The following is a 72,089-nucleotide window of genomic DNA, read 5'->3' as shown; positions in this document are numbered from 1 at the left end:
ACCAGACCACCTGACCTGCCTCTTTGAGAAATCTGTATTCAGGTCAGGAAGCAACAGTTAGACCGACATGGAACAACAAACTGGTTCCAAATAGGAAAAGGAGTACGTCAAGGCTGTATATTGTCACCCTGCTTATTTAACTTCTATGGAGAGTACATTATGAGAAACGCTGGACTGGAAGAAACACAAGGTGGAATCAAGATTCCCGGGAGAACTATCAATAACCTCAGATATGCAGATGAACCCAGCCTTATGGCAGAAAGTGAGGAGGAACTAAAAGCCTCTTGATGAAAGTGAAAGAGGAAAGTGAAAAAGTTGGCTTAAAGCTCAACATTCAGAAAACGAAGATGATGGCATCCGGTCCCATCACTTCATGGGAAATAGCTGGGGAAACAGTGGAAACAGTGTCAGATTTTATTTTTTTGGGCTCCAAAATCACTGCAGATGGTGACTGCAGCCACGAAATTAAAAGACGCTTACTCCTTGGAAGAAAAGTTATGACCAACCTAGATAGTATATTCAAAAGCAGAGACATTACTTTGCTGACTAAGGTCCGTCTAGTCAAGGCTATGGTTTTTCCTGTGGTCATGTATGGATGTGAGAGTTGGACTGTGAAGAAGGCTGAGCGCCGAACAATTGATGCTTTTGAACTGTGGTGTTGAAGAAGAGTCTTGAGAGGCCCTTGGACTGCAAGGAGATCCAACCAGTCCATTCTGAAGGAGATCAACCCTGAGATTTCTTTGGAAGGAATGATGCTAAAGCTGAAACTCCAGTACTTTGGCCACCTCATGCGGAGAGTTAACTCATTGGAAAAGACTCTGATGCTGCGAGGGATTGGGGGCAGGAGGAGAAGGGGACAACAGAGGATAAGACGAATGGATGGCATCAGGGACTCGATGAACGTGAGCCTGAGTGAACTCCGGGAGATGGTGATGGACAGGGAGGCCTGGCGTGCTGCGATTCGTGGCGTCGCAGAAAGTCGGACACAACTGAGCGACTGAACTGAACACTTCCAAGGAGCAGTCCCCTGGCTGCAGTCCCCTTTAGCAGTGATTACTGTATTGAGCTACAGTTTCCTCTGCCCGCTGTGACAAGTCGCCCCGCCCGGCCCCTCCCCGCGAGCCGAGACGACGCCCTGCCGCGCAGCCAGGTTCCGCCTCACCTTTCAAAGGCCCTGTGCTGGTTCGGCTTCTCTCCACCACCCGCTGATGGCCTGGGCCCGCCTCCGTTTGTCTGCGCGTGCGGCACCGTGACCCACGGCGAAGCGGAGAGCTGCGAGTGGAGGACCCAGCGCAGCGTGAATTTCTGTCTTTGGAGTCAAACCTGCCTCTTGCAGTCTCCTTTTCTTTATACCCCGGGTCTGAGGGTCGCTACTGACTCTAAATCCCCGCTCCCACCCCACCACCCCCAGCAAACTGAGACGTCTCCATAAGCGGCGAAGGGGCGCCTGCCTTTTGGTTAAAAGTCCGCACTGAAGCCGGTTCCTGCGTTTGGAACACTGAAACGCTGCGTTTCGCACCTTTTTCCGGCTTAAAACCATTTACTGACCTCACTGACCCCTCTACCCTTTCTGCACCATATACAGTTCTATTAGGCGAGGTGGTTTATTCGCTCCACGTTCTTCAGCCTCTCCTTCTCGGGCCCTGGAGGCCTCGCCGGCCACCCCGCTCCCGGAGAGGCCGCGTTCTCTCCCCGGTCCTGGGATTCTGGGGAGCCCTCCCCGCGCTGAGACCCCCTCCCTCCCAGCGCTCTGTCCTCACGTCTCCTCAGGCAGGTCCTTCTGCCCTTCAGTGACCTTTCCCCTGATCCCTTGTGTGAGGTGGTGACCTGAGCCAGCCACGTGACGCCCGTGGTTCTTGGGCCCCAAATAGCACCCGCTGGAATTTGGCTCTTGCGAGAGGGCCTTTCTTATTCAGTCTCCTACCCTATAAATAGTGGGCGGAAGGCGGGATCAGAAGAAGCAGAGACAGCGACTCCTAGAGAAATGGAAAATTGAGAAAAGCCTGTGGGACAAGCGATGGCAGTGAAGAGGATGGTGAGGAACTTGGAAGAGACAGCTTCATGAAAGAGAATGAGCCTTGAAGGGAGCGGGTGCGGAAAGGAGAGAAATTCAGAGCAAAGCAGGGTCTCCGGAGAGTTAAGGGTGAGCAACATAGGGAGATGTGGTTGTTCATTCCGACTCTTTGCGAGCCCTGTATCTCCCAGAGTTTTCTCAAATCCATGTCCGTTGAGTCCAGGGATGGTATCTCACCATCTCATCCTCTGCCGCCCCCTTCTGTAGCCTTCAAGGGAGAGGGGCTGTAAATCAGGGGTCCCAAAGAGGGCGACAGTGGAGAGGCAGTTCATACAGACAGCGCAAAGGGGATACAAGAGTTGAGACCAGAGAAATAATATCCTGCTGGGAGACAAAACGGACCCCTAGAGATTGGAGGAGCTGAGAAAAAAAGGGAGCTGAAAGGAAGCATAGCCACTTGGGAGTGCCAGAGAGTTGGGAGGGAGGGAGGGCAGTGGTGGAAGAAGAAAAGCAGAAATACAAGGAGTTTGAGGATCACCAGGGAGGTTGGAGTGAAAGCAACTTGAAGGCAAACATGGCAGAGAGAGGCGGGATAGGAGGCAGGGAAGAAGTAGAGAGGAGGACAGGCACAGCAGGAGAGCAGAGATGAGACCAGAGAAAGAAGCAGGGAAACAGATCAACCAAATGGAGTGGAAACAGCTAGTGTGCAGGTGATGGTGGGGACTAGATCTCGAACAATGCTTAATCAGTTGGGTAAGAATTATTAAGTCGTTATACATAGATTTGGGGCTCTAAAATCTAATGCAAATCTTGCTCAGAGAAGGCGATGGCACCCCACTCCAGTACTCTTGCCTGGAAAATCCCATGGACGGAGGAGCCTGGTAGGCTGCAGTCCATGGGGTTGCTAAGAGTCTGACACGACTGAGCGACTTCACTTTCCTGCATTGGAGAAGGAAATGGCAACCCACTCCAGTGTTCTTGCCTGGAGAATCCCAGGGATGGGGGAGCCTGTTGGGCTGCCATCTATGGGGTCACACAGAGTTGGACACGACTGAAGTGATTTAGCAGCAGCAGCAAATCTTGCTTCTTTAAATTATACAGATAAGAATGAGAATTGCAAAATTTCTGTCTGTGAGGCATATGTATTTTGTAATTATTTGTATTAAAAGAGAATGCATGTGTAGAGCCTGTTGAGCTACTGCCTACGGCAGTGACTTGATTCTCTGAGGTGTGAGTCACCCCCTTCCCCTTCCTGGTGGGAAGTAGAGGTTATGCGAGAGAAGAAATGGGGCAAGAACTGACTGACTCTTGCTGCTGCTGCTGCTGCTGCTGCTAAGTCTCTTCAGTTGTGTCCGACTCTGTGCGACCCCAGAGACGGCAGCCCACCAGGCTCCCCTGTCCCTGGGATTCTCCAGGCAAGAACACTGGAGTGGGTTGCCATTTCCTTCTCCAATGCATGAAAGTGAAAAGCGAAAGTGAAGTCACTCAGTCGTGTCCGACTCTTAGCGACCCCATGGACTGCAGCCCACCATGCTCCCCCGTCCATGGGATTTTCCAGGCAAGAGTACTGGAGTGGGGTGCTATTGCCCTCTCCGGACTGACTCTTACTACATGATGCCTTTTCAAGGAACTTTAAACGTGTATCTCAGTGATGGTTTTACTTTTGGCCTTCTGCTTTACATTTAATTGTTTTTGTAGCTTGGGATAAAGATTTGTTCATTCAATAGCGACTTTCTTGTAAACAATTATGGAGATTTGTCTCACTTGGGACAACTTGGATGAATGTAGAGAATGTAAGTGAATTAAGACAGACAGGGAAAGACTGGTATCATATGTCCTTCCATTATATGGAATATTAAAAAAAATGAAACTCACTAGCCCCAGGGTGGTCATCTGGTGCTGGGAGGTGGGGAAGATGGGGAGATGTTGGTCAAAATGTACAGACTTTGAGTTGTGAAATGAGTGCGTCCTGGGGAGGCACGCACAGCATGCTGACCGTAGTTAATCCTATTCTGTTACTGCAAGCTGGGAATTTGTCAGGAGAGTACATCATCAGTGATTTCACCCCACACAGAAGATGGGGATTTGGAGGTGATGGATGTGTTTATTAGTGTATTGTGATAAATATTTCACAGTGTACACGTGTCACATGGTCACAGGGTGTATGGTATATATACACATACTCCTTTGGTTAGTTGGTTCTCCCCCATCAGACAGGCTCCTCAGGTTCTCATGTGGGGCCCGCCCCGGGAAGGTGCACAGAGCTGCAGACGATTCCGATCCGGATCCTGCATTGCACACCAGGGCTCTTAGCCTCCACTTCTGAGACTGAGATCAGGCCGTGGGTGAGGAGAGGGCGTTCTGCTCTGAGTGGGGCTGGACCAGGGCCTACTGTGTGACCTGAATCACATCGTGGGGTCAGTGGAGGTACCCCCTGCTGTGGTGTGCATGAGGTCTCACCAGGAGGAAGTGTGATCCAAGGAAAGTGTGGGAAAGTCCCGTGTTGGACGCTTTGCGGGAGTTGACTGTCCTGAGTTCCTCCTGAGACATTGGCCACAGAGGACTGTCTGTTCCACTCGGTGAAGGTTTCCCTGTGTGTGTGGTTGGGGCTCAGGAAGGGGGTGTGTTGACTCTAAGTATTAAACAGCATGTTTTCAATTTTCGTGATAGAACTGTGACGAAGAGGCCCAGAAGAGGAAATAACAGGAGTCAGGCATGGCTCTGTCTCAGGTAGGGTCATATTCTCAGTGGATTCTCACACTGCCTTCCTGAAATGCCCTTCTCAGGACTCGCTAATCATGTTTGACTCTGGAATGTCCTATCTGACTCCTGTACACGCACACTCACCCAGGGCCTTCCCTCAGGGCCTGGCGTCTCCACTTAGATCCCATCTCCCCATGACCCGGTGAACTGGACCTTGTGAGGAGGCTCCCCTGGGCACCGTCCTGGGCAGGGCTTCTCACCCACGGGTCTGAGACGGGGTCTTAGTGTTGTTGGGCAGCAGGGATTGATTAGGGCCCATCTGGATGCAGCCAACCAGGCCCATCTGCTCTCTGTCAACCAGGGTAAAAAAGCTGTACGTGGACCTCAGGTATTAACATGTACAGTACATGGTAAAATCTGTAGAAGAGGCCAATGAGTGGAAATCAGTTCTAACTTTTGCCCAGTGGATTCTTTACCACTTACCTGTAGGGAGGGCTACATATTTTTAAAAACAAGTATTTTATAAAGATTGGAGGAGATCTTCTGTATGTTATTTTCTGCTTGTATTACTTTTTTTTTTTTTTGAACTAGGATAAGATAATGTTGAGGACTTCCCTGGTGGTACAGTGGCTAAGAATATGCCTCCCAATGTAGGGTGCGCGGGTTCCATTCCAGGTCCGGGAAGATGTCTCAGAGCCCATGGGCCACAACTACTGAGCCTGTGCTCTACAGTCCGGGATCCATTCTATGGAAGCCCACACACTCTAGAGCCTGTGCTCCAAAACAAGAGAAGCCACAGCAATGAGAAGCCTGGGCACTGCAGCTGTAACTCGAGAAAGCCCACTCACAGCAAGGACCCAACTTAAGCAAAATAAATAAGCTTTGAAAAAGAAATAGAATGTTGACAAAGTTACTGAATGAAGAAGTAAAATGAAAGAAGAGAATGGGAACCCACTCAGTATTCTTGCCTGGAGAACTCCATGGATAGAGGAGCTGGTGGCTGCTGTCAGTGGGGTTGCAAAGAGTTTAGCATGAGTAAGCAGGTAAACAACCACTTCCACACACAGCAGATTGAGCTCTGAAAAACAAATCTAAGTGTCTAACTTTCCTCCTGCAGATTCTTCAGTGACTTTCAATAGCTTTTAGAATCGAGTCCTAAATCCATAGATCTTCCATAAATGAGCCTCTATGTGGCATCACCCCATCTACATTCCCTGTGTCTCAGTCACACTGGCTGACTTTCTGTTCAGTAAATATCTTCCTTCCCCAGGGCCAGCATGCAGTCTGTTCTCTCTGCTTGCAATACTCTTCCATTTCCCATCTTGCCAATCCTAAGTGTTTCTTCCTCACAGAGACCTTGTCTGATTTCTCAGTGTAGGTTAAGACTTTCTGTTTAATCATGTCTTAACACCGGGCCTGTGTCAGAGCACTTATTTCAGTAGTAACATTAAAATTGTGGATGAAATTGGCTGGCTGGCTGCTAGACTGTAAGCTCCATCATGTTCACTGCTGTATTTCAAGTTTGAGGCACAAAGCTGATGCTGAATGAATTTTGATAGAATGAAAGAAAAAAAATAAAGACAACTCTTATTTCAATCAATTGTGTGTTTACACACGCATGCATGAATGCATGGATATGTAGCTCCATGGTTTTATTACAAAAACATCATCTCATAAATAATGGTGTATGCTTTGTAGCAGTTTCAGTTGTCTCTTTAGTGTATTTCATGGCGTTGATTTTTCTGCATCATCACATGAATGATGTAAATTGTAGTAAGATTATTGACATTGTGTGGGTTGTCATGGGAGAGGGTGTGACCCTGTATCGTGACCATTTATGCTGTTCTATTGTATTTCAGCTTCCTTGAACTTGTTTCAGGTATTCTCAGGGAACTCTCTGTGGATGCCCTTTCCTTCTCTGCTAGTTAACTGGTTGATTCTTTAGGTTCAGTTGTCTCTCCCGACCACCTGAGCTCAGGTGCTGTTGCCTCATTTCTTAACTGTTTGATCTGAGCGATTTCTTAGAGTGACAGAGTTTTCTCCCCAGTAAGGTGGACACAGGTCTTTCTCTAACGTGCTGTTTTGTTGATGACAATTTCATCCGTCTGAAGTCTTTAGAGTAATGCTTAGTGTGTAGGATGTGGTGAAACACCTGTTGTCAGTGTGATGATGTCGTCATCATCACAGTGTGTGTTCTTTTACAGTCACTGTGGACTTTGTCGTCTGAAGACACCAGTCTTGCTGTAACTCTTCTAGATTGTGACACTATGTCACTCAGTGTGTTGAATGTAATACTTCTGCATAGACAACCCAGGGCTGGTTTTACTTTGTGTAATTTTCATGTATTGTCCACATACATGACAAATTCATGTTGATTGCAGGATATCATAATCTTAGGGAAAAAGAGGAAATTACAAATTAGATTAGAGACCAACAGTTTGCTTCAAGCAGCTTTTAATGGATCTATCAGAATATTACTTCAAGTGAATTGAGCTTTACCCCTCTCACCTCTTCTCATTTTGTGTGAAACTGAGAGTCCTCCTCAGGGCCCATTGGAGAAATCTGTTTTCATTTCAGGCACAGTTGAGCTTCAAGGATGTGTTCCTAGATTTCACTCCTGAGGAGTGGGAATGCCTGGACCCTGCCCAGAGGACCTTGTACCAGGATGTGATGGTGGAGACCCTCAGGAACCTGCTGTCTGTGGGTGAGGATCCCTTCCCTCTGAAGCAGGGATCTGCCCTGGGGTACCTCTGCATGTTCCCTCTGTACCTTTTGAGATCCCCTGTTTTTCTTGACTAAGCTTAAAACCTTGTTGACTCACACATGTAAAGCTTCCTGATTGGCATCAGGAGTTTAAACTTGACTTTCCTTCAGGTGACCTGCCCACTGTGTGATGCACAAGGAGTTTCTCCACAGCTCGAGTGTTTATAAAGCTGATTTCAAATGTTGAAATATCCAGTTGCCTGTTTTCTAGCCCTGTGTTCTTGGTTCAGTAGTTCTTAGACAGGAACTGGATCCCTGCTGCATGTTGTACTGTATATTATACTGTTCCCTGTGCATTCAGAAGGAGGCAGAGAGTAAATTCATTTGAGAAGTATTTTCTGTCAGTTTGTAATGTCCTCACTCCTTGGCTGACAAAAGATCTGGATTCTACACCTGCCAATGCAGGAGACACAAGTTGGATCCTTGGTCTGGGAAGATCCCACATGTCACAGAGCAGCTACGCCTGTGTGCCTCAACTACGAGCCAGCACTCTAGAGCCTGGAAGCTGCAACTGCTGAGCCCACATGAGACAACTACTGAAGCCCGTGCACCCAGGAGAAGCTGCAGCAGGTGAGGAGCATGAGCACTGCAACTGGAGCGTAGCCCCTACTTGCTGAACTTGGAGAAAAGACCAAGCAGCAACGAACACTCACCCGAGCCAAAAGAAATGAATACACCAATGTATTAAAAATAACTGGTACATTTATAAAAAAAGAGAGAGAGAGGTGGATTCTGGAGGAAGCCACAGTATATAGCATTACTTCCGAGTAGGAAGTTCTATTTCTGATCTGAACGTTATCTCCATTCTTGTGGCACAAGGAAGAAGACCCCTGGATTGTGGAGAATGAGGTGCTAATAGCAAACAACCAGATGAGTGGGAAAGTATCCACAGTGTGATCCCAGGGCAACTGTCAGAAGGACAGGGAGGAAGCCACACCGTTCATGGGGTTTGGAAACTCTCCAAGTGGGAGAGTTCTGTGAAAAACAGATGTTTAATGTTTGTGAACTCTCACAGGAGATTCTTCTTCTCCCTAACGTACTGCTCTGTTCTTTGACCTCTGAAATGTACAGCACCCTCGAGTGGTGCTGTAGCCTCCACAGAGATGAAGGCAAGGTCATTTTTTTAGGCCTGTACCGGGTCTTTTTTGCTGTTTGGACTTTTGTCTATTTGAGACGAGTAAGGGCTACTCTCTAGTTGCGGGAAGCACAGTTACTCATTGTGGTGGCTTCTTTTGTTGTGAAGCCCAGGCCCTAGGCACACGGGCTTGAGTAGTTCTACCATATAAGGTCAGTATCTGTGGTTCATCAACTTGGTCTCCGTGACATGTGAAATCTTCCCAGAACAAGAATCAAACCCATGTCTCCCGCATTACTAAGCAGATTCTTACCAGGGAGCCACCAGGGTGTTAGGGAAATTAAATAAATAGTCTTGTTTAGGCTTCAAGACAAAGCAGTGCATTCCTCTGACCTTGCTTCTAATGTGCATGGAAACTGCCCTGAGTATGAATGTCCTGACTGTCTCCTGTGAATGCAAGGCTTGCAGCACCATAGATAAGATAGGGGACAAATCTTGAGATTGTTCAGCCATTGCAGGGGCCCTTGCCAACCAAGCCCCAGGCTTAGCACCATCTAAGTTGGTCCTGGATCCTCCTCTCAGCTTACCATGAGGTAAATAAAGGTAACTTAAAACTGTCTAAAGACAAGTTACAACTGGAAAAAGAATTGCGTGATTTGTGAGGATGATTACCCATATTACAATGTCACATTATATTTTGGCTGATCAAATCTTTACTTTTTTTTAAGTCGATTCTCTTTAGCCAGCCCACAGCTCCAATAGTGTCCTCAACTGCCCTTTCTCTCTCCATTCTTTGTCCTGTTGTGGCCTTACACCCCTTCCAACCCCTCTGTCTCCCTCTCCATCAGCTGGTCCCCTTCTAACGGCCCCAGTCTCTGAGCGGGAAGGGGGAGCTCAGGTTCCCCCACTCTAGCAAGTTTGTTTACCCCTTTAGATTCTTCTGATGAAAGATCCCCATCTCCGTGGAGAGACATTCCAAGGTTTTTATCAGTCCTTCTGTCCCTGTTATCACAGTCAATTTGAGCACTGTTTGATCTGTATTGTAGCCATAAGCTGTGACTATAGAAAGGAAAGATAACTTGTTTGATATAGGATGGCCATGATATTGTTTAGACTCTGAAGAAAACTGGTTAAGATGATTTTTTTTTTCTTTGAAAGTGCAAAACCGGTTCTTTTTACATGTGGAATTAAAAACAGCAAGCTTGTTAAAAAGACCTGCCGAAAAAAAAGCTGAAAGTTAACCTTTGCCAGGGCTTCCCGGATGACTCTAGTGGTAAAGAACCTGCCACCCCGGGGGAGACACAGGAGACGTGGATTTGATCCCTGGGTAGGGAAGATCCCCTGGAGGAGTGAATGGAACCCACTCCAGTATTCTTGCCTGGAGAGTCCCATCATGGACAGAGGAGCCTGGTGGGCTAGATTAGTCCACGGGATTGCAGGGGGTTGGACAGGACTGATGCGAACTTGCATAGCATGCCACTTTTGCATGTCCTTGAAATACGTAACCCATTTTTCCAGAGATTTCAGTCTTGGGCAAATTAGAATTTTAAACCACGGGGCCAGGGGTGGGAAGAAAAAGGTGAAAGAGACATTTTAAATCTCAAGCAGGAAAGTATGAGAGCTCTCATGTCTGTCGATCTGCGTTTATGTTTATCTCAATGTGTGTCTTTGTGTTTGGTAATATTGCTGAGGTTTATTTGTAAACAAGCTCTAATTCAATTGTTTGTTAAAAAAAAAAAAAGGAAGCAGTTACAAATCAAACAATTACAACAGAAATTAACCTAAATGAATTTCAAGTTCACGTGAACTGGAAAATATTCAGTATTAAATATCTAGTATTAATGTTTCTTTGTTAATCTAATTAAGACATGTCTTGAGTCTCCAACATTGTCTCATACATTCATTGTACCTACTTATAAGTTTTTCCACAGTTAAAGTTCTCAAGTGAAGAAACTTTTAAGGGAAGACAGCAAATGCAATTGGAGCTTTTAGATAAACTCTGTTAGGAATGATTATACTTTAGAAATGTCTGTCTAAAATCGTCTCTCCAGATTTGAATAACCTGAATTTCTAGAGTTGTGCTAAACTAAGTGATGAAAGTTCGTTGAATATCTAGGTTATTTCCAAATAAAATAAGATTCTGAAACACAGATTACTGAAAACTCATTTCCTCTTACAGACAAACTAAAGAGACTTTGGACTATTAATGAATATGTTTGGTGCCACCGTGAGACGTTCTCTATAAGAAAGCAAATATTCTTAGACATTATCACTAGTCTACAAAATGCTCACCAGCCTACAAAATGCTAATATAATGGACAGCTCATGGTTGCTTAAGGAAAGTAAGACGTTTAGAAGGAAAGGTATGAGAAATCACCTTGCTTTGTCCTCCCTGGTTAATTTGTCTCAGGACACTCCCCTTGGGTACACAGCACACGGGGATCTTGAAGTAAAGGCTTCTTAGAGGAGCAAAACCCATTATGGCCTGGATTGATCCTCTGGCTTTTAACTCCAAGGCGCCTTTCTGCGCTTGTGTACTGTCTCCTTCATCAGACAGGGCTTTTTCCTTTCTTTGTCCTTGCCATGATTGTTCCCTTGAATTAAGAGACAAACTGCTGGTTTACCCTGTTTTTGTTGACTGTAAATTCCTCAACCAGAGAGGAACTATCTCTTATCTCAGGGCATGCAAAGAGAGGGTAGCTGATTGTAGATGTCCAACCTGCAGCCCATCCAACTGCTACCTCAAAATTACATTTTATTAAGGAAAATGGAAAGTACTTCTGACTTATACATGGCTGTTTCTAAATGAACAAAGTGATGTTTTTTAAAAAAGAGAGAGGTCTCATGGAAAGTGGACTCCAAGAAAAGAGGTTCCAGAAGGCAAGGTCTTTATATGTTCTGCAACAATCTGTCATTTGACTCCTGTCAATTTTGTTGCTTGACTTTGAGTAGCATGTGAGGAGCTATTTCAAAGGGATTTACTTCCCCTTGTCCCCCTCCTGTGGTAATTAGTGCTGTTAGGTGCATTGACTGTTGTGTGTCTTATAGAAAGAATCAGAAGTTACTTTTTTTTTTTGCTGTGACACATGGCAGTCTGGTTCTTAGTTCCCCATTCATGGATGAAATCTGTGCCCTCTACAGTGGAAGCACATAGTCCTAACTACTGGACCACAGGGAGTTTGCCTCAAAGGTTACTTTTGCTTAAAAGATATATTTACTTCCTATCATGCTTATTGTCACATGTCTCTCTGTCTACATTGCATATTGTATGTTGTTATTTTACATTTCATTCCCAAGAGAGTTGTCTCTGACTCTAGTTAACTAAGTTTTCCAATCACATTATTTTATCTGCATAACAGCAAGTTAAAAATTTATTTTAAATTTGTTTGTTTTTGGCTGCACCGGGTCTTTGTTGCTTCAGGGGCTTTTCTCTACTTGCAGCGAGCAAGGGCTACCCTCTAGTTACAGTGCATGGACTTCTCATTCTAGTGGGTTCTCCTGTTGCACTGTGTGGTCTCTGTGTGTTTGCACAGTAGTTGTGACTCCCCAGCTCTACAGTGCAGAATCATCACTTGTGGCCTACAGGCTTAGTTGTTCTCAGGCATGTGGGGATTTCCCGGATCAGGGATCAAACCTGTGTGCCCTGCACTAGCAGGTGGATTCTTCACCTCTGAGCCACAAGGGAAGCCCCACAGCTTGTTCCTTTACATGTATCTTGGAACCAATGAGCTGGGTGAGTTTAGGTTACTGTGTACATAGAGAGCTGATATATTGAAAGATTATTGTGTAAGTAGAGAATGTTTCACTTACTTTTTGTTTTTTAAAAATGACGGTTTTTTTGTATTACACAATATAACTGACATGAACTACTTGTTAATGTCATAAAATGCCTATATGTCTATCTACTGATAGATTTCTAAGAGTTATTTGGAAAAGTGTTTATTTTTTTTATTTTTAAAATTATTTAGGGAATTCCCTGACAGTCCAGTGGATAGGATTCAGTAGTTTCACTGCAGTGAGCCTGGATTTAATCCATGGTCACGGAACTAAGATCTCATAAACCATATGCTCCAGGAAAAAAAAAATATATATATATATATATAGTTTACGGAATTCTTTATTTTCTCAATGCAGTATTTGTTGAACAGTTACTAACTGCCATTTATTTTTTACATTATTCATTAGAATACTTCTTTTGCATTGTTTACCATTCCAATATATTGCCTGTTTGATGCTTGTTTGCCCAGTTCTGTCTGACTCTTTGTGATCTCATCTCATGGACTGTAGGCCACCAAGCTTTCCTATCCACGGAATTTTTCTCAGGCAAGAATAGTGCACTGGGTTGAGATTTCTTCTTCCTGGGGATCTTTCCTACCCAGGGATTGTATCCCCCTGTGCCGTGTCTTCTACACTGGCAGGCAGCTTGTTTACCACTGAGTCACCTCTCTAGTCCTGTATGTTCTTTACCATTTAAATATATATAAATATGCATAAAGTATGTACAATATACCATTAGTTTCTCCTCAATTATGAGACAGCAGTGTGTTTAGTACAAAGTAGGATGATCTTTGAGGTCATGGTGGGAAAATATGTTTTCTTTGAGAACTGACATGAGTTTGCATAAAATGAATGTTTTCTGATTGTGTTTGAAACTATACTATGCTAAAATTAATTTGAATTACTTCACTGTTTTTTAAAGAATTCTATTCATTTATTTTTCTATAGTTTTAAGATCATCATTGTGAACATTCATAATTCTGTTCAAGATGGATATAACTTTTGGTATAATATCATGTATTCAACAGGAAATTTATTTATGAGTTGTAACTAATAGAATACCTGTGGTTCTTTATGTCTTGTAGATATGTCTCATATACATATGATGAAGAAATTACAGGCAAAAGCAAACAGTAGTAAAGGGGAAATTTTTCAAAGAGTGATGTTTGAAAGAGCTGAAAGCCTTGAATCAAAGATTTTCGCCTCAGGAAGATCCAGGAAAATATACATGACTTTGACTGTCTGTGGACAGATGATGAAAGAAATGACAAAGGAATGTCTACATCCCATAACAAAACTTCACTGATGGAAGAGACCATCATAGTAGAAGTGATGCAGGAAATAGACCTTTTGAAAGGCCCGGATCCACCTTTCAGGATGAATTGCAGATGGTACAATCTGAAGGGATAATTTTTGAATGTAGTCAAGTTGTGACAAAAGTCAGCGCCTCAGGTTTATCGTCTCAGAGAACTCTTAATGTCTGCAAAGGCTTTTCTCATAAACATGAGAATGCTGTTATGCATCCTTCAGAACTGTTTCCAGACCATGAAACAAAAAACAAAAGATCTTACAAATGTAATGAATGTGACATAACCTTTCTTCAGGACTCAGAACTCACTGGACATCAAAGAATCCATGCAGGAGGAAATCCATATAAATGTGATGTGTGTGGCAAGGCTTTTAATCAAACTAGAAACCTTGCAGTTCATCAGAATATTTGCACCGGAGAGAAACAATATAAATGTGATGTGTGTGGTTACTGCTTTAAACAAAGTACACACCTTGAAAATCATCAGATAACTCATACCGGAGTGAAACCATATTAATGTGATGTTTCTGGAAAGGCCTTTAGTCAAAATGCAAGCCATGCAGTTCATCAGAGACTTCATACTGGAAAGAAACCATATAAATGTGACGTATGTGGCAAGACTTTCATTCAAACTGCAAACCTTGCAATTCATGAGAAAATTCATACTGGAGAGAAACCATATGAATGTGATGTATGTTGCAAGGCCTTTAATCAAGCTGCAAAATTTGTAATTCATTGGAGATTTCATACTGGAGAGAAACCATATAAATGTGATGTATGTGGCAAAGGCTTTGGTGAAACTTCAAGCCTTGCAGTTCATCGGAAAATTTATACTGGAGAGAAATGATATAAATGTGATGTGTGTGGCAAGACGTTGTAGACCTTTAGTATAATGTGGCATACTGGCCTTTGTGTATAAAGGCTAGAAGCAAGCCTTGCAGTTCATCAGAGAGTTCATACTGGAGAGAAACCACATAAATGTGACTTACTATTCATCAGAGTCTTCATACTGGAGTGAACCCATATAAATGTGATCTGTGTGGCAAGACTTTCAGAGTAACTTTACACCTTGCGGTTCATTTGAGAGTACATACCGGAGAGAAGCAATATAAATGTGATTTATGTGGCAAGGGCTTTAATGAAGCTGCAAAGCTTGCAGTTCATCGGAGATTCCATATGGGAGAGAAAACATATAAATGTGATATATGTAGCAGAGCCTTTAGTCAAACTGCAAACCTTGCATTTCATTGGAGAATTCATACTGGAGAGAAAGCATATAAATGTTATGTATGTGGCAAAGGCTTTAGTGAAACTTCAAGCCTTGAAGTTCATCGGAGAATTCATACTGGAGAGAAACTATATAAATGTGATGTATGTGGCAAGGCCTTTAATCAGACTGCAAAACTTGGACTTCATCGGAGAATTCATACTGGAGAGAAACCTTATAAATGTGATGTGTGTGGCAAGGCGTTTAGTCGTACTGGATACCTTGTTGTTCATCGGAGAGTTTGTTACTGGAGAGAAACCATATAATTGTGGTATATGTGGCAAGGCTTTCAGTGTAAGGTCAAGCCTTGCAGTTCATCAGAGAATTCATACTGGAGAGAACCTTACAAATGTAAAAATTGTGACAAACCATTTAGGCACAGTCATCCATAACTCATCATCAGGCAGTTCAGACAGGAGAGGAACCATATAAATATGATGTATATGGCTGGTGCTTTACATGAAATGATGAACTTAGAAACCATCGGAGAATTCATACTAGAGAGAAGCATTAGAAATCTGACAGTTGTGAGAAACATTTTAGTGCAAATGTCGTGAGTGTGACAAAGCCTTTAGTCAGTGTTCAGGCCTTGTAATTCAGAGAATTCATACTGCATAGAAAAGATACAAGGGAAATGAATGTGGCAGAGTTTCTAGTGCGTGTTCAGCATTAACTGCCCATTAGGCAGTTCATACAGAAGAGAAATTAATGTGGCAAACCCTTCGGTCACAAGGAATGATGTTGCAGATCATCTGAGAATCCATATTGCAGTGAAAACTTACACATGTAGAGAATGCGGTAAAATATATGAAATTTTTGACCTTTTTTTTTTTTTTTTTAACAATACTGTGATGGTTATTGCTATACATCAACATGAATATGCCATAGGCGTACATATGTCCCCTCCCTCCTGAACCCACCTCTCTCACCACCGTATTCCTCCAGATCGGCCCAGAGCACTCGCTCATACATCAAACTCCCACTGGCTCTTTTACCTATGGTAATATATATGTTTCAGTGCTAATCTCTTAAATCCTGCCATCCTATTTCTTTTGTTTTTTTTTTTTCAATACTTTTTCCCTACTGTTAGTTTTTCTATCCACATGTTATGACCCAGATTTAATGTTTAATTTACATTTCTTTCCTGCCTTACACTAACAAATACAGAAGTCAGTGGGTTATTTTGAGACTTTTGTAACATTAAAATGCACGTAGACAATGACAGACAACATAGTAGGTGCCCTGTGAATGTAAAGAAAGACAGTTCCTTTAGGACTTGAGTTCAGTCAGATAATACACATAGAAATATTTAGAAATAGTGCCAAGTTGATAATTTTGGTGAAAATAAATTCTAGTGTCAAGACTTTACATTTTACAATATGCTTTGTTGTCCACAACTGACATATCTTTCAGAAACAGACAACAAAGAAATGAGAGAAAATATATTACAATTTTTCAACAAAAAGTAAATTGCCTAATTACCGTCAAATGATCATATAGTAATTTGACATTCCATTACATTGAAGTATAGGCTGAAGTATTATATATTATGATGTAAACAAGTTTTTTTCTCATATACGTATTTGAAGTTTTGTCGTCATAAGCATGGAACAGAAACTTTTATAAAGAAGAATGAATTTCTCATTAAAAGTTTTTTTCTCTCTGTAATCTTTCATTTTTGGCTATGCGAAGTCTTCATTGTGCTGGCTTCTTTCTCTTTTTGCAGCAATCAGGCCATGAATTCTCCACATAAACTTGGCTGGGGTGTGGCTGGAGACTGGCATTTTGATGCTTTTTGGGGTCAGTACAGAGGACTCAATGCTTTTTTGTTTTTTGGGCTGTGCTGAGCGTTTTTTGTTTTGTTTTGTTTTATTTTTTGCTGTACGTGGGCTTTCTCTAGTTGCAGCAAGCAGAAGCGACTTTCTGGCTACTTGTGTGTAGGCTTCTCACTGCTCTAGCTACTCTTGTTGCAGAGCACATGCTTTAGAGCACAAGCTCAGTACTTGTGTGGCATGGGCTTAGTTGCTCTGACACACATGGTATCCTCTCAGACCAGGGATCAAACCCGGGTCCTGTGCATTGGCAGGTAGATTATTTACCACTGCACCACCAGGGAATTTCTACTCCTGGTGGTGCAGGAGTAAGAGACGTGGGTTTGATCCCTGAGTTGGGAGGAGGGCATGGCAACCTACTCCATGGACAGAGGAGTCTGGTGGACTACAGTCCATAGGGTCCCAAACAGTCAGACATGACTGAAGCAACTTAACTCACGGGCACAGGGAAGGATTATTCATAGACTCTGAGGACCATCAGCTCCATAGCAATCTAGAGTACAAAGGCTTATTCTGGAGATGATGCAGCTGCTATTTCTTGCTGCCAGGGCAGTGGGGTTCTCTCTATGTCTTTCCAAATCACGTGCACGTGCCACATACCTGCACAATACAGATACACAGGAACTCTTGTGAATGGTTGGTGGGAATGTCAATAGTACATGGGAAGCAGTATGGAGGTTCCTCAAATGTTACAAATAGAACATGCATAGGACCTCAGTCTCACAACTTCTGATTACGTATCCAAAGGAAGCAGAATCAGTATACTTTAAAGAATATTTATTTATTTGACTGCAGTGGGTCTTAGTTGTGGATCATGGGATCTTCACTGCATCACACAGGACGTTTCATCGTGGCATGGGGGCCCTGGAGTATGCAGCCTCTGTCTTTGCAGTGCCTGGGCTTAGTTGCTCCGTCTCCTGTGGGATCTTAAGTCCTCATGCTATTTCTGGGGCTCCAGAAGCAAAAGCAGGGGTGTGCCCTGCTTTTATGAAGGACTGAACACGAGTTCTCTTTGTTGCAAGGCAGATTCTTAACGTGGAATTCCTGTGAGCACCAGAATGTCCTGTGAAAAGTCAGTGATTTGAACGAGTTACCTGCATTTGTATAACCAGTATTTCTTTATCCACAACAATCATTTGTTGTAGAAATAACCTAAATGTTTGTTGACAAATAAGTCAATTATAAAAACGTGTGTGTGACAGGCTTCCCAGGTAGTACTATTGGTAAAGAACCACCTGTCCCTACAGGATACATAAGAGACGAAGCTTTGACCCCTGGGTTGGGAAGATGCCCTGAAGGAGGGCATGCCAATCCACTCCAGCATTCTTGCCTGGAGAATCCCATGGACAGAGGACCCTGGTGGGCTAAGGTCCATAGCATCACAAAAAGTAGGACACAACTGAAGTGTCTGAGCACACAGCACATGAGACAGACTGGGGCCTGAGGCCCTTTACTGCAGGGCTTGCTCCTGGACAAATGTCTCCTTGGGCAACAGAACACAAAGACACTGGAAGGGACCAAAGAAACTGTAGTCACCCACATGCACAGTCAGGGCAATTCTGAACGATAAGAAATTAAAAGGCCACAGACCAGCTGCTATTTCTGAGGTTCCAGAAGCAAAAGCAGGGGTGTGCCCATGATCTCTGCCCACAACAGCCCCAAAGGGAGTGGAGTGGAGGGGCAGATCACTTCAGCTTCCGTCCTGCCCAACCCACCAATCTCCCCCTACCCTCACCCCATTTAGGGGACCGGCCTACCTCCCACTCCCACCTGTTGGAAAACAGCAAGGGAAACCTACTTTTTCTTGCTCTTACTGTGGCAGGAGCCCCAATGAAGCCTTGCCTGAATTTGTCCTCTGGTCTGTTTATAATTTCTATTAATTAAAGACCCCAAGTTTCCAGGTAGGTTATGTACAAACACACACACACACACACACACATATATATATGGACATATTATTCAGCCATAAAAATGTAGAATTTTGTCACTTAAAGAGAACTTGGATGAATGTAGACAACATTATTCTAAGTGAATTAAGACAGAGAAAAACACGTATGTGCTAGCCTACATGTGGAGTATGAAAAAGTGACACTTAATCATACCAGACAGTAGGATGATGGTTATCTGGAAATGGGACATGGTAAAGATATATGGGAGATCTTTGTCCAAAGGTAGAGACTTTCAGACATAAAATGAGTATGTTCTGGGGAGCTCTGTGCAGCTTGCTGACTATAGTTAACCCTACTTTGTTACTACAGCTTGAAATTTGCTGAGAGGAAATCTTGTGTTCTCACCACACACACACACAAAACCATGGGAATTGGGAGTTGATGTGTGTTTTGAGTTGCTAAGTCATGTGCAACTCTTTTGTAACCCAGTGGACTGTGGCCCGCCAGGCTCCTCTGTCCATGGGTTTTCCCAGGCAAGAATAATGGTATGGTTGCCATTTCCTTCTCTAGGAGATGTTTTTGAAGGGGGGGATTGAACCCGAAACTCCTGCACTGGCAGGCAAATTGCTACTTAGCCACCACAGAAGCCCATTTTGATTACTGGATTGTGATAAATATTTCACAGTGTGCATATGTCATATCATCACATTGTGCGTGTTATATGTACACATACCCTTTTCATTAGTCAATTCAACCTCAATAAAACTGGAAAAGAGGGCAGTATGCAGGGCTTGATTTCTTGAGTGCTGCTCATCCAGGCTGTAAATTATGGCAGTGAGGCATTTTGCAAATACCTTTGCACCCTGATTAGAGATTTCCCTTCAGAAAGTCTGGGTGGGGCTGATTCCCAGTGATTTTTTTTTTAAGGGGCCCCAGTGCATCTAGTCTCGAGATCAGGACTTTTGAGTCCTTCACTCCTGAAGGCTGAGGTGCACCACTCTGCATGAGGATGTACTAAGGCCTGGTGTATGACCTCAAGGGAATTATTGGGTCAGCTGAGGTCCCCAGTGCTGCTGTGTGTGTGTGACTTCATCTGGAGGGAAGTATGGTTGAAGAAAGTATGTGAAAACTTGTTTTTCTCAGTGTGGGTGTTTACTGTCCTGAGTCCCTCCTATGAAAGTGGGCAGTAGAGGACTGTCTGTTCCACACGGTGAGGTCTTCCCTGTGTATGTGGCTGTGGCACAGGAAGGGAATGTGTTAATTGTAAGCATTAAGCAACATTTTTTCAACTTGCATGACAGACCTCTAAAGACTCATGATACCTGAGGGAAAAGCTCAAAAGATGACCTGCACCTTGTGAGGAGGCTCCCCTGGGCACCGTCCTAGGCATGACTTCACACCCATGGGTTGGGGCTGTGGTCTCAGTGCTGTTGGGCAGCAGGGATTTCTGAGGGCTCATCTGGATGAACTGTCTGCACTCTGTCAACCAGGGTAAAGATACTGTATCTGAAAGTCAGTTATTAACATCCCCAGTACCTGAAAAATCTGGAAAAGCAACTAAACGGGAAATCAGTTCTGACTTTTTACAGTACATTTAAAACTATATGAGGACCTCCTTCAATTTCTTAGTGTTTGGGAATGGAATGGAAAGTTCAGAAAGAGATCTCAGGACTAGATGGTATTTCATATCATTGTCTGTTTTATCTTTTTTCTTCTTTTTCAGTTTCCTTTTTTTTTCTTCTTTTTGTAATTCTTTCCATTCTATTTAAACCATGAAATCAAGTTTACTAAAATTTTTTGTCTTTTCTTCTTGGTTGCAAGTTGCATCTTACAGGATATTGGTGCCTGAGGAGGAATTGAACCTAAAACCCCTGCAGTGGAAATGCAGGGTCTTAACCACTGGACCACCAGGGAAGTCCCATCTTTACTAATTTTGATTCATTATTTACTTCAGAAACAATACTTAATGTAGGAAATTAGAGACCAAGAATTTGCTCCAAATAGCTTTCCATGGATTTATCAGAATATTATTTCTACTGAAATGATCCTTCCCTCTTTTTCCTCTTCTCCTTTTGTGTGAAAATAAAAACTGCTCAGGGCCTATTGGTGAAATGTATTTTCATTTCAGGGACAGTTGACCTTCAAGGATGTGGCCATCAAATTCTCTCCTGAGGAATGGGAATGCCTGAATCCAATTCAGAGGGTCTTGTACATGGATGTGATGTTGGAGACCCTCAGAAATGTGCTCTGTGGGTAAGGATAACTTGCCTCTGAAGTTTTGGATCTGCCTTGGGGGTGTGTCTCTGCATTTTCTCTCTATGCCTCTTAGTAGCCCATTTTTCGTGACCTAGGTCAAAGCCCTGTTGACTCAGACATGAAAAGCTTCATGATTGGCATTAGGAATTTAAACTTGTCCTTTCTTCAGGTGATCTGCCCACTACATGGTACACAAGGAGTTTTTCCTGAGCTTAAGTATTTATAAAGCTGATTTCAACCTTTTGAAATATCTAATTTCTTATTTTCTACCCCTATGGTCTTTGTTTATTAGTTGTTTAAAAGTAATAGATATTTTCATATTGTACTATTCCTTATGCATCAGAAGGAGGCAGAGACTGAATGAATTTGTGAAGTATTTTTCTTTCCATCTTTAATGCTTTAATCAATATTCACACCTTGGAATTCATCAGAGAGATCATGCTAGAAAGAAACCCTATAAATGTGATGTATGTTGCAAGGCCTTTAGTCCAAATGCCAAGCTTGCAATTCATCAGAGAATTCATACTGGAGAGAAACCATGTAAATGTGACATATGTCGCAAGGCCTGTAGTCAGACTGCAAGCCTTCTAGTTCATCGGAGAATTCATGCTGGAGAGAAACCGTATAAATGTGATGTTTGTGGCCAGTGCTTTACTCAAAATGCCAGCCTTGGAATTCTTCCGAGAATTCATACTAGAGAGAAAACTTACAAATGTAATGAGTGTGACCAATATTTCAATGCACGTTCAGCTCCAAACAAGCATCAAACAGTTCATACAGAAAAGAAATCGTATAAATGTAATTTATGTGGCAAAGACTTCTGTTACAGGTTTTATCTTATGGTTCATTGGAGAATTCATGCTGGAGAGAAACCATATAAATGTGATGTATGTGGCAAAACCTTTAGTCAAAATACACACCTTACAGTTCATCAGAGAATTCATACTGGAGAGAAACCATATAAATGTGATATTTGTGGCTGGTGCTTTACTCAGAATGCAAACCTTGGAAGTCATCAGAGAATTAATACTGGAGAGAAACCTTACAAATGTAACATGTGTGACAAAGCCTTTAGTCAGATTTCTGGCCTTCTAATTCATCAGAGAACTCATACCAGAGAGAAATCATACAAATATAGTTAGTGTGGCAAAGCTTTGATTGCACATTAGGCAAAACCACATAAATGTAATTTAAATATCAAAGCCTTCAGTCACAGGAATCATTTTGCAGATAATCAGTGAATCCATACTGGAGTGAAACCTTACAGATGTAATAAATGCAATAAAGAATATCATCCTTTTGACCTTCAGAAAAGTCAAACTGTAGGAAAACTGCACAAATAACGGTGGGTGTGGCAAAGCTTTGGATTCTGAGTTCAGAACTAACTAACCGTCATGTAATGAATTCTGAGATCTTACCCATGTAGTGATTGTGACAAGTGTTTTAGAAGGCATTCAAACCTTACAAATCGTGAAAACAAATCATACTGGAAAGAAGCCATATATTTAGAGTGCAGTAAATCTTAAGGGGACCATAAGGTAACCTGTAGATGAGAGAAAGGATGTAAATGTAATATATGTGACCAGTGCTTCAGTACAAGTCTCATTAGTCACATCATCACGGAATTCATAATGCAGAGAAAGCAAATGTAATGAGTGGGGCAAATGTATCAGGCAGCATTCAGGCCTAAAAAGACATCAGGTGATCCATACGAAAGAGACCTAACAAATGTAATCATTGTGTTTAGGTTTTTGTCAGGTGTTTCCATTTAGCTTCATGAGAAAATTGACACTATAATACATAGAAGCTACGTTGATGTAATGTATGTGTCAAGACTTTTAGACAACAGTCTGAATTTAAGATTCAGTAATGGAGTAGCTATCATGGTCCACAAAAGAGTCCAAAACTCAGTACTTGGATGCAATCTCAAAAATGACAGAATGATCTCTGTTTGTTTCCAAGGCAAACCATTCAATATCACAGTAATCCAAGTCTATGCCCAACCAGTAATGCTGAAGAAGCTGAAGTTGAACAGTTCTATGAAGACCTACAAGACCTTTTAGAACTAATACCCAAAAAAGATGTCCTTTTCATTATAGGGGACTGGAATGCAAATGTAGGAAGTCAAGAAACACCTGGAGTAACAGGCAAATTTGGCCTTGGAATATGGAATGAAGTAAGACAAAGGCTAATATAGTTTTGCCAAGAGAACGCACTGGTCATAGCAAACACCCTCTTCCAACAACACAAGAGAAGACTCTACACATGGACATCACTAGATGGTCAACACCGAAATCAGACTGATTATATTCTTTGCACCCAAAGAAGGAGAAGCTCTCTACAGTCAGCAAAAACAAGACCAGGAGCTGACTGTGGCTCAAATTCAGACTTAAATTGTAGAAAGTATGGAAAACCACTAGACCAGTCAGGTATGACCTAAATCAAATCTCTTATGATTATACAGTGGAAGTGAGAAATAGATGTAAGGGACTAGATCTGATAGATAGAGTGCCTGATGAACTATGGATGGAGGTTCATGATATTGTACAGGAGACAAGAATCAAGACCATCCCCATGGTCAAAAAATGCAAAAAAGGCAAAATGGCTGTTTGGGGAGGCCTTAAAAATAGCTGTGAAAAGAAGAGAAGTGAAAAGCAAAGGACAAAAGGAAAGATATAAGCATCTGAATGCAGGTTCCAGAGAATAGCAAGAAGAGATAAGAAAGCCTTCTTCAGCAATCAATGCAAAGAAATAGAGGAAAACAACAGAATGGGAAAGACTAGAGATCTCTTCAAGAAAATTAGAGATACCAAGGGAACATTTCATGCAAGGATGGGCTCGATAAAGGACAGAAATAGTATGGACCTAACAGAAGCAGAAGATATTAAGAAGAGGTGGCAAGAATACACACAAGAACTGTACAAAAAGGATCTTCATGACCCAGATAATCATGATGGGGTGATCACTCACCTAGAGCCCAGACATCCTTGAATATGAAGTCAAGTGGGCCTTAGAAAGCATCACTATGAACAAAGCTAGTGGAGGTGATGGAATTCCAGTTGAGTTATTTCAAATTCTGGAAGATGATGCTGTGAAAGTGCTGCACTCAATATGCCAGCAAATTTGGAAAACTAAGCAGTGGCCACAGGACTGGTAAAGGTCAGTTTCATTCCAATCTCAAAGAAAGGCACTGCCAAAGAATGCTCAAACTACCACACAACTGCACGCATCTCACACGCTAGTAAAGTCATGCTCAAAATTCTCTAAGCCAGGCTTCAGCAATACGTGAACCATGAACTTCCAGATGTTCAAGCTTGTTTTAGAAAAGGCAGAGAAACCATAGATCAAATTGCCAACATCCACTGGTTCATGGAAAAAGCAAGAGAGTTCCAGAAACACATCTATTTCTGCTTTAATGACTAGGCCAAAGCCTTTGAACGTGTGGATCACAAAAAACTGGAAAATTCTGAAAGAGATGGGAATACCAGACCACCCGACCTGCCTCTTGAGAAATCTGTATTCAGGTCAGGAAGCAACAGTTAGAACTGGACATGGAACAACAAACTGGTTCCAAATAGGAAAAGAAGTGCATCAAGGCTGTATATTGTCACCCTGCTTATTTAACTTCTATGCAGAGAACATCATGAGAAACGCTGGGGTGGAAGAATCACAAGCTGGAATCAAGATTGCTGGGAGAAATATCAATAACCTCAGATATGCAGATGAACTCACCCTTGTGGCAGAAAGTGAAGAGGAACTAAAAGCCTCTTGATGAAAGTGAAAGAGGAGAGTGAATAAGTTGGCTTAAAGCTCAACATTCAGAAAATGAAGATCATGGCATCCGGTCCCATCACTTCACGGGAAATAGATGGGGAAACAGTGGAAACAGTGTCAGACTTTATTTTTTTGGGCTCCAAAATCACTGCAGCTGGTGACTGCAGCTATGAAATTAAAAGACACTTACTCCTTGGAAGGAAATTTATGACCCACCTAGATAGCATATTAAAAGCCAGAGAGATCACTTTGCCAACAAAGGTCCGTCTAGTCAAGGCTATGGTTTTTCCAGCGGTCACTCTACACATGGACATCACCAGATTGTCAACATTGAAATCAGATTCATTATATTCTTTGCAGCCAAAGATGGAGAAGCTCTATACTGTCAACAAAAACAAGACCAGGAGCTGACTGTGGCACAGATCATGAACTCCTAATTACCAAATTCAGACTCAAATTGAAGAAAGTAGGGAAAACCACTAGACCATTCAGGTATGACTTCAATCATATATCTTATGATTATACAGTGGAAGTGAGAAATAGATTTAAGGGTCTAGATCTGATAGATAGAGTGCCTGATGAACCATGGAATGAGGTTCGTGACATTGTACAGGAGACAGGGATCAAGACCATCCCCATGGAAAAGAAATGCAAAAAAGCAAAATGGCTGTCTGGGGAGGCCTTACAAATGGCTGTGAAAAGAAGAGAGGTGAAAAGCAAAGGAGAAAAGGAAAGATATAAGCATCTGAATGCAGAGTTCCAAAGAATAGCAAGAAGAGATAAGAAAGCCTTCTTCAGCAATCAATGCAAAGAAATAGAGGAAAACAACAGAATGGGAAAGACTAGAGATCTCTTCAAGAAAATTAGAGATACCAAGGGAACATTTCATGCAAAGATGGGCTCCATAAAGGACAGAAAAGGTATGGACCTAACAGAAGCAGAAGATATTAAGAAGAGGTGGCAAGAATACACACAAGAACTGTACAAAAAGGATCTTCACAACCCAGATAATCATGATGATGTGATCACTAATCTAGAGCCAGACATCTTGGAATGTGAAGTCAAGTGGGCCTTAGAAAGCATCACTACGAACAAAGCCAGTGGAGGTGATGGAATTCCAGTTGAGCTATTTCAAATCCTGAAAGATGATGCTGTGAAAGTGCTGCACTCAATATGCCAGCAAATTTGGAAAACTAAGCAGTGGCCACAGGACTGGTAAAGGTCAGTTTTCATTCCAATCCCAAAGAAAGGCACTGGCAAAGAATGCTCAAACTACTGCACAATTGCACTCATTTCACTTGCTAGTAAAGTCATGCTCAAAATTCTCCAAGCCAGGCTTTAGCAATACGTGAACCGTGACCTCCCTGACGTTCAAGCTGGTTTTAGAAAAGGCAGAAGAACCAGAGATCAAATTGCCAACATCCTCTGGATCATGGAAAAAGCAAGAGAGTTCCAGAAACACATCTATTTCTGCTTTATTGACTATGCCAAAGCCTTTGACTGTGTGGATCACAAGAAGCTGTGGAAAATTCTGAAAGAGATGGGAATACCAGACCACCTAACCTGCCTCTTGAGAAATCTGTATGCAGGTCAGGAAGCAACAGTTAGAACTGGACATGGAACAACAGACTGGTTCCAAAGAGGAAAAGGAGTACATCAAGGCTGTATATTGTCACCCTGCTTATTTAACTTATATGCAGAGTATATCATGAGAAACACTGGATTGGAGGAAACACAAGCTGGAATCAAGATTGCCGGGAGAACTATCAATAACCTCAGATATGCAGATCACACCACCCTTATGGCAGAAAGTGAAGAGGAGCTAAAAAGCCTCTAGATGAAAGTGAAAGAGGAGAGCGCAAAAGTTGGCTTAAAGCTCAACATTCAGAAAACGAAGATGATGGCATCCGGTCCCATCACTTCATGGAAATAGATGGGGAAACAGTAGAAACAGTGTCAGACTTTATTTTTTTGGGCTACCAAATCACTGCAGATGGTGACTGCAGCCATGAAATAAAAGACGCTTACTCTTTGGAAGAAAAGTTATGACCAACCTAGATAGTATATTCGAAAGCAGAGACATTACTTTGCCGACTAAGGTTCGTCTAGTCAAGGCTATGGTTTTTCCTGTGGTCATGTATGGATGTGAGAGTTGGACTGTGAAGAAGGCTGAGAGCCGAAGAATTGATGCTTTTGAACTGCGGTGTTGGAGAAAACTCTTGAGGGTCCCTTGGACTGCAAGGAGATCCAACCAGTCCATTCTGAAGGAGATCAGCCCTTAGTGTTCTTTGCAAGCACTGATGCTAAAGCTGAAACTCCAATCCTTTGGCCACCTAAGGCGAAGAGCTGACTCATTGGAAAAGACTCTGATGCTGGGAGGGATTGGGGGCAGGAGGAGAAGGGGACAACAGAGGATGAGATGGCTGGATGGTATCACCTACTTGATGGACAAGAGTTTAGGTGAATTCCTGGTTTTGGTGATGGACAGGGAGGCCTGATGTGCTGCAATCATGGGGTCGCAAAGAGTAGGATATGACTGAGTGACTGAACTGAACTGAACTGACACACTAAAATAACTAAGGATAAAATCATTATTTTTTTAGAAAAATTATTTATTTGTGTGTTCTGGGTCTTTGTTGCTGCTTGGTCTTTTCTCTAGTTGCCAGCAGTGGGGGCTTTCTCTAGTCGTGGTGCATGGGATTCTCGTTGTGTCTTGTTGCAGAGCATGGGCTGTGTGATGCTTGGGCTTCAGTAGTTTCAGGACGTGGGCCTAGTAGTTTGGGCTCTTGGGCGCTACAGCACAGGCTCAGTAGTTGTGTCACTTGGTCTTAGTTGCCTCGAGGCATGTGGCCTTATCCTGGAGCAGAACCCGTGTCTTCCGCATTTGTGGGTGGATTCTTTACCATTGCGTCAGGAGAGATGCCCTCATATTATTTTTGAATATAGGTATTTTATAGAGATTGAACTCGAAGTATTCTATACATGTCTTTTATATGTATAGTACTTTTTGTTTTTTTAAACTAATATAGTATTAGAGTTGAGACTTCCTTGTTGTTCCAGTGGATAACAATGTGCCTGCCAATGCAGGGGATATGGGTTTGATCTCCCTTGTCTCAGAAGATTCCGCATGCCCGGGAGTAACTAAGGCCATCCAGCACAACTACTGAGCCCATGCTCGAGAGCCTGCGAGCCAAAACCGCAGACCCCATGTGTTGCAACTACAGAAGCCTTGTGCCTGCAGTCCACCTACAACCTGTTCTCTGTAACAAAAGATGCCATTGCAGTGAGAAGCCCACTCACCACAACTACAGAGTATCTCCCGCTCAGTGCAACTAGAAAAAGCCACACAAAGTAACAAAGACCAGCACAACCTAAATAAACAAACAAGCTTTAAAAAAATGTAATATTGACAAACTTAAGTACAGTTGATTCATTTTCAATGCTGAAATACATGACTAAAAGTGATAATGAGAAAATGATTTAAAAATGTGTCAAGAGGCAACTCTTCATTTCAGTCAGTTGTGTATTTACATGTGCATGCATGTGTGCATGGATATGCAACTCCATGGTTTTATTACAAAACATCATCTCATAAATAAGCTTTGTACTTTTTAACAGTTGAAATTATATCTTAAATATATTATGTTGCCTTAAATTTGTTCTACCTCAGCACATGAATGATTTAAACAGTAATAAGATTACTGATATTGTGTGTGGGGGGGGAGGGGTTGAGGAGTGACCCTATACAATGACCTTTTATGGCCTTCCATTCCTCTGCAAATCCTGAAAGATGATGCTGTGAAAGTGCTGTACTCAATATGCCAGCAAATTTGGAACACTAAGCAGTGGCCACAGGACTGGAAAAGGTCAGTTTTCATTCCAATCCCAAAGAAAAGCAATGTCAAAGAATGCTCCAACTACCGCACAATTGCCCTCATCTCACATGCTAGTAAAGTAATGCTCAAAATTCTCCAAGTCAAGCTTCAGCAATACGTGAACCGTGAACTTCCAGATGTTCAAGCTGGTTTTAGAAAAGGCAGAGGAACCAGAGACCAAATTGCCAACATCCACTGGATCATCAAAAAAGCAAGAGCGTTCCAGAAAACATCTATATCTGCTTTATTAACTATGCCAAAGTCTTTGACTATGTGGGTCACAGTAAACTGTGGAAAATTCTGAAAGAGATGGGAATACCAGACTACGTGATCTGCCTTTTGAGAAACCTGCATGCAGGTCAGGAAGTATAAAAGAGGGGACTGAGTTCTAATTCGGATAAGATGGTTTTGGGGGTACCAGTCCACCATATTTTCGGTTTGCTGACTTTCTGAATAAAGTCGTTATTCCTGCCCCAATAACTTGTCTCTCAATTATTGGCCTGTTGTGTGGAGAGCAGTAGAATCTTAGAATGTGTACTAAAGGAAAAGGTGGTTTTCATCAATTTTTAAAGATGCATTGCTCTTTTTGGCCACATGATGGAAAGAGCGGACTCAATGGAAAAGACCCTGACGCTGGGAAAGACTGTGGGCAGGAGAAGAGGACGACAGGATGAGATTGTTGGATGGCATTACCCGCTCAATGAACACAAGTTTGAGAAAACCCTGGGAGATAGTGAAGACAGGGAAGCCTGGTGTGCTGCAGTTCATGGAGTTTCAAAGAGTCAGATTCAACTTAGCAACTGATCAACGAAAATTGCTCTTTTTAAAGCAATGGTTAGTAAAATTTGTCAGTTTCAAAATGAAAAAAAAAAAAGGTACTGACGGAAGTTATCACATACCTTAGTCCTCCAGTCTCAGACTGTAGGTTTTGACCTTGTGTCTCTGGAACTGAGACACAGTTTGGAGTTTGGCCTTCTAGCTGAATGAGGAACAAAGAGGAAAAGTTGTGATACAGGATGTCACTGTAAAATGGCATGTTTTCCCCAGGGATAGTTTTGTATTTCTTATTTTAGTTTACAGTACAGAGAGAAACCCAGAAAAATCTCTTGTTTTCTTAAGATGCTTAAATTATTCTAATGGGAGGAAAGTTTCTGCATCCAATTACAGCCGTTCAGGAACTCTTTGGAGACCCAGGTTCCCAATCCCTGAATTGCCAGGAGCAGGACAGGCAAGAACCTGCTGACAAAAACATTTATTTATTTATTGCACTTGAAAATATGTGGGTTATTTTCAAATACCTTATAGTATTGATTTTTCACATAGTTTCACAGTAATAAGAGAACAGGCCCTGTATGATTTCAATACTCTTTATTTAGGCCATGAAACTTTTGCACCTTGTTTTACGTCATATTCCAGTGTCTCCTGGTTAGTAGTCTATGGGAACTTGAATAAAATTTGTATCCTGCTCTTGTGTGAAAATTGTATAAGTCTTAATTATGTTGAATTGGTTCACAATTTTTTTCAGGTCTACTATAACCTACTTTCCTGTCCATTCTATTAATTTTTGAGAGTTTAATATTGAGATTCCTAGTAAAAATCTTAATTTGTCTACTGAAAAAATTGTAATATACAGTGGAATTGTCTGTAACTATTTTCAAAGCCTGATGTAAATGTGTTGTCATACTTTTGTCATTTCAAAAAATTTTAAAAAGGAAAATAAAATCTTTGTTGAAACTTTTCTACTTGTTAGGAGGAAATATCCTAGTTTCCAACATAACTGGTCTACAAAGTTATAAGCTTTTGCTTTAAAAGTGTAACGGAGTGACACAGCGACCTGGGAAGGCCGCCACCTCTGCTGGCACGGAGGCGTGGAGCCCCGCCGCAGCAGTGCCTCTGGTCCGCGGAACCCGCCAGCTTCCTCCTCTCCACTGTGCCCAGTGTATGTTTTCCTCGCATCCTGAGGGGGAGTGCAAAATGACCCCAAATCCTCAAAATTCCCAGGAGGCTGTGGGGGAATGTATAAAATTCAAATTAAATCGGAAGAATTTAAGGAGAAAAGAACTGTCTAGCAGCTAACAGGCACTAAAAGAAGAAATCAAAGGTATGCACAGATTGCAGATGTTTAAATCTGTCCCTAAACACTGACCATACCCTGGCTGCTTAGATGTTGTTGCTAAAACACTGGATGAATCTCGCTAACAGAGGCTTCCCTTGTGGCTCAGCTGGTAAAGAATCCGCCTGCAATGCGGGAGACCTGGGTTAGATCCCTGGCTTGGGAAGATCTCACGCAGAAGGGAAAGACTACCCACTCCAGTATTCTGGCCTGGAGAATTCCATGGACTGTATAGACCATGGGGTCGCAGAGTCGGACACGACTGAGCGACTTTCACTACTACCACCGTTCTTTCCTCAACATATGACAAAAAGTTTATTTTGTTCATAGACATTTCCATATTGTAATTATAGAAGAATATGCTATCTATTTAGATGTTAAAGGCAACAGATTAAAAAAAACAGGCTGTAATTTATGGGGCATCACAGGATTGTTACGGGGCTTCCTTGGTGGCTCAGAGGTTAAAGCGTCTGCCTGCAATGCGTGAGACCAGGGTTCGATCCCTGGGTCGGGAAGAGCCCTAGGAGAAGGAAGTGGCAACCCACTCCAGTATTCTTGCCTGGAGAATCCCATGGAGGGAGGAGGCTGGTAGGCTACCGTCCGTGCGATCGCAAAGAGTCGGACTCCACTGAGCTACTTCACTTTCATAGGACTGTTAAGCATCTCCCTGCCCCTTGCCCCGCCTTGCTCTCGCTCTGCAGACTTGGACGCTTCTCGCCCCGCCCCTTGCCTGCAGCGATCCGCCTAACCCCCGACCCGGAAGCTCCGCCTCGTGATCCGCGCGTGCGCAGTTTCCTGCGGAAGCGGAAGGCCGAGAGAGAAGGTCGCCCGGCGGCCCTTGAGTTTTTTTCTCTTAGTGTGAATCTGTGCTGCGCGCTTAGCCCTCCAACCGGCCCTCGCCACTCCCATCTTCAGGGTCCCGCTGGTTCTCCCTCACCCTGTCGGCCCCTGGAGGTCGCGTCGACAGCCCCACTCCCGGAGAAGCCGCGTCCTCTCCCCGATCCTGCGATTCTGGAGAGCCCGGCCGGCCCCCGAGACCCCCTCGCTCCCACCCTCTTTGCCCTCGCGTCTCCTCAGGCCGATCGTTCTGCCCCGCAGGCTTCCCTTCCCGGTCAGTCCCTTTTTCTCACCCCTGGGCTGGAAGTGTGACACCCAGTGTTTTTCCGTCACGAGTCCGTCTCGTTGGAAAATGTGCTGTTTTGATAGGTGAGCGTTTCATTTGCTCATTTCTGTAGATACGTGGGCGAGGGGGATCAGAAGAAGCAGTGACTGAGAGTGAAAGGCAAAGTCAGAAGTGGGAAACAATGAGAGGACCGATGGAGTGGCCCAGGATGGCTGAGGCACTTGCAGAGATGGTAAAATGAAATAGATTTAGCCCTCCCTTAAAGTAGCGGGTGGGTGAAAGAGAAATGGACAAAGGCGTGGGATCTCCAGGAGTTGGAGACAAGGAGACAGGGGCCCTGCGTCTGCGGTAGGAGGGCTGACAGGGGTGATCCTGGGAGAGAAACGGGTAGGTGTTGACTGGAAGAGAAGAGAAGGGGCTAAGCATAGACACCTGGAGTGCCCCAGAGTGGGAGTGTAACGGGGAGAGAAGAGGTGTGACTAGAAGGCAGAGAGGGAGCAGAGTTGGAGAAAGAAAGAGACAGATGTACAGATACTTCGGACACTTAGAAGGGTGGGAGTGGGGAGAAGAGCAGCAAGAGGAGAAACAAGTTGCCGAGGGGGCAAGAGAGGTGTGAGGGAAGAAATAGGAGGGCAGAAACAGCATCCCACCTGAGGCAGTGGACACCAAAGCACTGTTCCACATAGGGGGAGGTCTTCCTGTTTTTCTGGTTGTGGCAGACGAAGGGGGAATGTTGATCCTAAGCCTTAAGCAGCCTGTTTTCCACTTGCAAGATCAACTTCTAAAAACTTAGATTGTCTGAGGAAGAAGCTGGGAAGAGGAGGAAAAAAGAAAAGAGGAATGGCTCTTTCTCAGGTAAAATCATATTCTCAGTTGATTCTCAGTCTGTCCTTCCTGAAATCCCTTCTTTGGACTTACTAATCATCTCTGACTCTGAAGTATCCTTCCTGACACCTGTAGTGCACACTCACCAGGGAACTTCCCTCAGGGTCTGTCGTCTCCACTTAGATCCCGTCTTCCCATGACCCAGTGGCCTGGACTTTGTGTAGAGGGCACCATCCTGGGCAGGGCTTCACACCCACAGGTTTTAGAAGAGGTCTCAGTGCTGTTGGGCAGCAGGGATTGCCTCTGGTCCTTCTGGATGTGCAGTCTGCTCTCTGTCAATCAGGATTAAGAATCTGTGCATGGAAGGCAGGTATTAACATGCACTGCTGCTGCTGCTAAGTCGCTTCAGTCGTGTCTGACTCTGTGCGACCCCATAGACGGCAGCCCACCAATCTCCCCCGTCCCTGGAATTCTCCAGGCAAGAACACTGGAGTGGGTTGCCATTTCCTTCTCCAATGCATGAAAGTGAAAAGTGAAAGTGAAGTTGCTTAGTCCTGTCCGACTCTTAGCGATCCCATGGACTGCAGCCTACGAGGCTCCTCCGTACATGGGATTTTCCAGGCAAAAGTACTGGAGTAGGTTGCCATTGCCTTCTCTGATTAACATGTATAGTACCTGGTAAAATCTGGAAATAGACCTAAAACGGGAAATTTGTTCTAAGGTAGTTGAAGCTAAGTGAGTGAGGCACTGACTTCAAAATCTTGATTGGAAATAGGATGGAAAGTTCAGAATCAGGTATCAGTGATAAAGGGTGTGCTATTCCATCATCTGTTTGAAACTGTGACATGAATCTAAATCTGAGAATTGGAAATTCACTTTCATTGCCATCACTTTTCAGATTTTGTCTTTTCACTGTGTTCATTTTGTGGTTTGGCACAGAGATGTTTTTACTTTTGATGCAGGTGAGGTTTCCTCTTCATTGTTTTACCCATAGATTCACCATTTGTTATGGCAACTGTCTTTTTTCCACTGGGTTTTCTTAGCATCCTTGTTATTAGATTTTTAAATATATGCAAATGGTTATTTCTGAGCATTCTTTTCTGTTCCCTTGGTGTATAAATCCATGTTTATGCCAGCACTATACCATCTGAATTATATTGTGATATGGCTTGAAATTTTGAAAAGGGTGGCCTTCATTTTTCTTCTTCCTGTTAACAGGAGGCTTCCTGCGTGCTGTTTTGGATCTGTCAGGAATTCTGTGTTCCAATAAGAGAGGCGTGCTGCGCCTTCAGCCCATCGAGAGGGCTCCTGAGGCCTCCGTGAACAGAGCAAGCCCCGTGTCGGGGACTTTGTTGGCTTTCTGCGTAAACCAAGGAATATCAGCCTCTTTCTCTCTCCTTTACTTTCTCATCGGTAGTCTCCAGACCACCAGGTTCCCGTCCGTTAAAAGACCTCAACATCTTTCTACTTACTGAAGAGTATTTTTGCAGTTTATGGTCCCTTGAGATTCTCTATGACTTCTGGCAAGTTTTTTTATATTTCTGCAAACACTTCTATTGTAATTTTCATAATGAATTCATTAAATCTGTGGAACACTTTGGGTAACTTAGTACTGAGATTTCCAGTCCATGACTACTAGATCTGTTTATTTTAGATTTCTTTTCGAAGTGGTTAAGTAGTTTTCAGTGTATATATTTCACCTCCTTGGTAAATTATTCCTAAATATTTCAGCCATTTTTAATATAATAGTAAATAAAATTGTTATGTGATTTTCTTTTGACATTGTTCATTGTGTATAGAAATGCAACTGATTTGCATGTTGACTTTTGTATCCTGCCAGTTTGCTAAAATTGTTATTTGATGTGGCAGGGGTTTTTTTGTGTTTGTGTGGAGTCTTTACAGTTTATACATAAAAGACCTTGTCCTCTAGGAAAGAAGGTAACTTTCTAAGTTTTCACTTTGGGAAGCTTTGATTTCTTTTTCTTGTCTAATTGCTCTGGTTAGGGGTTTCAGTCCTTTGTTGAACAGTGGTGCAGAGTGCACGTCCTTGCCTTCTTCCTGATCTCAGAAGAAAAGTTTTCAGTCTTTCAGCATTGAGAACAATGTTAGGTGTGCTCTTTTCATACAGGGTATATTTTACTTTGAGATACCTTATTTTTTCTAGTTTGTGTATATATATTTAAAGGTTGTTGAATTTTGTAAGATGCTTTTTTTCCTGTGTCAATTGAGGTGGTCATCTGTTGTTTTTTCCCTTTATTCTCTTAATGTGATGTATAAATTGATTTTTGTTTGTTGAGTCCTCTTTGCTTTATATGAATAAAATTCACTTGGTCATGAATTCAGATCTTTTTATTGTGGTGTTTGTTTTTGCTGGTGTTTTTTTTAAGGTTTTTGCATCAATATTCATCAGGGAGTATTGGATTTTACTTTTTTGTTCTTTTATCTTTTTTGGGTCGATTTCAGAATCATGTTGGCTCCATTCAGTGAGTTTGTCAGTGTTGCATCTTCAACTCTTTGTAATATTTTTGGCAGGATTAGAGGTGCTTCTTTTGTAAAGGTTTAGTATAATTTCACAGATGGCATCTGACCCTAGGTTTTTCTTAGTCTGAGGATTTTAATTACTGCTTGAATCTTTCTAGTTATAATTTGGTTCACATTTTTATTGGCTTTATGCTTAAGGGTTAGATAGTATGTTTCTACAAATTCACCTGTTTATTTTAGGATATGTAATTTGTAGGTATTATTACTTAGAAATTTTTTATTGAAGTTGTTGATTTACAATGTTCAGTTAATTTTGGGTATACAGCAAAGTGATTCAGTTTTATTTATATATATTCTTTGACACATCCTTTTCCCTTATAGGGTATTATGAACTATGAAGTATAGTTCCCTGTACTGTGTAGTAGCTCCTTGTTGGGTATCGGTTTTATACCTAGGAGTGTGTCTGTATTAATCCCAAATCCTGATTTATCCGTCCTACCTTCCGCTTTGGTCACTTCTGTGTTTGTTTTCTACGTTTCTGGGTCTGTTTCTGTTTCGTATGTAAGTTCAATTAGACCTTTTTTAAAATTTCACATATAAGTGATAATTTGTCTTTGGCTTATTCACTTAGTATGATAATCTCTAATTCCATTCATGTAGCTGCAAATGGCATTCTTTCTTTTTTTTTTTTTTAATGCAGAAGTTAATATTTCATTTGGGCTTCCCTGATAGCTCAGTTTGGACGACAGAGGATGAGTTGGTTGGATGGCATCACTGACTTGATGGACATGAGTTTGAGTGAACTCTGGGAGTTAGTGATGGACAGGGAGGCCTGGCGTGCTGTGATTCCTGGGGTCGCAAAGAGTCAGACACGTCTGAGTGAGTGAACTGAACTGAATAAGGAAGAGAATGCCTATGAGATTTCGAATCAAACAGCCTGCTCTGAAACAAATCTAAGCGTGGGAGTTGGCTACTAGAAGGGCATCTAAGAAGATATTGCTAAGACTGATATATTTTGACATGTGTTTTGGAAAATAACATGTAATCTGCCATTTTTGAAGGTTCTGAAAATGTTGATTAGATTCCATGATTTGATGGGGGTATGGTGCTCATCCATAAATCCCAAATCTTCGGAAGACTATTTTTCAGACTTTCTTACACACATTTGAGAGAACGTTGTTGTTGTTCATTTGGACAGTCATGTCCGACTCTTTGCAACCCTGTGGACAGCAGCATGCCAGCCTTCCCTGTCCTTCACCATCTCCCAGAGCTTGCTGAAACTCATGTCCATTGAGTGGATGATGCCATTCAGCCATCTCATTCTCTGTCTTTCCCTTCTTCTCCTGCTTTCAATCTTTCCCAGCATCAGGGGCTCTTCTAATGAGTTGGCTCTTCATATCACATGACCAAAGTATTGGCGCTTCAGCTTCAACATCAGCCCTTCCAGTGAATATTCAGGATTGATCTCCCCTAGGATTGACTGGTTTGATCTTGCAGTCCAAGGGACTCTCAAGAGTCTTCTCCAACACCACAGTTCAAAAGCATCAGTTCTTTACCACTCAGCCTTCTTTATGGTCCAGCTCTAATATCCATACATGACTACTGGAAAAACCATAGCTTTACTATACAGACCTTTGTGGGCAAAATAATGTCTCTCCTTTTTAATATGCTGTTGAGGTTTGTCATAGCTTTAGAAAATAAAGTCCTAAAATATATTACAACTTGAAAATAGTGAAAAATTCTAATTATGTTCATACTGAACATATAATCAACTTGAAGTTACATTATTGATATTATTTAGTTTAGTGTAATTTCCTAAACAAGTTTTTGGGAAAGATACTTAATAGTCAGGCTTCCCTGGTGGCTCAGACAGTAGAGAATTCGCCTGCAATGCACAAAACTTGGGTTCAATCCCTGGGTTGGGAAGATCCCCTGGAGGAGGGCATGGCAATCCACTCAAGTATTCTTGCCTGGAGAGTCCCACGGACAGAGGAGCCTGGCAGGCTATGGTCCATGGGGTTGCAAAGAATCTGACACAGCTGAGTGTCTAAGCAGTTCCTCCGAAGTATAGAATAGAGTATTTTAAAGAATAATGCGGTTCTCATCAAAAGAAAAAAAATGTTTTTTTCTTCTATTTTGCTTTCTCTTTTTAGGTTATCTAGAAATAGATAGAGTTTGAAATTATAGATAACCTAAAAAGAGAAAGGAAAATAGAAGAAAAGAAAAATTACGCCTACTTCCTGGTGGCTCAGACGGTAAAGCGTCTGTCTACAATGTGGGAGACCAGGTTCGATCCCTGGGTTGGGAAGATCCGCTGGAGAAGGAAATGGCAATCCACTCCAGTACCATTGCCTGGAAAATCCCATGGACAGAGGAGCCTGGTAGGCTACAGTCCATGGGGTCGCAAAGAGTCGGACACAACTGAGTGACTTCATTCATTCATTCATTCATTCCTTCATAGGAAATTATGGATGCTAGGTAAACTTTTTTGATAATCCTTTCACAGTATCAGTTCAGTTCAGTTCAGTCACTCAGTGTGTCCGACTCTTTGCAACCCCATGAAGTGCAGCATGCCAGGCCTCCCTGTCCATCACCAACTCCCGGAGTTCACTCAGACTCAGGCCCATCGAGTTTGTAATGCCATCCAGCCATCTCATCCTCTGTTGTCCCCTTCTCCTCCTGCCCCCAATCCCTCCAAGCATCAGAGTCTTTTCCAATGAGTCAACTCTTTGCATGAGGTGGGCAAAGTACTGGAGTTTCAGCTTTAGCATCATTCCTTCCAAGGAACTCCCAGGGCTGATCTCCTTCAGAATGGACTGGCTGGATCTCCTTGCAGTCCAAGGGACTCTCAAGAGTCTTCTCCAACACCACAGTTCAAAAGCATCAATTCTTCGGTGCTCTGCCTTCTTCACAGTCGAACTCTCACATCCATACATGACCGCAGGAAAAACCATAGCCTTGACTAGATGGGCCTTTGTTGGCAAAGTAATGTCTCTGCTTTTGAATATACTATCTAGGTTGGTCATAACTTTTCTTCCAAGGAGTAAGCATCTTTTAATTTCATGGCTGCAATCACCATCTGCAGTGATCTTGGAGCCCCCAAAATAAAGTCTGATAGTGTTTCCACTGTTTCCCCATCTATTTCCCATGAAGTGATGGGACCGGATGCCATGATCTTCGTTTTCTGAATGTTGAACTTTAAACCAACTTTTTTGGTTTCCTCTTTGACTTTCATCAAGAGGCTTTTTAGTTCCTCTTCACTTTCTGTCATAAGGGTGGTGTCATCTGCATATCTGAGGTTATTAATATTTCTCCAGGCAATCTTGATTCCAGCTTGTGTTTCTTCCAGCCCAGCGTTTCTCATGATGTACTCTGCATATAAGGTTTAGAAAGGGAAATAATGAAAACACGTTGGATAGGAGAAACAATAACACAGTTTATTATCATTTAAAGCGTCTTGCTCTTTTTAAAGCTGTGGTTAGTGACCCAAATGATCACATCCCTTAAGTCCTCCATCTCAGACACCCAGGTACTGACCCTGAGTTTGTTGAACTGAGCATTATTTTGAGTTTGCTGTTTTGCAGGGTGTCAGTAGGAATAGCACATTTCTACCCAGGTAGAGTTTTGTGTTTGTAATATAGAGACTCGTCCCTTTCTTGTTTCTTAAAACTGCCCAAGTTCCCAGATCCCTGAATTGCTTCAGCCTCACTGGCAGATCTAAGCACACCATGCTGTGAAAAACAGCTTTTATTGAGAATAAACCCTTTTAGTCTTAAGAGGAAGTATCTTGGCTTCCAACATAACGAAGCTTTTACCAGAGCAGTGTTACAGACGTAACTTAATGCTGTCAAGGTAACAGGCCCCGCCCCCTCCGCGCCCCGCCCCTCCCACGAACTCTGCGCAGAGCGGGTGCTCGCCCCGCCCCTGGTCGGAAGCCGCGGCTCTAAAACCAAGAGCCCTTTCCCACAGAGCCGGAAGTTGGAGAGCGCGGAGCCGAGGTCCCCGAGCGGCGTCTAAGCTTCCTTCTAGAGTAAGTTTGCAGAGCTCGCCACCCCTCCAACCCCCACCTCCGCCCCCGCTCACTCGTCCTCATGGTGTGGGAATTGCCAGCGACCTGAACACCCTGGCACCCGGTGCTCGGCCCCGAATAGACGCTGCCGCGCCGTGGCGGCCCAGTTAGTTATCTTTTCGTTTGGGTTTTAAGTGTTGCTGAGGCGGTTTCGGCCCTCGGTGCGCGTAGACACCGCCTCTGGCGACATTGTCCTGCTTAAAACCCTTTTTTACTTCTGGCCTCGCCAAGTAAAGCCCTCTCTCGCGAGTTGGAGTCGCGCCCGCCGCGTCGCCTTCTCGACCGCTGGAGGCAGAGCTGGTCGCCCCCGCTCTCCTGAGAGGCCGCGCCCTCTCCCTGGTCCCGGGATTCCGGAGAGGCCGCCCCGCTCCTGAGCCCCCTCCCTCCCAGCCCCACTGTCCTCGCGTCTCCTGAGGCCGGTCCTTTTGCCCCGCAGCAGCCCCCTTTCCTGTCAGCCCGTCCCCTCACCCCTCATAGGGCAGGTGACCTGAGCCAGCCATGTGACAGTCAGTGCTGTTGCATGCCCAGTTCAACTCGGTCGGAAAAGGTGATCTTCCGGTCCGGGGGCGTCTCGTTCTGTCGCCCACTCAGTAAATTCAGGAGGCTGGAGGATCAGGAGAAGCAGAGTCAGAAGGACTGAGAGAAATAACTGAAACTGAGGAGAAAAGCATCAGGGAGAACCAGTGGGAAAACTGAGACTGGCTGAGGGACTTGCAAAGGGATAGTCAAGTCAAAGAGGTTAAGCCTTGAAAATAGCCAAGTGAGTAAAATAGAGAAGTATTAATAAATCAGAAAGCCAGATCTCCAGGGACTGGAAAACAGCATAGGGAGAACTGCCCTGTCTCAGTGATGGGAGCGGGGAGGCGAAGGGTGATGAGGGACATCAGAGGTGGAGAGTCCCTAACTGGGTTTAGGCCGGGTTTGAGTCCTGGCCTCTTCGGTTAGAGTGCCGAGTTGTGTTTTCACCCGGTTCGAGTCCCGCCACATGGGGTCAAGTCTCAATTTGAGGTGGCTGGTTTTATGGTGTTGACAGAGAAAGAGGTAAGGAGCACAGGAAGAAAGAGCTGGAAGGAAGCATAGCCACATGGCCTGCTAGAGAGTGGGGAGGAAGGGAGAGTCTCAGCGAGAGGAGGGGAGTAATCTGGAGCGCAGAGAGGGAGCCGAAATGGGGGAAGAAAGAGGCAGACTTAGGTATGGATTTTTGAAAGACTCAGGAAGGTTGGAGAGAGAGCATTTCGAGGGGGAACGAATTGCAGCAGCCTGGGACAGGACACTTGTGAGGGAGGAAATAGGACAGGAGCAGCAGGAGAGCAGAGGGGGAGAAAAAGAGACACCAGACCCAGATGAAATAGGGAGATAGGTGAACAGAGGGGTCAGCTCGATCCAGGTGTGGCCAGTTGTCTGGATACAGATAATTTTTTTAGTTATACAGAGGAGGATGAGAATTTCAAAACTCCTGTCTATAAGGCTTGTGTCTTTATTTATTAGTTGTGGCAGAAGATGACTTTCATTTGCAAACCCTGTTGAGCCTGGGGCAGTGGCTTGATTCACTGAGGTGTGAGAGACCCCCTTCCCTTGTCCTATCATGAGATAGAGGTCAGGGAAGAAGAGACCTGGGACAAGAAATGACTGACTGCAGGGTGTCACTCTGTGGTAGCTTTTTTTTTTTTTAATGAATTTTTTTGGCCAGGCTGTGCTGTGTGCTCAGGGGTTGTGGCTCCCAGGTTCTAAAGCACAGGCTCAGTAGTTGTGCACAGGCTTAGTTGCTTGTACTTGTGGGATCTTCCTGAAGGAGGGATAGAACCCATGTCCCCTGCCTTATCAGGCAGATTCTCATGCACTGTATCACTATTGAGTAGCATTTTTAAAGGAACACTTTTTTTGTACTGGATTCACACTTTCTCCTTTCTTTATGTATGTTGCTTTTTGTGGCTTGGAGTAGGTCTTAATTCATTCTGTTTCTGTAATCATTTTTAACTTCAGAAATAAGCTTTTTAAGTTTCCAGTATTCTACTCTTACCATCCTTTTCTAAATATGATTATTCTCAGTGTTTTTTTAAACTTTGACACCAGATTTTTAGATGAAAAATAATTCACAATTTTTTTTTCATATTTTTTTCAGATTCATTCCTTGCCTGAGTGCTTTCTTCCCTTCATCTCGTACATTTGAAATTTTCTTTGGTGAGTAGTAAATCATCTTGGACTATTTTGTGCCATACTTAGCAAAAATGTCACTTCGTTTACCAGTTCTAATGAGGTAGATGAACCTAGAGCATATTATACAGAGTGAAATAAGTCAGAAAGAGAAAGACAAATACTGTATATTAATGTGTATATATGGAATTTACAAAGATGGTACCAGTGATCCTACATGCAGGGCAACAAAGGGAGACACAGATGTAAAGAACAGACTTCTGGACTTAGTGGGAGAAGGTGAGGGTGGGATGGTTTGAGAGAATAACATTGAAACATGCATATTACCATATGTAAAATAGAATGATCAGTGCAAGTTCGATGCACAAAGCCGGGCACCCAAAGCCAGAGCTCTGGAACAACCCAGAGAGATCTGGTGAGGAGGAAGGTGGAAGGGGGTTCAGGATGGGGGAGACACATGTCCAATTCATGTTGATGTATGGCAAAAGCCATCACAATATTATAAAGTATTATCCTCCAATTAAAATAATTAAAAATTAAAAATGAGGAAACTGAAAAAATAAAAGTTAATAAGCAAAGATCACCTCCCCTCTCTTTCTCTGAATTCAAAGAGAAATACATCTTGGAGGGTTTTATGTATGGGACGTCGTATAATAAAACACATATTTTCAGCTGTGGTTTTACCAAAGACATGAATTGTGTGTATGTGTTTATGTGTGCACACACAAATGGATATTTCTGGTCTCAGCTCTTTACCAGAGAATGACGGAGGTATGACATTAGATCTTGTGAAATTAAAGGCATTTCTTTGAGAAATGGGAAAATAAAAGAACATTTAACACGATAAAAGCAACAAAATAAAATGCTTCATTCTTTCCTTTCAGAAAAAGAAAAAAAAACTACCTAGTTTAACTGGTTAGTCTAATGGTCTGTTTTCTCCATTTTCTATGATCAGTGAAAAAAGTGAGCTGTGAGGTGATATGAAGATGTTTCCCTCAGGTCCCTTTTTGACTTTTCTGTGCAAATGAGGAAGGATGAGCTGGACTGACCTGAAACCTTCCAACAGAGTCTCTCTGTTCATGATGAAAAAGATTGGTCAGATCCTATTTCTAAGCTGACCCCTTACAATGTTTTTTGTACCAGTGGATATATATTTGCAATTCTGTATTTTTAAAATATTTTACTGCAATCTCATAATAAAGAATTACCTGCTTGGTGTCAATTTGACCCAATCTTGAAAGAAAAGTTTCTTTTGCTCAGATACATGACAGATGTTCCTAGTCTTAAATGGGATGGGCATTAGGGACAAACTTGGCCCCCTTGCCCTTCAGCCTCTCATTTCATTATTCACTTATACCGGTTCTCTTCACTCAGCTCAGACCTTCTCATAAACAGCTTCTCTCTGGGCCTGAGGGAGCCCACTTGTAACATGGAGATGAGAGGCTAGACCGGAAACTCTGAGCGTGAGCAACACTGACCCCTGAAATGATTAGCCAAATTGGCTGTGTGTCTGTGTGTGGCAGTTCTGGTTTGGAGGGAGTGTCTGGTGGTAATGAGAATTTTAAATAGATCCCAGTCCTCCCTCAATGAAAAATGAAAAGGAAAACTGTAGGATGGAGGCAGGATCACAGGCTCAGAATTAGATGACTTCTATGAATAAGGCTAAATCTGAAGGGAGATTTCTTTTACATCCTGACGTTCAGACCTCCACTGGCTTTCATCTTTTCCTGGGGCAAAAGCTTGACTCCTCGCTGTGGTTCCACAGCCCTCTGTCAAGCTCAGGGCCCTGTCAGTGTCTCCAGCCTCATCCTGGGAGTTGACTCTTTGCTCATGGTTCAGCCTGTCCTGGTATCATTTACCTTTTCTCTGTTTCCAAATACCAAAACCATTTCTGTCTGACATCTTAGTTTCGTTTCTCACCTTCAAGTCACCCTGGCTGAGGCCCTTTGTCACCCTTCAAGTCTAGGCTCAGAGAGGTCTCCCCATGCCCTCCTAACAGTTTCTCTCCTGTTACCCAGGTTTATTGCCTGTGTATCAGTTGCCATCAGCAGAAATTAATGCCCTTGTTCATGGGTTATGAGTCCTTCCTGGTTCCCCTCTTTTAGGGCTCATAGTGTTCCTCTTCTTCCCAGCGTGGCTGCAGTACCTGATACTGGAAATGTCTGTAGATGACAGGACTATGGGTTGGGCTGAATAATCCTCAGGGAAGACCAAGAGAACAGGGCAGGTGATGAAGATGTTTCCCATGTTCTGGACATTTCAGCTGTAATTGATCTTTACCCCATGTGACTACTTAATTACTCAAAAGAAGAGCCAAGAAATATAGGAAGTCCTGAAAAGCCCTACAGAACTGGTGTCCTCAAGCAGTGGGCTGAGATGTCCCCATGTTTAGTCTGCTGTGTTTAGTCCACTGCAGCCCCTAGATCTACGCTCTGTCCATCCAGGGACCAGTCACCATCGTGGACAGCAGCTTTGCCATCTACGAGTTCATGTGCTCAGTGTCAGTGATTGTGATTTCATCGCGCTGAGGATGAGCAGAAATCCCAAACCTAATGGGGTAGGAAGGAGACGCTGTCCCCCGCACCCCTCAAGAGCTAGAATATCTTCCAAGTAGGTGTGGGTGGGCCAAACAGGAGATAGTGAGACCTGGAGACCCTTGCTTTGAGACTTGCTCATCTCAAATGCCTTTGTACGTGGACTCCATAATGTCCCCAGGTGGTGGCAGACTTTCGCAGGAGGGCCAGTCTCTTGATTTTCATGCTGAATGTGCAGTGTCCTTTTGGTGGTAGCTCGTGGGCACTGCTCTTGTGATCCCCTTTGCCAAGAAACCCCTGTGTGCTTTAGTCTTGCTTAGTCCAGTCATGCAGGGAGGAGAGGTAGACAAATGGGGAAAGCGGAGAGAGCCTGGTGGGGTCTGCAGGAGGCTTGTGGCAGTACTTGGGGCCATCAAAGTGGGCGTAGTGAATGGAGCGTGCGCCCATCCCAAGTGTAGTTGCAGGGACAAGGGGTGTGTGGATCTGTTGGAAGAGAATGTCTCAGTTCAGGCTGGAGAACCTGGTAGCAGGTTTGTTGGAGAGCCCGCATGGAATGGTTTGAGGTTCCAATGCCTTAGCTCATGTTCCCCGGGACAGTAGTGCTGAGGCTGACACTTGGCTGCACAGGTTTGATTTGACAACTCGTGACCACACATGAACAGCAATGAAGGACATGGAATTCAGCCAAGAGAAGTCTTTTCCACTGTTAGAACTGTGGCCTGGGCTGAGCCCGCAGGCACCTGTGGATGCAGGAGGATGGGAGCCTTGGGCTTGAGGGGCTGGTTCTAGCAGGTGCCCCCAGCATCCACTCCACTCCCTGGCTTTTGTTGGCTCTTTTAGCAGGCAGGCACCGTAGAGTAACAGGGAAAATCTCAGGTCATTTTTTGCATCAACTTTGGTATCATTGTGTACTTGGAGTTGCTGGTGCAGAAAGGTTCATGTGCATTTGGGAAGATACCAAGAGAATCTGGAGTGTTTCCTTGGAAGATGCTGAGGTCTCACTGGGCCATGTGCATCATTGGAGTTATCCCTCTGTTTCATAGTCTTTGGAGATTTCGATGTTTGACCTGGATCACTCACTCTAAATGAAACTATGGTATCTTGTGTCTGTGGATCCTTGGGTGTCCTCTTTTGTATTTTGCCTCATGCATGAGCTATCAGGGCTTGGAATGCTTTGTGTTTGTGTAAGAGGGTTAGAGGCTCATTATGGGCTCTGTGGACACTCTGTTGGACACCATGAACGTTTGTAAGTTTGTTTGAGGCGCGCTGGGAAATTACAAGCACTAAGGTTAAAAATCACAGAATGCTTGTTATAAGGTGGTCCTGCTCGGTAGGGATCTCTGGGCCCAACCTGAGAAGAGTCATAAAGTCCTATGACGTAGGGGAAGATGGCTCAGAGAATCAGAGGGCAGCGATGCACAGTGATCTGCTATCCGGAGGCTTGTCCTCTAGAAGATGCAGCTGCAACTCTCTTGCTGCCTGGCCAGTGCTAGGTTCTGTGTTATCCACTGCTGTCCCTCCCAAAATAAGCACACACACAGGCACAGTACAGAAAACACGGAATCTTAAGTGCGCTGTTGGTGGTAATGTAAATGGTACTGCTATGTTGGAAAACAAAATGGAAGTTCCTTAACAAATTAACATAGACTAAGCCTACAGTCTGTCAAACTCATTTCTGACAGATATCCAAATAATAAGCGATTAGTTTTTCAGGGCAATGTCCACAGTCCCATGAGTGTGACTGGATTTGCAGTAGCCAAGGCATAGACACAGGCCAGATGTCTCTTGACAAAAGAATAGGTAACAAAAGTGTGGTATAGAAATATTTATTATATACTGTATATTCATGAACTATTTTTTCTCTGTATATAAATATAAAAATCAAGAATCCTGCACTTATGCCAAAATGAATGAACCTAGAGAACATTATGCCAAGTTAAATAAGCCTCACAAAGGAGGACAGACACTATGTGGAAACTAGACTTGTCAAACTCTTAGAACCATCGAGTAATAAGGCTGTTACCAGGACCTGAGTGGAGGGGAAATGAGGCACTGTTAGTCAAAGAGCAGAGATTATCAATTGTAAAATAAGTAAGTTCTGGGGATCTGAGGTACTGCATGCTGCCTGTAGTGTTTCTATATACTTGAAATTCACCCAGAGAGAAATAATAAAGTGTACTCATAGGTGGAAGTGTAACCTACTCGACTATAACAATTGTTCAGTGTATGAATCTATCACATGATCACTTTGTACACAGTACGTTTATACCATTTTTGTTAGTTACACCTTAGTAAGGCTGGGAAAGAAAGAGAGTTGGGAGGAGCTTTTCTCCTCTGAATGGTGCTCAATCCAGGCTTCACGCTTCATTGATGAGGCGTTTTGCATACCCATGTTTTATACCCTCTGACCAGAGATTCCCCTTCAGGTAGTTTGTGTTGGTCCACAGCACAAGAATGTTTAAGGTGTCCCAGTTGATTCCAGTGTGGATCCCTCGCTGAGCATCAGGACTCTGAGTCCTCCCAGTCCTGAGGGCAGAGATCTGGGCTGAGGAGGGGGCACTCTGCTCTGACTGAGGCTGGACAAGGGCCTGCTGTGTGACCTGAAGGGGATCGTGGGGTCAGTGGAGGTGGCCCCTGCTGCTGTGTGCATGAGGCCTCACCAGGAAGGGAGTGTGATGTGAGGGAAAGTGTGGGAAAGTCCCATGTTGGTCTCTGTGCCAGAATTGACTGTCCTGAGTCCCTCCTGAGACTGGCCACAGGGAACTGTCTGTTCCACACGGTGAGGGCTTCCCATGTGGGCGGTTGGGGCTCAGGAAGGGGATGTGTTGACTCTGAGCATTAAACAGCATGTTTTCAACTTTCATGATAGACCTCTGAAGACTTGTGTTGCCTGAGGAAGCCCTGAAGTTGAGGAAGAGGAAAGAAAAGGAGTGAGACATGGCTCTTTGTCAGGTAAGGTCATATTTAGTCTGTCCTTCCTGAAATGCCGTTCTCTGGACTTGTGAATCGTGTCTGACTCTGGAGTATCCTGTCTGGCTCCTGTACACGTATACTCACCTGGGGCCTTCCCTCAGGGCCTGTCGTCTCCACTTGGATCCTGTCTCACCATGACCCGGTGACCTGGCCCTTGTGAGGAGGCTCCCCTGGGCACCGTCCCGGGCAGGGCTTCTCACCCACGGGTTGGAGACAGGGTCTCAGTGTTGTTGGGCAGCAGGGATTGCTTAGGGCTCATCTGGATGTGCTGTCTGCTCTCTGTCAACCAGGGTAAGGAAACTGCATGTGGAAGTCAGGTATTAATATGTATAATACCTGGTAAAATCTGGGAATCAGATCAATTAGGGGCAGTTTGTTCTGACTTTTTTAAGGCAGTTCAAACTAAAGATGTGGGTCAACCTCTTTAAATCCTTATTGTTAATAGAATGGAAAGTTCAGAAATAGACATCAGTGATACAGGGTTTTTTAGTTCATCATCAGATTTAAACTGTGAAATGAATCTAAGTCTCTGGCAGGTGGTAAGTTTCATCACCTCCATTCAGAGGTTGTCCTTTCACTCTGTGGATTGAATGCTTTGACACAGAGATGTTTTAACCTTGAATGCAAGCAAGATTCCAGCTTCACTCTTTTGCTGTCAGATATCTATTTTCTCAGTATCATGGTTATTGAGACTGTCCTTGCCCTTTTGTGTATCTTTACATCCTTGTGAATATACCTTACATATACACAAAGAATTATTTCTGAGTACTGTGTTCTGTTCAGTTGGTTTATTTGTCTGTTTTTATACCAGTAGCACATCACCTTGATTACCTTGTAATAGGTTTTGAAATAGAAAGATCTCCATCTTCTTTCTTCAAGAGTTTTGCTATTTGCTCTTTGAATAGTTATGTGACTTTCACCATGTTTTATCCTACTTCTACAAAGATTGCCATGGCAGTTTTGATAATGAGTTAATTGGGTGATTGATCCTTTGTGTGGTTATTAAAGAATCACTTTTGATATAGCATGTTTCTTTTGTAATGTTTATGATTTTTACCTATGAAACTTTGTCATGTGGGAAGGAAGATAACTGATTTTTTTATGCATCTAGATGATCCTGGTTTTTTTCCCTTTAATCTGTTAATGTAGTGTGTCATATTAATTGATTTTTATATGTTGACTTCTCCTTGCCTTATGTGAATAAAATCCACTTGGTCATGATGTCAGATCTTTTTATTTATTTATCTAAATTATTTTAATTGAAGGGTTATTGCTTTACAAAAGTTGTTGTTTTCTGCCAAATACCGACATGAATCAGCCATAGGTATACATATGTCCCCTCCCTCCCATCTTCCTCTGTATCCCACCCCTGTAGGTTGTTAGAGAGCCCCTCTGAGTTGCCTGAGTCATTCAGCAAATTCGCATTGGCTCTCTACTTTATATATGGTAATGTAAGTTTCCATGTTACTCTCTCCATACATCTCGCCCTCTCCTTCCTCCCCTCCCCCCTCCATCTGTTCTCTATGTCTGTTTCTCCAGATCTTTTTAATATGTGTTGAAGTTGGTTTGCAAGTATTTTAATTTTGCATCAGTATTCTTCAGTGGTATTGGTTTCCAGTTTTCCTTCCTTGTGTCTTTGGGAAATCATCAAACTATTACAATCATGCTTGCTGCATAGAATTAGCAGGATTGGTGGTAATTCTTCTGTAAATGTTTGGTAGAATTTGATCCTGTATTTTTCTTAGAGGTTTCTGACTACTTTTTAAATCTCTCTAGCTATAATGGGCTTACCTAGTGACTCAAATCATAGAGAATATGCCTGCAGTGAGGGACACCCAGATTCTGTCCCTGGGTCGGAAGATTCCCTGGGGAAAGCAATGGCTGTCTAGTCCAGTCTTCTTGTCTGGAGAAATTCCATGGACAGAGGAGCCTTGTGGGCTACAGTCCATGAGGTCACAAAGATTCAGACACAACTAAGTGGCTAACACTTTCACTTTCAACACTTCTCAATTTTTTAATTTCTTAATAAGTAAAATAGTTTGCATGTTTCTGAGAATTTGCCAGTATCTCCTATATTCTGTCATTTATAGGCATTATTGGTCATCAGTCAGTCAGTTCAGTTCAGTCTCTAAGTAGTGTCTGACTCTTTGCGACCCCATGAATCACAGCACACCAAGCCTCCCTGTCCATCACCAACTCCTGGAGTTCAGTCAAACTCATGTCCATCAAGTCGGTGATGCCATCCAGCCATCTCATCCTCTGTTGTCCCCTTCTCCTCCTGACCTCAGTCCCTCCCAGCATCAGGGTCTTTTCCAGTGAGTCAACTCTTCACATGAGGTGGCCAAAGTATTGGAGTTTCAGCTTTAGCATCAGTCCTTCCAATGAACACCCAGGACTGATCTCCTTTAGGATGGACTGGTTGAATCTCCTTGCAGTCCAAGGGACTCTCAAGAGTCTTCTCCAACACCACAGTTCAAAAGCATCAATTCTTTGGCGCTCAGCTTTCTTCACAGTCCAACTCTCACATCCATACATGACCACTGAAAAAACCATAGCCTTGACTAGACGGACCTTTGTTGGCAAAGTAATATCTCTGCTTTTTAATATGCTATCTAGGTTGGTCATAACTTTCTTCTAAGCAGTAAGCATCTTTTGATTTCATGGCTGCAGTCACCATCTGCAGTGATTTTGGAGCCCCCCAAAATAAAGTCTGACACTGTTTCCACTATTTCCCCATCCATTTCCAATGCAGTGTTGGGATCGGTGCCATGATCTTCGTTTTCTGAATGCTGAGCTTTAAGCCAACTTTTTCACTCTCCTTTTTCACTTTCGTCCTCTTCACTTTCTGCCATAAGGTTGGTGTCATCTGCATATCTGAGGTTTTTGGTATTTCTCCCGGCAGTCTTGATTCCAGCTTGTGCTTCTTCCAGCCCAGCATTTCTCATGATGTACTCTGCATAGAAGTGAAATAAGCAGGGTGACAATATACAGCCTTGACGTACACCTTTTCCTATTTGGAACCAGTCTGTTGTTCCATGTCCAGTTCTAACTGTTGCTTCCTGACCTCCATATAGGTTTCTCAAGAGGCAGGTCAGGTGGTCTGGTATTCCCATCTCTTTCAGAATTTTCCGCAGTTTCTTGTGATCCACACAGTCAAAGACTTTGGCATAGTCAATAAAGCAGAAATACATGTTTTTCTGGAACTCTCTTGCTTTTTCCATGATCCAGCAGATGTTGGCAATTCGATCTCTGGTTCCTCTGCCTTTTCTAAAACCAGCTTGGATATCTGGAAGTTCATGGTACATGTATTGCTGAAGGCCGGCTTGGATAATTTTGAGCATTACTTTACTAGCGTGTGAGATGAGTGCAGTTGTGCGGTAGTTTGAGCATTCTTTGGCATTGCCTTTCTTTGGGATTGAAGTGAAAACTGACCTTTTCCAGTCCTGAGGCCACTGCTGAGTTTTCCAAATTTGCTGGCATATTGAGTGCAGCACTTTCACAGTATCATCTTTCAGGATTTGAAATCGCTCAACTGGAATTCCATTACCTCCATTAGCTTTGTTCGTAGTGATGCTTTCTAAGGCCCATTTCACATTCCAGGATGTCTGGCTCTAGATGAGTGATCACACCATCGTGATTATCTTGGTCGTGAAGATCTTTTTATTGATCATAGTACTTCCTAGAAACTTCCTTTAACCTCTGTTGTAACCAGTCCTGTTTCATATCTGGTTTTAGTTATTTGAATCTTTTTTTCTCTTTTCCTTAGTCTAGGTTGGGGTTTTCCTATACAGTTTTTTCATAACATCAACTCTTGGTTTGTTGATTTTTATATTTTTCAGCTTTCTATTTTATCTCTGGTTTAATCTTTCTTAGTTACCTGTTTCCTTCTGCTAAACTTGAGTTTAGCTTTCCGTGTTCTGCGTCCTAGAGGTCTAAAAATAGATTTCAGATTAAGATGTTTTCTCTTTTTTGCTGTAAACATTTAACAGTTCAGAGTTTTCTTTTAGTACAGTCTTCTCTGTGTGTTATAAATTTTGTAATGTTGTCTTTTCGTTTTCATCCATGTATTTAAAAATTTCCATGTAATTTTTTTCTTAGACCCATTTGTGGTGTAAGAGTGAGTTGTTTAATGTCCACATTTGGGGAATTTTCTTTTTTTCTTCTGTTTATTTCATTGTTGTTAGGGGACATACTTTTATGGTATCAGTCTCTTAAAATGGTTAATTTTGGCCTAACATGTGGTCTCTCATAGAGCATGTTTTATGTGTCCTTGAGATGCATGTGTTTTATGCTTTTGGGCCGTGTGATCTGTGCATGCCTGTTCAACTTGGGCGTTGAAATCTTGTACTACTCCTGTGCAGCTATTTCTGTCTTCCTTTCCTTTAATGTTTGCTTCATTTTTCTGAGATCTCTAATGTTAGATGTATATATATATTTACTTGTTACAGCTTTTTGGTAAATTGACCGTTATTTATCATTATACAATATTTATCTCATTGCACTTTTTTTTCTTCAGTTTACTTTGTCTGATATAACAGTCTCCCCTGCTCTCTTTAGGATGGACTGTCTTTTTCCATCCTTTCACTTTTCACCTTTCCATGTCCGTAGGTTTGTGAGTACTACCAGTTTCAACTCTCTGACAAACTCTGTGTCTCTTGCCCTGTAGTTTTCCTCCTCTTACTTCTTCTGGTGGCCCCTGCCCATGCGCATCATATGGTGGCGAAAGACAGGCACCCTGGACAGCTCCTTGCATGCCACTGTAATTTCAGAAGGAATGTATTGAATGTTTCCTTCCCATCATGATGTTTCTTGAGATAGTCTTGCTTAATACCTTTATTTTTTCCATATTCTTTTTTTTTGCCATGATTTTTAATTCTCCAAGAAGTTTTTGTACTTTACTATTGTGATAATTTTTTTGTCATAATCTAGGACTCTTCTAATTTCAAATCACTGTTTTATTAATGGGAAAAAAAGCAAAGAAAGTCTTTGCCTTCTGTTGATGCCTTGCTATGTAAATTTAAATGGATATAATTGTATTTGTACTTTTGTATATGGTAATTTTATTATGAATTGAGTTCAAGTATTCTTTTTTTAATGTTTTTAAAAGTTTTCTTTTGGTAGCCTAGTATAGAATCCTGTTGACAAACTCAGCTGAGTACAAAGGATACATTTTTATCATCTGAAAGATGCTGAAATACATGTGAATAAAAGGATGACATAAAATTGTCCCAAAAAAAAAATCAAGAGACGAATCCTCTCATGTCAGTTAATTTTTTATAGATAAGCATGCATGCATGTGCAAGTCTGTGGTTTAGATAGAAGACATCATGATTTAAAAACTACATATCACCTTTTTTTTTCAGTTGAAAGTATGTTATCAGTATAATCTGTGGCCTTGGAATTTTCTAAACAATCATGTTAGTGTTTTACGTAGCAAATTACTAACACTTGTGTTTCTGTATCCACGTGTATAATGACCTTTCATGCCATTCCACATTGTTCACCTTGGACTTTTTTTTTTTTTTTCATATTAATACAATATTTATTTGTTTTCCTTCTGTCAACCCCTGAGCCCACCACTTTCCCCAGGCTGCCTGAGGAGTTACAGGAAAGAGAACATACTGGGTAGACACAGGAGAAAGAGCTATGGGAGGTGGAAACAGCTCCTTCACATCGTGAAGATGAGCTAGACCATCATCAGGCAAAATAGCCCCATAGCCTTTGAGAGGGCCAAGCCCAGTGGGCCAGCCACCCCTTCTGTGGCAGGTCGAGCTCCAGGGAACTTGGCTGCTGTGTCAGAGTCCTTTGAAATGGCACTGGTTTGGAAGCTGTGGCTAGGAATAAGTGAGATGGTCCGGGGACCTGGGGCTGCCAAGCTGCTGTGGCTCTCATGGGTCAGTGTCTTCAGTCCTTCACCACCACTGTGGACAGTGATCACTCAACAGGAGGGAGGAGGTTGTCCCGATCAGGGAGGGAGTGGAGACGAATTTGGCACAGGCGTCCATTTTCAGGGGATGAAGGCCTGAGGCCCTAGAGCTGCTCCCCCTGCAGAGAAGACAGAGCGGCAGGGAAGAGGCTCACCTTGGACTTCTTTCAAGTTTTCTTTAGGAGCTCTCTGTCAAAGGACTTTCAATGTTCTCTGTATTACTTAACTGTTAGATGCTTAAGCTTCAGTTGCTGAGCCCAAGCCTCTGAGTTCAGGTGCTTCGTGTAACATTTCTTACCTTCTTGATCTGAGTCGAGTTTCTCAGAGTGTCTGTGACACAGTTTTTCTTCTGTAGGGTGGGAACAGAGCGTTCTTTAATGAGCTATTATATTGATGACAGGTTCTTGCCTGTAAAGTACTTATTTAATGTTTAGAGTAATACTACAGTAATTTAGAGCAACAGGAAGCCTTCAGACACTTTTGGTCTTTGCTGCTGTTATCAACGTCATAACTGAAACTTTTGACCTTTCCGTTAAAAGTGCCTTGGACTTTGTCATCTCTGAAGACACCACTCATGCTGTACCTCATCGAGATAATGAGTTGCACTCACTGGGTAGAACATAATATCTGACACTTCTGTATAGCCAAAACAGTGTTGAGCTTTATTCAAATATATTTCATGGATTTTGAACAGTGATGAAAAATCCATATTAATTGGAGGATCTCATAACGCCATATGAAAAAACATAAGAAATTAAAATTAAGAGATGCATAATTTCTCCAGATACCCCTGCATGGATCTGTTAGAACACATACTACAACCAAGTCAATCCGTACCCCTTACCACCCTTTCTCTTTTGCATGAAAATGAGAACTTTTCATGGCCCTTTTGGTGACATGTGGTTTCATTTCAGGAACGACTGACCTCTGAGGATGTGGCCATCAAATTCACTCAGGAGGAGTGGGAATTCCTGGATCCTGCTCAGAGGGCCTTGTACAGGGACGTGATGCTGGAGACCTACAGGAACCTGCTGTCTGTGGGTGAGGATGACTTCCTTCCAGAGCTACCCTTGGGTATCTGCATTTTCCCTGTGTGCCCCTTGGGAGGCCCTGATGTCTTTCATGTGAGAGTTCTGGTGACTGGGGCATGACACAGCTTCACAAGGTTAAACTGACCCTCTTCAGATGCTGTGTCTGTTTCATGTCACATCTGAGGTTGTCCTAGAGCTTAATTATGTACAAAGCTCACTGGCAAATGTTAAAAAAAAAAAACACCAAAAAACCTGATTTCCTATTTTCTGCCTTTTGACTTTTGGCTCAGTGTTTAAAAAAATCCGCAGCTCTTTAGATTTGTTTCTTCTGATAACCCTGAATATCTACTTCTTATTGTTTGTTTTTGCTTGCTTTTTTTTTTGGCTCTACCATTCTGCAGGTGGGATCTTAGTTCCCTGACTAAGAATCAAACCTGCACCCCCTGCATTGGAAGTGCAGAGTCTTAACCACTGGATCACCAGGGGAGTCCCAGAATTTCTGTTTCTGATCTGAATATTATCTTCACATTGGAGCATGAGAAAAAGCTCTGGACAGTGGGGAGTGATGTAAAAGTAGTGAAAAATAGAATGTATAAAGAACGAGTATCCCAAAGGGCTGTTTTTTTCTGTTTAGGAGTGGGACAGCTGGTGGATTGGATCCTCTGTGGTTGTTACTTAGGAAAATGTAAGGAGAGTGGGTAGAGAGATTGTCTTTTTGATCCTAGATCCTATGAGGGGAGCATATGTGAATCTCACGGACTCTTACCTTGCCGTCTGTAGGTCGAGCGCATGGTCTCATCTCAAGATCCTCTAATGTCTGACCTTCATGTTGTATTATTTTTACTCTTGTGCTGTTCTACCCAGTCTGGGAATGTCAGCTGTTCCCGATGTTCCATTCTCCTTACTTTGTATCATTTTACCTCTTAAATTTATTTGAAATATATTCCTGAGGGTCTGAAAGTTTATCTGGTTTTTCCTTGCTGTGATAATCCACCTATGTTTAATTGGCAGCCTCTGCTGAGTCTCTGTGGAGTGGATTTACTAGCAGACACTAGTCCTAATGTTATTTTCTTGCTCTGCACAAACTCACCACTTGAAGCTATCCAGTAGAATGGTCAGTATGTTCTAAGATTATGAGAGAGAAAGTATCACAAGAGCCTGTTACATCTTTCCACATTTTTTCTGGATTTGGAGACTTTGTCAAGGGCACCATGACAGTGTTGTTCCTGTATATCAAGGACCATATATTTTAGCCTCTGTAAATGGTATGGGAATTTATCCCAGGACAACTTTGTCCAAGTTCACATTCTCATATCTATGGGGCTATTGGCTGCACTGTTGTTCTGTGCATTGTAAGTATTTTTTTTTCATTTTATCATTGAGTTCAAATTTCTGTGTTACTCTTAGTGTTTCTGTTTTGTATTTGCAATGCGTTGGATGGTTGATTGGGGAATGGTACCTATGGTGGAACTGGTGATCTCAGTCCCTCTTAAAATTCTTTATATATTCTTTGTACTCACTATCAGATGTATGATTTCCACATATTTTCTCTTTTACTGTTAATTGTCTTTTCAAACTCACTGCACTTTAATGCAGTTCAGTTCAGTTCCTCAGTCGTGTCCGACTTTTTGCAACCCCATGAATCGCAGCACGCCAGGCTTCCCTGTCCATCACCAACCCCTAGAGTTTACTCAAACTCGTCCATTGAGTCAATGATGCCATCCGGCCATTTCAGCTCTGTCGTCCCCTTCTCTTCCTGCCCCCAATCCCTCCCATCATCAGAGTCTTTTCCGATGAATCAACTCTTCGCCTGAGGTGGCCAAAGTATTGGAGTTTCAGCTTCAGCATCAGTCCTTCCAAAGAAATCCGAGGGATGATCTCCTTCAGAACGGACTGGCTGGATCTCCTTGCAGTCCAAGGGACTCTCAAGAGTCTTCCCCAACACCACAGGTCAAAACCATCAATTCTTTGGCACTCAGCTTTCTTCACAGTCCAACTCTCACATCCATACTTGACCACTGGAAAAACCATAGCCTTGACTAGAAGGAACCTTTTTTGGCAAAGTAATGTTAATGTCTCTGCTTTTCAATATGCTATCTAGGTTGGTCATGACTTTCCTTCCAAGGAGTAAGCATCTTTTGATTTCATGGCTATAGTTTATAATTTTGATATAGTTCAAATTATTAATATCTGGTTTTATTTTGTGGCCTGTGCTTTTGTTGTTACATCTGGTAAATCATTTGTGGGTCCAATTTCCAGAAAGATTTCCTACATGTTTACATCTAGGAGTTTTATACATTTGGGACTGAGGTTTAGGTCTTTAAACCATTTTGAGTTCATTTTTGTCTATAGAGTTAGATAATATTTCAAGTAAATTCTTTTGTTGGTGGGTATTCAGTTTTGTCAACATGTCTTGTTTCATAGACTGCTTCCAACATTTAGTCATTTTTAAACCCTTGTGAAACATTGTTTGAACATCTCCAGAAGAGGTGTTTTTGTTTTTGTTTTAACCTTTCTTTTTAGGTATGCTGCTGCTAAGTCGCGTCAGTCGTGTCCGACTGTGCGACCCCACAGACGGCAGCCCACCAGGCTCCTCTGTCCCTGGGATTCTCCAGGCAAGAACTCTGGAGTGGGTTGCCATTTCCTTCTCCACTTTTTAGGTATAGTTAATTTACAATGTTGTGTTTCAGGTATACAGCAGTTTACAAGATACTTAATATAGTTCCCTGAGCTATATTGTAGGTTTCTTGTTTATCTATTTTATATATATATTAGTTTGTGTATATTCAGACTCCTCATTTATCTCTCCCTTTCCTGCCCCAGCCACCATCCTGCAGTATCCCCTTTGGTAACCATAAGGTTGTTTTTTATGCTGGGGAGTTTATTTTGTGAATAAGTGCATTTGTATCATTTGTTTCAGTTCAACATGTAATATCCTATGATATTTGTCTTTCTCTGTCTGATTTCATTTAGAATAATCGCTAAGTCTGTCTGTATTGCTGCAAAAGGCATTACTCCATTGTGTTTTATGCTGTGGAAGTGGCAACCCACTCCAGTGTTCTTTCTTGGAGAATTTCATGGACAGAGCAGTCTGGCAGGCTGCAGGCCATGGAGTCTTAAAGAGTTGGACACGGCTGAGCTACTTTCACTTCACAATATTCCCTTGTATGTATGTACCACATATTCTGTATCCCTTTGTCTGTCAGTGAACATTTAGGTTGCTGCCATGTTTTGCCTCATGTAAATAGTGCTACTAAAACATTGGGGTGCATGTATCATTTTGAATTAGTTTTCATCCTTTCTGGATATATGCCCAGGATTGGAATTGCTGCTTCATGTGATAGCTCTAGTTTTAGTTCTTTATGGAACCTCCATGCTATTCTCCCAAGTGGCAGTACCAATTTATGTTCCTTCCAACAGTGTAGGAGGGTTCTCGTTTCTCCACACCCTCTCAAGCATTCATTGTTTGTAGGCTTTTTGATGGTGGTCATTCTGACCAGTGTGAGGTGATACATTTTTGTGGTTTTGATTTGTATTTCTCTCCTAGGTAGAGACATCAAACATCTTTTCAGGTGACTATTGGTCATCTGTTTGTCTCCTTTGGAGAAATATCTGTTTTGATCTTCTGCCCAGTTTTTGATTGGGTTGTTTGTTTTATATTAAGCTGTATGAACTGTTTGTATATTTTGGAGATAAAGCCCTTATAGGTAGCATCATTTGTATATATAGTCTCCTAGTCCAAAAGTTGTGTTTTTGTTCTTTGTTTGGTTTCCTTTGTTTTGCAAAAAGGTTTTAAATTTAATTAGGTCTCATTTGTTTGATTTTGCTTTTATTACCATGACTCTAAGATCCAAAAAATTTTGCTGACATTTATGTCAGTGTTTTGCATTTTTTTCCACTATGAATTTTATCGTATCTGGTCTTGCATTTAGATGTTTAACACATTTTGAGTTTGTTTTTGTATGTGGTGTTAGAGAATGTTGTAATTTCATTCTTTTTCATGTAATTATCCATTTATTCCCAGCGTCACTTATTAAAGAGACTTCTTCATTCTATCTTCTTTCCTCCTTTTTTTTTTAATAGAATAATTGACTATAAGTAAATTGATTTGTTTCTGGGTTTTCTGTCCTGTTCTACTGATCTGTGTTTCTGTTTTGTGCCATCATCACACGACTTCCCTGGTGGCTCAGACGGTAAAGCGTCTGCCTACAATGCAGGAGACCCAGGTTCAATCCCTGGGTCAGGAAGATCTCTGGAGAAGGAAATGGCAACCCACTTCAGTATTCTTGCCTGGAAAATCCCATGGACAGAGGAACCTGGTAGGCTACAGTTCATGGGGTCCCAGAGTCGGACACGACTGATCGACTTCACTTTCACTTTGATGGCTGTAAGTTTGTAGTATGGTCTGAACTCAGGGAACATGATTCCTCCAGCTCTGTTCTTCCTTCTCGAGATCGATTTAGATATCAGAGTCTTTTGTATTTTGGTACAAATTAAGTTTTCCTTTGTTTTATGAAATATGTCATTGTTGATTTGATAAGGGTTGCATTGAATATGCAGATTGCCTTGGATAGTATGGTCATTTTGACCGTGTTACTTCTTTCAATCCAAGAACATAGTATATGTTTCCATCTGTTCGTGTCATCTTTGCTATCAGTCATCAGCATCTTATAGTTTCATGAATACAGTTCTTATGACTTTATAGGTAGGTTTATTCCTTAGAATTTTATTCTTTTCTCTGAGATGGTGAATGGGATTGTTTTATTAATTTTACTTTCTGATGTATCATTATCAGTGTATAGACATGCAGCAGTTTTCTATATATTTTGTATCCAGCAAGTTTACTCTGTTCGTTGATGAGGTCTAGTAGTCATCTGGTGGCATCTTCAGGATTTTCTGTGTGTAGCCTCATAGTGACAGTTTTACTTCTTTCTTGTGTTTTTTCACTTGAATTCCTTTTATTTCTTTTTCTTTTCTGATTGTTGTGGCTAGGACTTCCAAAAATATGTTCAGTCAAAGTGGCAATAGTGAACATTCGTGTCTTATTCATGTTGTTAAGGGGAATGCTTTCAGTTTTTCCTTGTTGAGTATGATGTTAGCTATGTGTTTGACATATACAGTCTTAATTATGTTGAGGCAGGGTCCATCTGTGCTGACTTTCTGAAGGGCTTTTATCATAAATGGCACTTGAATTTTGTGAGAAACTTCTGCATCTATTGATGATCATATGGTTTTTAGTCATCTGTTACTGTGGTGTATCATAGTGATTAACTTCTGGATATTGAGAAATCTTGCATCCCTGCAATAAATCCCACTTGATCATGGTATGATCCTTTTATGTATTAGTAAGTGTTTGAATCTGCTCTTTTGGGCTCAGGGGAGGTCTAGGAGAATAAAGCCTTTTTCTACAAAAAGGTGTTGGATGCCTCAGAAAGGCTTTTGTAACTGGGAACGTCCTCCAGAGTCAGTTTCAATCCCTCCTTTGATACCCTTCGATCTTGAGATGAGCATGTGTGGAAGAAGAAATGAAATAAGTGTCCAATAGAGAGGTTAATCATACTTGGCAGAGGAACCCAGGTTTAGATAGCCTTTTCCTGGATTTTCCTTCTGATTTCTGCTAATAAGATTCTTACACAATATCCTGGAATATTGTATATGCTTTTCTTGAATATAAGCATTCCATTGTAACTTACAAAATTCACAGTTGGATACATTACATTGTAAATAGTATAACAGGTATTATCCTGCTTTCTCCATATATCACAGTCACTTTTAAAATCTCTTGTTTCTGTCCCATACCCATAGTATAATGCCCATGAACTTGCTGAACCAGTTCTTTTCTTTTAAGGTCAGTATGTTAGTTTGCACTCTCAGTTATTTTCACAAAGACATGGCAGTCACAGGCTGATATCTGACATAAACCTGTGTACCCTGTGCTCCACACAGGCCCTTTCTTAGTCCTGACCAGTCCTCACATACTACCTTGATATGGACGGAAACATCGTTCTTACCTACCACATCCCTCCACCTTTTACATACTCTCACTGTAAAGATAATCTCTGGTCATTTATTGAACAAGTTTCTCAGGACATGACCTAAATCACTCTGTGCGTCCATGATGACTCACAACCCATATCTAGATGGGATGGTTGAATAATAGTTAAACAGACTACTTCTGTCTTGTGTCTGCCTTGATATTTTCTTTCCAAGTTCCTTGTATTTTTTTTTTAATGTTTTCTAATCTATTCATTCAGTGGGTGGTCATGTTGACAAATAAGTTTTCTCAGTCTGTAGGTTCAGATTCATATCCTGTTTCTATTACCACTTTGTGCACCAATTGGGTGTGTCTTCTGCTCTGATTAGAGAAAAACATGTTAATTTACCTCAAGCCTTTCAAAGCAAATTAGTGCTGTTGGTTGGCTTACAGTAGTGCATGTTTTATAGTAAATAATCAAAATTTACTTTTGTTTAAAAAATGTAATATCTGTACTGTCATGTTCTTTATGATATGACATTATCTACATTATATCTTTTAAACATTTTATTAATTTCATAATTGTAGTATAATTGCTTTACAGAATTTTGTTGTCTGTCAAACCTCAACTACATTATATCTTGTATGCTTTTCACTTGCAACATTTTTCAGCAATATTGTGTCTGACCCTAGTCAATAAATACCCAAAGCACTCACTTTTTATTATATTTTGGTGCCATTAAACCAGGTAATTAAGAATAGTGCATGGCTAGAGAGAAGCCTTCCTTGGTGGCTCAGTGGTAAAGAATTCACCTGCTAATGCAGAAGATGCAGGTTTGATCCCTGAGTCAAGAAGATCCCATGGAGAAGGAAATGGCAACCCACTCCATTATTCTTGCCTGGGAAATCCCATGGACACAGGAGTCCGGTGGGCTACAGTCCACAGGGTCGCAAAGAGTCAGGCACAACTGAGCGACTGAACAACAACATAGGTAGGGATTGCTTTGATTATTGGCTGTTAGAAAACTAGTGACTATTTTATGTCTTAATTTATGTGTCATTTACAGATGATGGTCTTTTAGCATGTATTTCGCAATACAGTTGACACATACTACTTGTTAACATTGTAAAATGCCTTTTCTTTTTGGGTACATAGTTCTATAGCAGATTTAGAAAACTATGTTGTTTCCAAAAAATTGTTTTAGTCATATTCTTCATTTTCTCATTTGTTTTCAATTGTAAACAACAGTTATGTATAGTTAATCGGGTGAGCTTGCTTTTGGATTATTTACTATTACAATATATAATATATTGTTTAGAATTTATTTATGTACAGTAAGTATGCAGAATACAATGATAGCGTAATATTTTTCTTTTCAATTTGAGACAACTGTTGATCGATATGTTCCTAAGGGTCCTGGTAGAAAAATACTCTGTTTTTGAGAGTTGCCATAAGATTGTCCAATGTGAGTGTATTTGGCATATGGTTTTTAAAACTAGGCTACCTTAATGTTGAATTTATGTTACCATGCTTTCTTAAGTTAAGAATTCTATTCCTTTAATATTTCTAAAAACTTAAGGTCATCATTGTGGTGTTTCATAACTTGGTGTAAGTATTACTTTTGGTGTAATATATACTCAACATGAAAGATTTATTTTTGAATTATTGTGAGCAGGATACCTGTGGTTCTTTTTATCTTGTAGATATCTCTCCTACATATGTGATCAAGCATTTGCAACCCAAAGCGAACAGTGATAAACAAGAAACATTCCAAACATTGATGCCGGGAAGGCCTGAAAGCTGTGAAATCAAACATTTTCATCTTTGGGAAAGTCAGGAAAATATGTGTGACTTTGAGTGTCAGCGGGGAGATGACAAAAGAAATTACAAAGGGACACCTGTAAGCTTTAATGGAAATGTGCCTGATGGAAGAGATTTGCATGATGGAAAGAATGCAGGAATCAAGCCCTTTGGAAACAGGCTTGGATTTAAGTCTCAAGATAAACTGCAGATATTTCAAACTGGCGGGATAATTTCTGAACATAATGAAGTTGAGAGGTCTGTCAACAACAGTTTCTCATTTTCACCAGTTCAAAGAATTCCTCCTTGTGTCCAAACCAGTGTTTCTAATATATATGGGAATGATTTTATGAATCCTTCAGTAGTATCGCAAGACCTCAAAGCACACAGGGAAAAACCTTACAAATGTGATGAGTGTGGCAAGGCCTTTCATGTAAAGTCAATCCTTTTAAGTCATCAGAAAATTCATACTGGAGAGAAACCTTACAAATGTGATGAGTGTGGCAAGGCCTTTCGTGTAAAGTCAATCCTTTTAAGTCATCAGACAGTTCATACTGGACAGAAACCTTACAAATGTGATGAGTGTGGCAAGGCCTTTACCGACAGCTCAAACCTCAGGAGACATCAGAAAATTCATACAGGACAGAAATTATTTAAATGTGATATATGTGACAAAGTCTTCAGCCAAAATGCAAACCTTGCTGGTCATCAGAGGGTTCATACTGGAGAGAAACCTTACAGATGTGATGAGTGTGGCAAGCACTTTAGGCAACCTTCACAGTTCAGATGTCATAAGAGATTACATACTGGAGAGAAACCTTACAAATGTGATGAGTGTGGCAAGGCCTTTACTCACAGGTCAAACCTCAGGAGACATAAGAAAATTCATATAGGAAAGAAATTATTTAAATGTGATATATGTGACAAAGTCTTCAGCCGAAATGCACACCTTGCTGGTCATCAGAGGGTTCATACTGGAGAGAAACCTTACAAATGTGATGAGTGTGGCAAGGCCTTTCGTGTAAAGTCAACCCTTTTAATTCATCAGACAGTTCATACTGGAGAGAAACCTTACAAATGTGATGAGTGTGGCAAGGCCTTTACTCACAGCTCAAACCTCAGGAGACATAAGAAAATTCATATAGGAAAAAAATTATTTAAATGTGATATATGTGACAAAGTCTTCAGCCGAAATGCAAACCTTGCTGTTCATCAGAGGGTTCATACTGGAGAGAAACCTTACAAATGTAATGAGTGTGGCAAGCACTATAGTCACTCTTCACAGTTAATAAGTCATAAGAGACTTCATACTGGAGAGAAACCTTACAGATGTGATGAGTGTGGCAAGGCCTTTCGTGTTAAAACCTTCCTTTTAAGTCATCAGACAGTTCATACTGGTGAGAAACCTTACAAATGTGATGAGTGTGGCATGGCCTTTCGTCAAAAGTCAACGCTTTTAAGGCATCAGACAGTTCATACTGGAGAGAAACCTTACAAATGTGATGAGTGTGGCAAGACCTTTCGTGTTAAAGCCTTCCTTTTAAGTCATCAGACAGTTCATACTGGTGAGAAACCTTACAAATGTGATAAGTGTGGCAAGACCTTTCGTGTAAAGTCAATCCTTTTAAGTCATCAGACAGTTCATACTGGACAGAAACCTTACAAATGTGATGAGTGTGGCAAGCACTTTAGTCAGCCTTCACAGTTCATAAGTCATAAGAGATTTCATACTGGAGAGAAACCTTACAAATGTGATGAGTGTGGCAAGGCCTTTTGTGTAAAGTCAATCCTTGTAAGGCATAAAACAATTCATACTGGAGAGAAACCTTACAAATGTTATGAGTGTGGCAAGGCATTTCATGTAAAGTCAGTCCTTTTAAGTCATCAGACAGTTCATACTGGTGACAAACCTTATAAATGTGATGAATGTGGCAAGGCCTTTACTGAGAGCTCACACCTCAGGAGACATCAGAAAATTCATACAGGAAATAAATTATTTAAATGTGATATATGTGACAAAGTCTTCAGCCGAAATGCACACCTTGCTGGTCATCAGAGGGTTCATACTGGACAGAAACCTTACAAATGTAATGAGTGTGGCAAGCACTTTAGTCAACCTTCACATTTCATAAGTCATATGAGATTTCATACTGGAGAGAAACCTTACAAATGTGATGAGTGTGGAAGAGTCTCTGGTCAAAAACCACATCTTCAACTTCATTGGAGAATTCATACTGGAGAGAGACCTTTCAGATGTGATGAGTGTGGCAAGTCCTTCAGTCAAAATTCACACCTTACAAGTCATTGCACAATACATATAGAGAAAGCTTTCAAATGTTTCAAGTGTGGAAAATCCTTTACTCAGGTCTCAGCACTCACTAAACATCAGAAAATCCATACATGAGAGAAACGTATGTGAATGGTATGAATATGGTAAAAGTCTTCAAAATTCAAAGTTTACAAAATTCACAGCCTACTGTTGGTGAGAGAGTTCATCCTACTGAGAAACCATACAAATATCATGAGTGTGGCAACATCTTAGGCTTCATGAGAAAATTCATACTGGATAGAACTGAGATATATATGTATTTATTAGGTCTTTAGAACATGAATTCATTCTAGAAAGATTCCTCACCAATTTAAGTGTGTGGGGGGAGGGAAACAAACCCTATCCTCACAGCTCACATTTCACCAGTAGTATCAGAGTATTTATCCTGGAGAAAACACACAGCAATGTAATGTGTGTGGCAAGGATCTTACCCAAAAGTCACAAGACTGGGACATAGTGGAGCCATACTTCCCAGACTGAGCGGTTGTGGCAAATCCTTTACCTTTTTCACTATATGTATTCTCTGATGACTTTAGTTCAGGTACTCAGCCTCAGCAGTAAGTCCATATTTGGAGAGAAGCTATAGAGATCTTTTCATGTAAAAGAAACCCGAATTATAACTCAACAAAGGTGATTCTTTGGGACAGTAGTCCACCATCTTTTTGGTCTCCTGGCTTTCTGAATAAAGTCACTATTCCTTGCCTGACAAGTAGTCTCTCAGTTTATTGGGCTGTTGTGTGTGAGCTCTTAAGAGCTTGGCTTTGGTGATACATTGATCAAACACATTTGCTACATGCATTTCATGATGGTCTCTGGGAAGGAATCAGTGAGATGAAGGGGCCAACTTCATTAGATACGATTCATTCACATCTGTGTTTCCTGGAAAAACACACAGCCTGAATTACGAAATTCAATAGTGTGTGTGAATTAGCAACAGGGAGGGCGGAAAATAACGTAAAACTAGGACATGACTCATGGTCAGTAGGATCAGGAAGCCCTTCCGTACATAGTCCAGCCTATTATAAAACATAATGTTCTACCAGCTGACCTTGAACAGAATAGGCAAGATGTTAAAAGGACTGGGCTTTTCGTAGGAGGAGAGGGACAGTTACCAGGGACTGATGGTGTGCTAGGAATGATGCATAGGAAAAGAGTCATGTTCTCCATTGGATAGAAATAACTGTTGTATGTGTGATTAAAGAAGAGTTACTCTTATTTGTGGAAATTGAAGACAGAGCTGTCATGGTCTTTGTAGACCAGGACCTGGGGACTGGAGTCGATGAGAAGGATGCAGGGGACCCAAGTCTAGAGTCAAACAGGGTTGCTTTATTTGCAGAAACGCATGTTTAGTATATCTTCAAACAAGGCAGCTTTAGGCAGTAAAAAAAAAAAAATTGAGCAAAAACAAAGCCAAGCAAATAGCAATCTTGAAAGGGCCAGAAAGCATTCCATATCCTGAGAAAGAGGGGCATAACTGAATAGATTACCTTTAAGTAAAAAGTCACGGAATGGAGTCACTGAAAGAAATCCAAGCAGGTGCCCTTTCTCATGACCTCAATCCTGAGAATTGCCTGCAGCTCTGCTCATTCCGGTTTTCCAAGAACTGGTAAGGAATAGAGAGTCCTTGAGAAATGGCACACAAAAGAAGAAACTAGCATATTGGATCCCTTAAAGTTGAACGTCCCCTGACAGTTCCCCCTTTTTATTTTTTCATAATTGGAGATGACTGTAGATACTTTTGTGAAAAAGGCCCTGACCAATTGAGTTTGTTTAGTTTGGACAATTTTAGTTGAAAGGCATCAGTATATTACAAATACAATCACCAGGATAATTATCAGCATTATAGTTCCAGATCCAATACTATGTGTTATGCCTTGAAACCATCTTTGAGGGTTTAGCCCAGATAATTGATCAGCTAGCTGTTCAGCTAAGGTTTCCAAATTGTTGGAAGAGGGTAGACTCTTAGAAAAGGTTTCAAGGATTTCCTTTTGCAACAATTGTACATTTAAGGAAGCATTATTATGCATATCTTGCAAACGAAATTTGATTTGTTCCCAATTGTAAGCACTATGGTTGAGCTGAAGAAAAGTGATACAAAATTGAGTAGAATTCCAATCACAATTTAATAATACTTGTTTTTGTAAATCTATTAATTGATCTCCAACCCATTGGATGGCTGTTTTTAATTCCTGAGTTTTATCTTGAACTTTTTCATCTGTCTCAACCTGAGTGACTCATATAATAGTATGAGCATCTTTAGTCCAACTGTGAATAAAGTTTTGTGTTTGAAGTTTGTAAAGCAATGTCTGGGACAGCAGTAGTGGTGCAAATGGCTATTAACCCCAAAATGCCAAGAATCAACCATCTGATGAATTGCTTAGATCGTCGGAGTAATTTAGTGAATAACTGGGAGGCAAGTCTTTGCCATGGGACCCTCTTTCCAGGGTCATTGGAAATCTGCTGGCAACCACAGACAATGTCGAGATCAAAGAATCAAAAGAGATTTTTTAGAAAAATAGAGGAATTAAGACAAGTATACAGTTTGCAAATATACAAGTCACAGAATGTACAGTGTTCTTAAATTCTGAGTTTCCTATGACTATAACAAAAGGAAGGGGAACACAAGCTTGTATAAAATATGAATGATTATAATAGAAGGAATAGTTACTATGACTATGGTCCCTGTGAAATATCCAGTCCAAGTTCCAAGTTCAGTATTTGGAGCAAGTTTCCAGGTGTCCCATTGTTCCGGCCCAATTCATTTATTGAGGACGATTTGAGGGTGAAGAGGTGCCATTCCGATGTCAAGCCAGGCAAGGAATCCTTTGTCATGGAAGTGTTCCATTGAACTGTTGGTAATCTTCCATGTTACTTGAGTAACATAATCACACATAGTACTATTAATATCATCTGAGAAGTTAGATAACCACATACCATAGGGTCCCCAATCAACAATGGTGTAATTAGCCACAAACATTAATTTCCATGATTTAGCTTGACATCTATCTCAATAAACAGGAGTATATTTAAAGTCCTTATAGGTAAACCCCTTGCATTCCAACTTTTGTCCTTTTCCTAGAGTGTTGGTAGTATTGACATGGTTCTCATAAAAGGCCAGGGCAGTAAATAGTCTAAACAATGTGCAGAAGTTATTTTTTGGAGGCAGGATGAAAGCCCACGTTTGTTGACTACCATTAATACATAATTCTGCTGGGCCCATGCATAAAGGAAGGATTTTATAGACTAGAGAAATGTTAATTAATCTTCCTTCTTCCTCAGGATGAGAGGGCCCCTCCAAGCTCTGAGGAGGAGACATATGTACTGAGTGGATATGACTGGTCCTGTATCTGTCCATTCTACAACCTGCAATAAAGGGGGGTTAGGTATATAAGCCCAATAAGTGTGGTTAATCAAGTCAGCCTGAGCGGGGGAAAGAAAAGCAAGCATAGCGAGAAAAATATTTTCTGGATTCTGAGGCATTCCCTGTTGAGAAACTAGATTTTCAGCTTGATTAGTAAAGGTTTTTATCTGTCCCCAAGTGGGGAGATCATAAGGTCAATGACCTTGAGTGTGGCGTTTCTTAGAAATTTTTCAAGTTGCCATGGCTTGTACTGGAAACTCCTCCTCCTGGGGATTTCACCTACGGGCGTACAGCCCCAGCAGGATCCAGGGATACCATTTGGATGAACGGCATCGGCGAGGAGGGAGGAGAGAGAGAGAAGAAAGAATAGAGGCTGATATTCCTTGGTTTACACAGAAAGCCAATAAAGGCCCAGACAAGGGACTTGGTCTGTTCATGGAGGCTGCAGGCACCCTCTCGCCAGAGTGAAGATGCAGAGCGCCTTCTCGATTGGGTCTTAGAAGCCCAGGCAGAAAAGTGAACTCGAAGAGCCCCTGTGCTCCAAATGATCAGCCTGAAAAAGGGAGGGAGAGAGAGGGAGAAAAGGAAAGAGAAAGAAAGAATGACACGAGGAGACCAAGCTTCGGTGAGCAAGGCCTGTAACTTTATTTTCAAAAGGAACTTTTATACCCTGACTTGTACATAGAGGGAAATGAAAAATGCAAAGTCATGCAGAGTTAGCCGAAACATTCCAGCAGTTTGTCCTTATCAAAACCAGGATTTTTTTCTGCATACCTTTCCCATAAACAGTGTTGTGTACATTATCTTCTGGCCTTGGAGGCCTGTGGATTTTTTAGGACCCTCTTTTGATAAAGGCTGCTCAACCAGAAAACTTACTTTCCCTTGAAGTGTTTTTTCTTTAGATCTCTAATCTATGTCAGCCTCAGAAAGTGCTAAACAGAGTTACATTCTCACTGAGCAAAGGTGCAGTGAGTTACAACAAAGAAAGAACCAATTAGCTCAAAGGTCTGATGTGGTTAATTCCAAGGCTACTACTTGTTTTTCTTACATTCCAACTACATTAACTATTGCAGGTGCACAGTGGATAAGGGATATGGGAAGTTGGCAGCAAGTGTTGGCTCAACAACGAAATCCTCCACCGGCACTATTCTAGTAATTTTTAACTCTTTGAAAGGCTCCATATTTTTAGAATGTTTTAGGCTTCCCATGCCTCTCATGATTGGGAGGCTGTGAACAATCACATGCGTAGCTGCAAGAGTCTGGATATACCTGTCAGGCAAGCTAGAAAGCCATCAGAGGGGTTTGAACTGAAACACTCCTATCATGCCCAGGAGACTTATTAGCTAGAGCCCTAAGTTGATTTTCTCCAGAGAAAGGTGGTCGGGGATAGTCCCCATTAATGTCAGAAGAGTTGATGAAAGGCATAAAATAGATTCTGGTTTGGGGGTAGATGCTCGAGCAGGTCAGGGGGGTGCCTCAAGTCCTGATCCACCTTGCTCGTCAGGTCTCCTCCGCCTGACCTTGTCATGGGTGGGATCTCCCATGCTGGCTCCCGGCATTCACCGTTTCTTTGTCTTGAATGCTGGTGGCTCCCCTAGGGCGGATCTTCCAAAGAAGGAGCCAACTGAATTCCTTGGGTCCATCTGGAGAAATACAAGCATACCTCTTTCCCTGTAATATTAATTTTCCAGATTTCCATTGTTTAGTCAACCTTTCTTGATGTCAAATGGGCAGAGGAAGGGAGGTATCCAATAAGTCAAATGTTTTTTTGCTTTTGTCAAAATACCCCTTGCGGTAAGTTAAAAAATTTTAAAACCAATAAAGCTGTATTAGCAATAGTTATAGGATTAAAGAATATATTGTGTTGGAATCTTTTGGGATCATTTAGTGGACCGGAGCCTGGCGGTCTGTTGTTGATGATAAGAAAGAGAGAGGGAGAGACACAGGGACTGAAGCTCTGGTGGAGCAAAGGTGCTTTAATGATCTTTCTGTGAGTATATATAGGCTGTTGCACAAGAAGTTTCTTTTGATAATGATCAGAAAACCAAACGTACAGCAACTGTTACCAAGGGAACAAGGGATTAATAATGGTCACAAGGTCAGGAGACAATCCATATCTCAAGAAAGAGGGTTGAGACTAAGCAGCTTTGTCATAAGGAGAATGTTTACTGAAGGAGATTCAAGCCTGTCTCATCCTATGACCTCAGTCCTGGGAGGTTTCTGACAACAGAAACTGATAAGGTACAGAGGATTTATGAGAAACAGCATGTAGGAATCCTCCTGTTAGACATTCCCTGACAATTCCCCCTTATTTATTTACAATAATTGTAAAAAGCGTTCTGACCATTTGAGTTTGTTTAGTTTTAACAATTTTTGCATGAAGGCAACAGTAAATGACAAATATAATTGTCCAGGCAATCACCAAAATTACAGTTCCAGACCCAATGCTGTGAGTAATGCTTTGAAGCCATCCGTGTGGGTCTAGCCCCAATAATTGGTCAGCTAGTTGTTCAGCTAAAGTTTCCAAATTAGTGGAAGAGGGCAGATTTTTAGAAAAGGTTTCAAAGATTTCTTTTTGTAATAATTGTACATTCAGAGAGGCATTGTCATGTATGTTTTGGAAATGAAATTTGATTTGTTCCCAGTTGTAGGTACTATTATTGAATTGAACAGGACTAACACAAAATTGAGTAGAATTCCAATCACATTTTAGCATCACCTGTTTTTGTACATCTATTAATTGGTCTCCAAACCATTTGATGGCAGTTTTTAGTTCCTGTATTTCATCTTGAATATCCTCATCTATCTGAGCCTGAGTGGCCAACATAATATGAGCTCTTTAGTCCAGTCTTGGATAAAATTATGTATTTGAATTGAGGTTTGTAAAGCAGTGCCAGTGACGGCAGCAGTGGTGCAAATAGCTATTAATCCCCAAAATGCGAAGAATCAGCCATCCAATGAATCGTTTAGATCACCAGAGCAGTTTAGTAAGTAACCAGGAAGCAAGTCCAGCCATGGGGCCTTCTTCCCAGGGCCGCTGGAGATTTATTGGTAACCACAGACTACGTTGAGATCAAAGAATCAAAAGGGATTCATTTCTTAAGGAAACAGAAGAGTTAAGTATATAATTTGCAATTTATACAAGTTACAGAACGTAAAGTCTTAATTGTAAACTTCCTACAGCTAGAACAAAAGGAAGGAGAACACAAGCTTGTATGAAATATGACTGATTATAATGAAAGAAATAGTTTCTGTGACTACAGTTGGTCCCTGTGAAATGTCCAGTCCAAATCCCAAGTTCTTGGGTGGATGCAGCAAGTTTCCAGATGTCCCATTGTTCAGGCCCAATCTGTTTATTAAGGACGATTCGAGGAGGAGGGGGTGCCATTCCACTGTCAACCACCCAAGAAGTCCTTTGTCGTGGTAATATTCCATTGTAGTGTTAGTAACCTCCTATGCTATTTGAGTAGCATAATCACACACAGTACTGTGAATATCATCTGAGCAGTTAGATAACCACATACCATGGGGTTCCCAATCGACAATTGTATGATTAGCCACAAACATTAATTTTCCTGATTTGCCCTGACATTTGTCCCAATGAACCGGAGTATATTTAAAGTTCTTATTAGTAAACCCTTTGCATAGTGTTCTTTGTTCTTTCCCCAACGTTTCAGTAGTATAAACATGGTTCACAGACAAAGAAAGGGCAGTAAATAATCTAAGCTACACAGGGCAAAAGCCCAAGTTTGTCAGCTAACGTTTATGCATAATTTTGCTGGGCCCATACACAAAGGAAGGACTTCATAACCTGCTGGTGCTGCTGCTAAGTCACTTCAGTCGTGTCCGACTCTGTGTGACCCCATAGACAGCCCACCAGCCTCCCCTGTCCCTAGGATTCTCCAAGCAAGAACACTAGAGTGGGTTGCCATTTCCTTCTCCAATGCATGAAAGTGAAAAGTGAAAGTGAAGTCGCTCAGTCGTGTCCGACCCTCAGCGACCCCATGGACTGCAGCTTTCCAGGCTCCTCCATCCATGGGATTTTCCAGGCAAGAGTACTGGAGTGGGGTGCCATTGCCTTCTCCGCTTCATAACCTAGAGAGATATTAATTAGTTTCCCTTCTTCAGGGTGTGAGGGCCCTTTAAGGCTCCAGGGAGAAGGTATATGTATGGAGTCATTGGTTAATATGATTGGTCCTTTCTCTGTCTATTCTACAACCTGAAGTAAAGTGGGGTTGGGTATGTAAGCCCAGTAAGTGAGATTAATTAGTTCAGCTTTAGCGGGTGGGGAGGCACAAGCAAGCAAAGCAAGCAGGGCAACAAAAATATTTTCAGGACTCTGAGGCATTCTCTGTTGAGAAACCAGATTTTCAGCTTGATTATTATAAGGGTTTTTATTTGTCCCCAAGAGGGGAGATCATAAGGTTGATGCCGCCAGGGCGGTTCTTTCTGGAGCTCTTTAGAGCCGCCATGGCCCGTGTTGGAATTTCTTCCTCCTGGGGTTTTTGTTGTCTCGCCTCTATCTTGAAGGCTGGAGGCCCCATTGGGTCAGATCTTCCGAAGAGGAAGCCATGTGAGTTCGTTGGATTCATCTCGGGAAATACAAGCATACCCCTTTCCCTGTAAGATTAATTTCCCAAATTTCCATTGTTTGTTCAACTTGTCTTGGTACCAAATGGGCAGAGGAGAAGAGTCCTTCAATTCCTTGAAATGGTTTTCTGCTCTTGTCAAGATATCTCCTTGCGGTAAGTTTAAAAAATTTAAAACAAATAAAGATATTAACAATAGTTATAGGCTTAAAAAATATATTGCATTGGAATCTAGTAAAGTCTGCTCTGGGTAAGGAAGATAAAAGTGTTCC

At 42.0% G+C, this 72,089-nt stretch overlaps 1 protein-coding gene and 1 non-coding gene across 7 annotated transcripts; both read left to right on the top strand.

Moving 5' to 3' along the window:
- Window positions 1–31,428: 31,428 nt before the first annotated feature.
- Window positions 31,429–64,576, top strand: LOC105605752 (zinc finger protein 665-like). 6 transcript variants are annotated; one of them, XM_027978685.2, is made up of 7 exons: window positions 31,429–31,758; window positions 31,883–32,002; window positions 32,544–32,625; window positions 41,268–41,326; window positions 46,703–46,785; window positions 53,647–53,773; window positions 61,442–64,576. In XM_027978685.2, the coding sequence occupies exons 5-7, from the start codon at window positions 46,771–46,773 to the stop codon at window positions 63,940–63,942; spliced, it is 2,643 nt and encodes an 880-aa protein (XP_027834486.1). In that variant the 5' UTR covers window positions 31,429–31,758; window positions 31,883–32,002; window positions 32,544–32,625; window positions 41,268–41,326; window positions 46,703–46,770; the 3' UTR covers window positions 63,943–64,576. The 6 variants fall into 6 exon arrangements, with proteins under 6 accessions (XP_027834486.1, XP_027834481.1, XP_027834482.1 ...); XM_027978680.2 differs by lacking the exon at window positions 31,883–32,002 and having other exon boundaries at window positions 31,429–31,853; XM_027978681.2 differs by lacking the exon at window positions 31,883–32,002 and having other exon boundaries at window positions 31,429–31,853; window positions 32,490–32,625.
- Window positions 57,939–58,011, top strand: TRNAC-ACA (transfer RNA cysteine (anticodon ACA)). The gene has a single exon. It is a non-coding gene; the product is annotated as a tRNA-Cys (tRNA).
- Window positions 64,577–72,089: the final 7,513 nt, after the last annotated feature.

Source organism: Ovis aries, chromosome 14 (genome assembly GCF_016772045.2).
Source record: "Ovis aries strain OAR_USU_Benz2616 breed Rambouillet chromosome 14, ARS-UI_Ramb_v3.0, whole genome shotgun sequence".
NCBI lineage: Eukaryota > Metazoa > Chordata > Mammalia > Artiodactyla > Bovidae > Ovis > Ovis aries.
This window is presented reverse-complemented; position numbering and strand designations above follow the sequence as displayed.

What these genes read in the sequence shown, in the direction of transcription:
- LOC105605752 (XM_027978685.2), top strand. An exon ending in CAGGAACCTGCTGTCTGTGG is followed by an intron (nt 53,774 to 61,441) that starts GTGAGGATGACT and finishes TTTATCTTGTAG; the next exon opens with ATATCTCTCCTACATATGTG.